The sequence below is a fragment of the Pipra filicauda genome, unplaced genomic scaffold (assembly GCF_003945595.2).
Source record: "Pipra filicauda isolate LSUMZ 115617 unplaced genomic scaffold, ASM394559v2 scaffold395_size657635_pilon, whole genome shotgun sequence".
NCBI lineage: Eukaryota > Metazoa > Chordata > Aves > Passeriformes > Pipridae > Pipra > Pipra filicauda.
In genome coordinates, this window is record NW_024104526.1 from 595,377 (window position 1) to 657,656 (window position 62,280).

At 45.5% G+C, this 62,280-nt stretch overlaps 1 protein-coding gene across 1 annotated transcript; it reads left to right on the top strand.

Moving 5' to 3' along the window:
- Nucleotides 1–28,268: 28,268 nt before the first annotated feature.
- Nucleotides 28,269–60,321, top strand: CTBP2 (C-terminal binding protein 2; the record flags this gene model as incomplete). The annotated part of the gene is made up of 3 exons (XM_039385104.1): nucleotides 28,269–29,961; nucleotides 58,873–59,027; nucleotides 60,177–60,321. Coding segments are annotated over exons 1-3 (1,993 nt in total), but the record flags the coding sequence as incomplete, so codon positions are not given.
- Nucleotides 60,322–62,280: the final 1,959 nt, after the last annotated feature.

Consider the following 62,280-nt stretch of genomic DNA (forward strand, 5'->3'; position numbering starts at 1 on the left):
CCAGTCTGCAGAGGCGGCTGCTGGTTGTGGAAAGCATCCCTGACTTAGCAAGTGGATTACTGGGCAAAATCAATTTTACTTGGTACATTCATATGCTGAAAAGCAACATAATAGTGTCTGCTTTGCTTCCACACCAGTGAGGGGGAAGTGCCCCAACATGTGTTGGAGACCCTACATGAGTCTAAGAGGTGACTGAGTGTTTTGGACCATTTCCATCACCAGTGTAATTCCGATGGCGTTGTTTTGGCTGACTGACCAGGACCTGCAGAAATGCCTTAGGTGTGTGTGCTGATGTTTATTTTGTGGATGTCTTTACTGAAGTGCTAAACATTCCCTATGAGCTATGAGAACAGAGACATTCCCCGTGCTTCTTGCAGCTTCTTTGGTTGATATATGGTGTTCTCCCTCCTTTTTGTCGAAGTGTTCTCTGTCCCAGAGTTAATGCAATTGCTATTCAGTGCCGTGCAAATACTCTCTTGTATTTGTATCTCTTTTCTATTTAATTATACTGTATAAATGTCCTCGGTAAATTTGATAAGTTGGGTGAAGGATATTGATTTTTGAGTCTCTCTTGTGCAGGGCTCCTTGTAGTAGTGGCAGCCGTGCACCAGGCCTGTTTCCCGAGGAGGTTTTGAAGGTTCAGCGTTTAAGTAGCTACGGGATAACAAAGGAATTTCTTTCTCTACGCTCACGGTTGAGTTGTTGATTGCAGGGTTTAAGGCCAGAGAGAAAACATTAGTGTTGGGTGCTTTTTTTTTTTTTTAAAAAAAAAAAAAAGCCTTACATTCACATTGTTTACAAAAGCAGGTGGGAAGGGAAATCAAGATACAGAGTAGAGCCATTGTCTTCATTCCTGCAAATAAAGCTGCCAACTTTGGGATAAAATGAGAAAGAGTTCTCCCAGGGTTGGTTGACATCCTGGGGAGCAGTGGGGGAACCCTGGAAGTGCTCAAGGCCAGATTGGACAGGGCTTGGAGCAGCCTGGTCTACTGGAAGGTGTCCCTGCGCATGGCAGGGGGTGGAACAAGATGGTGTTTAAGGTCCCTTTCAACCCAAACCATTCTGTGATTCCATGATTCTATGACTTGCAGCTGGGCAGGCCCCCCCTCACCCCTCCATCACCCCGTGGCTGCTGACAGGGCAGGAGGAGCAGGAGAGACCAGTGGGTGTGCGGGGAGGTGGAAAGGAGGGGAGGGAATTTGCGGGGTTAAAAGGGGAGGACCAACGGTCTATTTTTAACCGCAGTTTTGAATGTGAAGTGTCACCGATGTTAAAAAAAGCTCCTGGTAAACGGTGGGGAAGATGCAGGCGATAGTGGAAAGCCAGCTGCGGCTTTTTGAACTGCTCGCTGATGTTTGTGAGGAGGCTGTGAACACTTGGTTAGTGTTAATGTCTTAATTTTCCTCTTCTCAGCCTGAGGTCTCCCTGCACAAGTGACTTTCTTTAAACCGTGCTTAGCTCATAGCCTCCTAAGATTATTTTGTTTTTAAGAGGAAAAGAAGGGAGAAGTAGAGATATTTGTGCACTTTCCTATTGCGCTCGCTTCTTCGCAATCTCTTGGAACGTAAAATGTTTTCCTTTTTTTTTTTAATGCTGAAAATTGGACTCCGATTTTTTTTTTTTTTTTCTGGCTAATTTCCATGTATTTCTCATACAGGATTTTAGCCTTGATCTATAATGCAGGCCTGTGGCTGTTCCTGCTAAAAGTTTGGTCCCACCAGTGCTTTCATTATAAATCCTTATTTTCAGTAGCAAATTGCTTCCTCCGAATGTCACCTAGTGACACGTTTGGGTGGGTGAGGGGGGGCAGCGTCCCCACATTGCACCTCGCAGCCATCCACCCCCCTCTTCCCCGGGATTTGGGAAGTGTTTGCTGCTGGTTGCATGAAGGCAGGAGGCTGAAGCCTCTGCGGTCTGTCACGTCAGTGATCCGTGGGATAATGCATCCCGAAGCAGTGGCCGTTTCTTTCTATTGTGTCACCGATCTGCGCATTAAAGGGACCCCGAGTAGGTGTTGCTACAATAAACCATCGCGGCTCTATAGGAGCCGTCACAGTTCATTGCATCAATAATCTGTGTATTAAGGCGTCCCGAGCAGGCCTGGGCACACAATGGACCGTTATGGCTCCAGATGAGCCTGTATAAATTTAGGTCAATAACCTGAGTGTTGCTAAACCCCAAAATTGCCCTGCTACAGCGAGCTGGCAAGGAAGAAAGATGTGTAGATTATGCAAACCTGGTGCTTGCACAGGATACTCTGACTAAAGGTTAGTGGCGGGAGAATTATTTCATCTTATTTATTACTGTTATCTAAACCTCTCTCCGCTCACTTGGCTCCATCCTTCCCTCTCCCTTCACTCCATGTGAGCAATGCTGCAAGAGCAGTGAGGGAGAGCCAGGGACGGAGGGATGGGAGGAGCAGGGAGGAGGCAGCGTTTCGTGGCAGAGGTGTCCCAGAGCCACCCTGCATCCCGACGAGCTCTTTCCCACGGGACTTCATGGAAACACTCACACATTTCCATCCTGACTGTGCCTGTGCCTGACCCCGTGGAGCTCAGTATTGTCTGTAGCATGGGTTTTGCAGGCAGATCCCCCAGGGCTCCCCAGACTCTTGAGTACTCCAAAAGCCAGCCTCCATCCTCGTCACCGACCCGTTTCTTGATCCAAGCCCTCCGTGGTCCTTGATGCCCCAACACCTGGCTGGGCTCTTCTCCTCTCTGCCATTCTTAGCATCCTGCCCCTTCCTTCATTTCTCATTTCCCTCAGACAAGGCCCTTTTGTGGGTAGGTGGAGGGGAGAGGAATGCCTCCAGCACAGGCCGGAGAGCCCGGTTCGCATTGTGGGTGTACGCCTGAATGGAGACGTAGCCTTGAACTCTTGAACTCTTTTTTTTTTTTTGTCGAGTAAAGCTGCTGTGTGCTGAAAACAAACAGGACTCACTCCGATGGAAAGAGATTGTGTAGTGGGAACAGGTCTCGGACCAAGAGAAACGGGGTTTTCCACGTTTCTATTCTGAGAGTTTCCATTTGAGATTTTGCCAGCAGTTGGACAGCAAAAGATGAATTAGCTGAGCTGTTAAAGGTATTACACGTGTTTCCCCCTTCAGAGACTTGTTAGAACATATTTTCTTCAGTGATAGTAATAAGTGTTACAAACAAAACAGAGTTTTCCGCTTTGAATATTCCTTTACACAGAGCATCATCTACATTAAAAAAAAAAAAGTATGTTAAGCAACATGAATAGCTTCAGGCTATTTTATTTCATGCTGCTAAATAAGTCAATGCAGATGAGGACTTTTTATGTAAGAGTGGCTTGTAAATATAAGCACTAAGATAAGGGCAAGCTATAACTCCAGAGATTTCCTGGAGACAGAAGGGTATCACTGCCTCTTTACTATTCCCTGTCAAGGCAGCGGTCCCAGAACAGGCTCTGTGAGATTTGACTGGGAAAAAAGGCTTGAGATGTCTGTGACATGATGAGAAACACGAGGAGTTTGTTCTGTATGGGGGGGTTCAGTGTGCTGGAGGTGGGCTGAGTCTCCTGGTTTGCTGGACCATGGTGCGGCTGGGGCACGAGGGGCTTCCCCTCTGCTCTTCAGGTGAGCACCTGAATGATGGAATCTCCTGCTGGGCTTAAATTCCTCCTCAGGCCCTCAGCTGGGGCTGGTGTGATCTTTCCTGGGATGAGGAATTGGGCTAAGGCCACCCAGGTACCTCCCATGATACACAGCCATTGCCCTGCAGTAGTTTGGTCACTGTGGGACAGGGCCCAGGGAGAACATCCTTTGTCGCTGCTCATCCCAGGAGCCGCTTGAGTGTTCATGTAAGACTTGATTCTCTGATCCTGATTATGGAAGAATTTAGGAATGATGAGTAGAATTCCAGGCTTGGAGACACTACATGTATGTCATGTAAGTCTGTAGGTGGGCTGTCCTGGCCAGAATGTGGGTGCCTTCAAGTTCTTGTCCCATCAAGCTGATGTGGCAGCACCTGGTTACAACTCAGAACGCTGTATTCCCTGAGTATTCCACGACTTGGCTTGTAAGGATGCACTAGTTGCTTCTTTTATTATTTCTTTTAATTAGGAGCAGTACAGAACCAAGGACTCAAGAGAGTCTCAGAGACAAGTGGTCTTGGTTGTAGTGTTGGTCCTTGAGCTTGGGCACCTGAAGGAAAGCCTTGATACCCGGGGTGGTTTGGGTGGTCTTCGTATTGCTGCGCTTGCTGTTTTGAACTTTATGTTGAGGAGGAATTCAGGAGTAACTTGTGAGCACTGTGGAAGAGTATACTACATACAGTTGTTTAACAAATCCTGCAAGGCAGGAGTGCTGGGTGCTGCCAGCCCTGAAACCAGTGAGCTGAGTGGGATTGGGGGATCGGCGGCACAGAGTCACGGGAATGGGAGAAACACAAGGCTTCACAGGGACACAGGGGGGATGCGTGGAGGGAGGGGGTGTGGAGGTTGGGAGGATGTGGTTCCTGGGCACATGAAGATTTTGGTATGTGGCTCGTACTCAGGAAGTTTGGCCACCCTGATTACAAACATACATATATTTGGAGATGTATAGCAAGATACTATCTCTTTCCTAATTTGATTTGCATTTAGATGGAGAAAGGAAAACCACTGAGGCAGGGGAGTGGGTGGCTTTGTGTGGTTTCCTGGCCAGCGGAAGCTGAAAACAGTTTAAAGTTCACATTTAGCAGTATTAGTAGGAACTAGAAGGAGATGTCTGAAGGTAAGTGGCCATGTCCTACCTCTTGGCACTGAGGAAGCTGGATTTGCCTTTGTTCAGCTCCGGAGATGGCTGAGGTCTCCCCTCTAGCTCCAGAGATAGGTAATGGTGCCATGGCACAATTTGCAGTTTTTCTCATTTAATCATTTTCAGAACTTAAAACATAAAGTACTATTTATGAGAGTAAAAAGGGTGAAGTCTGCTGTGTTAGAGTTGGGGGGTGAAAAGTGAACTGAACAAAACCAAACCTTGGAAGCAACAATAGCTGTGCACCAAAGGGTTTATTTAACCAGGACTTTTTTCATAGCTGTTTCATCTTATTTTCCTCTTGTCCTTGCTCTTGCTTGCTCATCTATATACAGCATATGGAAAGGTTGCAAAGTGGCAATTACTAAATGAGAGTCGACAGAAACTACTCTGCAGCAGCTCCAGATGGGGTTAGTGATGCTGTTCCCAAGCTCTGCGCCGGGTGCTTCACTCCGCAGTATGAAATGCCCTCTAATGGACAAGTAACTGCATAACTCACCCAACAAACCGGCAAATACTCATTTTTTTCAGGATTTCTAATCTGCTGTGCTGATTTTGGTAGAGGAGCAACTAATGGCTTGAGTAGAGAACAGCTTTTGGTTATCCAGACATGCAGACGGTGCAGGTTCACCTCACTCTGGGTTAACCTTTACGATTACTGCACATGAAAAATGAGTAATTTAAGGAATTCTGGTAAAATGTAGAGCAGGATTTTATTTTCCAGTAGGGCAGGGACTGCAAGCTTATTTATGTATCATTTCCTGTTGTTTCATTTGAAAAGTTAAGGGTAGTTTTTCAGCCAGTTATGTGTATGGCAATATCAGTGTGCATTTTATCACCGAGGGATACTTAAAAAAACAAGATAAGAGAGGCTGAAGGAGGCCCGTGATTAATTAGCAAATGGATTAGGCACTCTCAAAGCTAAGTGGATAATTTGGGTTCAGCTCCTGGTTATTGTTCTGCCCACCACCAGCCCCTGAAGGCTGTTGGTGCAGGGTGAGCAGAGCATTGACCTGCTTCATTTCTGATGCCAGAAAGAGAGATGACAGTTATTTTCTTTAAAGCAATTTTCTTGCTGCCTGTTTGGGTTGTTTGTTTGTATTTTAGCTTTAGGAATGAAAGGAGTGCCAGTTCTGGTATTTCCTAGTTCTACTTGAAAACTCACAGAGGATCTGTGGAGGGCTGATACTGCCTGACAAGGGACCCTGTCTGGATCTTCTTTTCTCAAAGTCAAGTGAAAATCACTAATGTTGGAAATTAAAATAGCTAAAAAAAGCTGAAAATAAAAGAGATATCTCACTCCCCCCTTTTTTTGTGCCATGGCTATTGTGGCTACTTAAATATTTTCATTTCAGTGCGTCTTCATAACATCTGTCTGGCTGCTGAGAACCCAATATGGAGAGCAATTCGTAACCTGAAATATAATTCTTAATGGAACTTTTTTTAAAAATTCACTTCCAAACAAAAACCTGTCTCATGCTTTATGCATCATTAAGGTAGATAGGAAGGAAAATGCTGCACACCCATATGTCTTCTTTCCCTTCAAAGGGCACCTATACTTAATTATGATTCTTCTTTTCCTGACTCAACAAGTAGCTTTGATGGAGTAGAACTGATGAGGGATCCGCGCCGTGACTTTCAAGGGCTGTAAGGAATGCAGGATCAGGCTCTCTGTGTCTTCTTTGAAGGCTCATTATTTTAGCACAGTCTGTATCTCGTTGCATAATGTTTTAAGATGTGGTCTGCATCATTATGTGCCGTGTTTAATTTAGCAGCAGATGTGCAGGCTCATATGCCGTTATGGTACATTTTGTTCACTCATATAATAGCAAGTTCCTCAAAATTGCTACCAGTTTTTCAGCACAAGACTTGTTCAGGGTGTTATTCTCTTTTTCTGTACAGTGAAGAGCAGAAGAGCTCTTTATGTGCCACCAGCAGGTGCTCACATGGGAGTGCTGGCTCTCCATGAACACATTTAACCTGCTGCATCACTGCTCTCTCTGCACCCAGGGAGGGCACCTGCCCCAGCAGTTTTCAGGGGAAGGCACCAGGCAGGCAGTGGAGGGGCAAGGCTTTGGTTCTTAGGTTTCTGGGCAGAAAAAGAAGTGTGTCACCCAGACCAGTAACACTTATTGCTGCCCACAGCATCATCCAGGCATTCCCATGGAGAAGCCTTAATGCAAAACATCACTGCACGCTCCGTGGCAGCAAAATCATTGTAATAACTTGTAAAAGCATTAAAGCTAGTTAATAATGGTTTTGCAGCTAGAGTCCTACCCTCACCGTTTTGAGGGTGCTGAGGGTCCTGGAGGAGGGATAAAGGCTGCTGGGAGACTGCTGTGGTTTAATGCCAGCCGGCACATCAGTCCCATGCAGTCACTCCCTCCCTCCCTCCCTCCTGTGGGATGGGAGAGAGAATCGGAAGGGTAAGAGTGACAGAACTCGTGGGTTGAGGTAAAGACAATTCAGTAGGTAAAGCAAAAAGTCTGCGTGCAAGCAAAGCAAAATAAGGAATTCATTCCTGACTTGCCGTGGGCAGGCAGGAGTTCAGCCATCCCCGGGAAAGCAGGGCTGTGTCATGCATAGCAGTGACTTTGGAAGACAAGCACCATCACTCCAAATATCCTTTCTCTTCCCCCAGCTCCACATGCTCAGCATGACACCATATGCTCTGGGATATCCCTGAGGTCAGCTGGGGTCGGCTGTCCTGGCTGTGTCCCTTTCCAACTCCTTGTGCTTCCTTGCTGGTGGGGCAGTGTGAGAAGCAGAGAAAGCCTTGACTCTGTGTGTTCAGCAATAACAAAAACATCCCTGGATTATCAACCCTGTTTCCAGCACAAGCCCAAACCACTGCCCCACACTAGATACCGTGAAGAAAATTAACTCTATCGAGCCACACCCAGCACAGTGTCTGGCACCAAGATGTGATTTACAGGCAAGGTAGTTCTCCCAGAAATTGGGAAAAAAACCTTTTTTTTTCCCCCTGGCATTTTTTTTTATTTCCCATGGAATAGCTGAGCATTTTTAATGGAGCAGGAGAAGTCTAAACCCTGGTCACACAGGAACTGTGTGATTCCTTTTCCCAAGTCTGGAGGTTTACATCCTTGAGGCATTATTAAAACAAACAAAAACAAAAGCAACCAAACAAAAACAAACAAACCAAAACACTAAAAACAAACAAACACAATTTTATTTTGAGGTAATAAAATCTGTGTTTGTTTTATTATTTATTAAATTATTAAACATTTATCTGTGTAAATGTCTAATCCATTTTTGGTTTGTGCTGGACTGTTTGGCTTAATCGTGTCTTGACACTGTGAGTTTCCCATGTTGTTTGATTGTTCTTTAAAAGAAGACATCCAAAAAAACATCTCCAGAAGGTTTGTGTTGTCTGTCTCTTCCCTTCCATGTGCTCCCCTCCTCCCCTACGGTCGTGCCAGGGCTTTAGAGAGCATCACACTTAAGGATGTGCCGGCGGCACAGGGAGGAAGGCTGACAGAGTGTTCCCAGAGTGTTCCTCCTGCATTGTGCCGTCTCCTTTGTCCGCTTCCCTCCCCTGTCATTATCTCTGTGTGTCTCCTGCTTGCTTTTTTCTCTGCCTTTCCTTTCTTATGCCGAACTCTGCTTCCCAGCCCCTCCTGCCCTCCCCACGGTGTCTGAAACGATCAGCAGTGGCCCGATCAGCAGTGGCCCGCTAGCTCAGGGTAGTTAACACCCAGGGATGCTAATGCAGGGCTGGAACAGTTCACAGCTCTCAGGGCTGTTCTTGCGTTGAAATATCAGTTCAGGTATGACTGAGCTTTGGAAAACTGGACCTTAACACAGAGGAGGATGCAGGGAGAGCTGCCCATGGCATCAGCAGATACCGACTTCCACAGTTCCACTCGGGCATCCTGCTCTGCTTCCAGCTGAGAGGACTGATATCCAACAGTAATCATGAGTATGAAACCTTCTCCAGAAACCTCTCCTTTCCCAAGAGCCTAGGAAATGTCCGACAGTACCATCAGAACATTTGGACTGGATTTGCTGAAGTAAGGAGTTGTACATGTGATGTGAGGAAGGATGGTAATTTTCTGTTGCTGTTTGGGAATGGGGGCTTTTGCAGTTCATGGGGCTGGGAGTTTTCTGTAGTACTGAATCTCCATTTTCTTGAGGCCATATTTCGTAGAAGATAGAAAATGTAGACAGAAATTGCAAGAAACAGATTTCTGGCTCCACTAGGGGTCTGGGAGTCTGTGAATTCTTGTTTTAATTCATAAAATCATAGAATGGTTTGGGTTGGAAGGGACCTTAAAGATCATCCTGTTCCAACCCCCTGCCATGAGCAGGGACACCTCCCACTAGCCCAGGTTGCTCCAAGCCCCGTCCAACCTGACCTTGGACACTTCCAGGGATGGGCAGCCACAGCTTCTCTGGGCAACCTGTGCTCAACTTGTGTTCAAATTTTGTCTAACAGTGCGTCTTATTTTGGAAAATCAACTTTATTTCTTTCCATTTTCCATCAAAAGGGGGAAAATCAGCCCTAACACAGCTCTCATTTTCTGGCTCATGGACTATGGTATTTAACGGGCAGTATTCACAAACTGTTTAATTGTGTTACATCAGGATTGGTTTCCTCCTAAAACATTATATTTAAGTACATTCCTTCTTTAAATAAATAAATAAATAACTGCTGGGCTATCATCGTGTCCGAGGGTTTTCAAGAAAATTTACATTTTGAAAGACAGTGTTGGAGGCTAACACGGTCATGCAATTACTGTATGTAAATCACTTTTTTCCTAATCTTGCTGAAGATGAAGTACAATTTTTGTGCATGTGCCTCTCCCTCTCAAATTTCCTTAGACAATGAGCTTTTCTTGTCTTTTAATTGCTGACCATGATTTTTCTTCTGCCTAGCCCTGATTGTATTTATTTTATTGTGGGGGACATTTAGCCCTGTGATTGTTTGGAGATTGGGTTGGCTGTAGAAATCATTGAGGACAGATTGAAGTTGGGGGCGCAACTAATTGCGTCCCCCCGTCCCACAAGTGGAAGAACTGCTTTCTTAATTACAGCCTCACGAGGAGGCAGGAGAATATCTGCTTGTTTCTATGCCCCTCACATCTGGTTTTCTCCATTTTATCCATCCCTGCCAAATCCTGCTCAGCAGCTCCTGCCACATTTTTAATAAGTCTTCCGAGTTGGGCTTTTATTGCTGGTTGATGTCATGGACACCTGTCAGACAAAGATGGAGCAGTTAACATCATTAGGAAGCAGTTCTTTCATGGCCATTACATTAAGCTGTGTGGGACTCTAATATGGCCAGTAATTTCTCTGATTGTTATTAGTTTCTTTTGTGGGAAGTTTTCCTCCAGGGAGTAATGCAGGGAATTGAGATGGCAGGGGAAAAAAAAAAAAAACTTTAATGGATGCATTCGTCCATCAGAAAATGCACTCTGTCAAAATTATATACACTTTGCATATTGATTTCGTTTGGAGAAATAAAGGGTAAAACAGTTGCAGCCCCAACATAATGGACCAATTGAGTGTTTTCAGAACACAATGATAACTTTTTCTCTACTGGCATGACTTTTTTATAACCTGGTATTTCTTTCTGGAAGTGGAGTGGGATGTAATAGAGGTAAAAATTCATGGCTGTACTTGTAAATGTTGATGGTGGAAATGCCATTAGCTACTCAGGCTTTAGCTGCACTAACAGCTTAATTTTTGTTGTATGAAATATTTTGACTGTACCAAGCTTCTGCCTCTGGAATGGAAGTTTTCTGCTTCTTTTAGAATGTTGCATTAATTTTTAATATGAGTGGGAATCGTGCTCTTTAGCATCCCTATGTTTAAAAAAAAAAAATCAATTAATTATTACCATAAATCTCAGCGATTAAGCTGCAGTGGCGCTGCTGGGAAATTGGCCATTAACTACCAGGAAATCGCCGATCTTCCCTTAGTCGGAATTCAGCTGTACCAACACAAGGCCTTTCCTTTTATAAATTGACTATCAACGTGATGCATAATTGATAACCATTTATAATAATAACAATAATCTCCACGAAGTTGTCATCTCGGTGCGCGGCGGCTTTGTTAGAGCATTTACCCCCCTCACGGGCTCAGCCTGTTGCGTTGGTTTAACTGTGTTTTTCTGGGAAGTTAATGGTGTGCTTTTAGGAGAGCCGTGTGCTGGCGTGGAGAGGAATAAAATGCAAAGTAGAAATGCCTGACTGGACCTGCAGGACCCGAAACGTTGGAGAGAAGGGGAAGCAAAAATCGAGGTTACAGATATTGCCCAAGGTCAGCTTTTGGACTTCAGCCTGGATTCTCCTGGTGCAGTGTCTTCTCTTGTGTCCTGTATTTCGTGAACCCGGCGTTTTTTAGTTTTCTTGAAAATTTGGTTTGCAAACAGTGCAGTGTGAACATTCACCTACCGGGGAGAAGCTCTTTGTGGGTCAGTTTGAACGAGTGGTTCAGTTTGAAGTTTGTGGTTATTGCTGGCTTTTCAGAACTTATTTCATTTTTTTAACCCTTTCAGTACTATGTAGGCAGAGAGGTTGAGACTTTTCAGGTGATACAGATGGCCGTTCAGGAGATGATTTCTTGCTTTCCTTGTGCTCATGCCTGCCTTCCTCTTCTCTTCCCCTCCTCTGAAAATGTTCTGGTGTTTTCTTTTGCTTCTAGAAGTCACGGATTTATGCTAATTCTGCTCTTTTGGTGCCTTTCAGTGGGTGGTGGATGGATGGTGAGGGGCAGAGGCCTCTTTCTTGAGCAGGGTCCCTTCCCTGGAAAGGTTAGTAACTTTTATCAGGGTCATCTGCCTTCACCTTAAAGTGTAAAAGAGGATATTGAATCAGTGGTAGCATAAAATATTAGTGCGTGTAGTGTTGAATTGTTTGAATTCAGTTGTCAGCATGAGGTCTTTTCCTCTGTGGCTTGATTCACAAATGCTGTTGTGGAACTTGCTTTGAAAAACTCATACCTGGGTTTTACATCAAAAGCTCAAACCTGAGTTTTACAAAAAGGCCATTGGGTAGAAGTGCCACAGCAGCATGTTCAGGGGCTGCAGCCTGAGCTCAGGTTGAAGCATTCAGGGATTAAACAAAGCTCTGGCTCTCTGTAGGAGGAAAAAGCATCAGACCTGAGAAGGATCCATTTGGGGTCTTCCTCTCTGCCACCAAAATGCAGAAAACCTTCAGTTGTCCCATTGGAGAGCATTTCCTGTAAATCAGCCACACATGTGGCTTTTATGGATTGCTTTGTCTCACTGGCATTTAAAATTGTGTTTGCTAGAAATGGCCTCTCTGGCACCCAGAGTTTAATGTTGGCCCTTCAAACATGAGGGCAAGGACAGGCTATGGTGACAGCTGGAACATATATCAGGGTCTTGTTGCAAATACAAGGTCCATTGATGACTTTTACAGGGCAAGGCTTAAATAAGACATGAAAGTAGTTTGTGTGTGAAAGTACTGGCAGAGCAAAAGCTACTTCCCCTTTTTTATATGCTCTCGAAGAATCTTTCAGCATCTGTGAGCCTACAAAACAACTTAATGGTTTGTATCTGCTAGGAATAGATTTTTAAGACAGAAATAAAACTGGGAAGCCCATGCAGTGCTTTGGCAGTTCTTGTGTACAAGGCTGGTTTTTCTGATCTCAGGGAAGATAAAGAGGCCATAAGTTTGATTTGTGGTGTGAGAAGTGTGACCAGAGGGACGCTAGGGCTGGAAGCACTGAAGTCACAGGTGACCTTTCAGAACCTGCTCTGCTGTTGGGTACAGGCAGATCTCACTGGTGTGCTGGAAATCACAGAGTGGTTTGGGTTGGAAGGGCCTTAAAGGTCATCTCGCTCCAACCCTCTGCCATAGGCAGGGACACCTTCCACTAGCCCAGGTTGCTCCAAGCCCCGCCCAGCCTGGCCTTGGACACTTCCAGGGATGGGGAGCCCACAAGTCCTAATGACTCCTTTCCTTTCCCTGCAGGACCCACAGTGGCGGTATGCACGCCGACTCCTGTGAGTTTTCCTAAGTTCCTGGGGGACTGCTTTGCTTTTTGAATCAGAAAGTTGCAAAATACCGTCAAGAATGGCACTTGTGGATAAACACAAAGTCAAGCGACAGCGCCTGGACAGAATTTGTGAAGGTAAGAGTGTACTCTCATTTTCCTGTGGAAGTTGAGAGATGATTAGGGTAGAATATCTATTTTTTCCTGGGGTTTTTTTAAAGCACTTAAACATAAAGAGATACAAGAGGACTAGATCCCTCTGTCTTCTCAAAATACATTCATACTGTCTGGTTACTCACTTGGAAGTCATATGTAGTCCTGTGAACAGGATTTTTGTTTAATTTCCAAGTCTTCTCCTTTTATCCTATTTTCTATGGAAATTATCTGGTCAGTCCCAATTTGAAACATAGCTTAAATTTCTCCTGTATTTAGAAAAGTGTTGTGGTCTATTAAATAGGCTTTCTGGAGGTCTCCTCTGGCTGGAGAAAAATCTGGGACTCACAGACTGGTGCCATAACTCTTCCTTCCCTTCCTAATCCGAGTGGTGCCAGTTGCAGTGTCCAAGACAAGTGTCACTCAAGGGGTATGAAAGTAGACCATCTCCTGTAATATTGACTATCAGCCTATTATAAATAAATGGAAAATTTAAGAGTTGTTGTTTTAATGATTGGGGCATATTGTTGGAACAGCTTCTCTTTCGCTGGTGTGTGGTGATCAGGCAGCTTTGCTGGAATTCTTTATTGACGGTGTGTCACAGTGTCACAGGACAGGTGGCTTTTACTTTCTGTTTCAATTTTCCAACAGAAGAAGTGTTTAGGAAATATTTTCTGTTGAAGCTCACATAGTGTAAGTTACTTATGACAGAAATGAAGTGATGGCAAACAAGCTCTGACTTTTTGGTGCACACTCCGATAACTCTCCAGCGCTCGTGCAAGTTTTGCCATCAGCAATAAAAGCAGAGCAGAGTGTTATTTTAGGAAGAATATCTTACATCTCTTCAGGAGTGTTCATCTGCTCTTAAGGAGATGGCTAGTGGCCTGCAGGGTAACAGTGTGCAGTGTTACTTGAATGCCAACGAGGTGAAATGGGATTTGCTGGTGGATGTAAGCACAGAGCTCACAGGGGAGTTGTGCTGTGTCTGTTTGAGCAAAACATGTGGGGCTTTGCGGAGTTTCCAGTCAGTGTGAAACCCTGATCAACAGGACAAGATGGGGTTTGCCTTGATTTTTCTGTTATATATTGTTTAGTCTCCATTGCTGCTGCTTTAAACTTGTCGTAAGTTACTTATCTCTATTAATTTTGCTCTGTTAATTCTGGAGAGGGGGAGACAAAGCAGAGGAGATGAGTTAGAAGGGAGTATCCAGGGTACGCTGCCATGCGGAGCTGCCTGTTTCTCCTACTGAATGTCATAAACACTCAGGTGTAGCACACTGTCTCATCTTCAAAACTTACTTTGAACTTGACTTAAAAGAGTTCTATCAGCTGAGCCTGGATTTTCAAAAGCTGCCTTCCCGGTTTGATGTTTACCATCAGATCTAGTTGCTGAGTGTACAAGAAATTCAAAAGGATCGTACGACAGACCTGCTAACGGAGCTTTAGATGTGATTGAAGTTTAGATTATTTTTCTCTGATATATGAGCTTTTTTCTTCTTTCTCAGTCGAAAGATATTCTTTTCTAATCTGTAAATGTGCAGAAGACATAACTTTTTAAAGTATACTTTCTCGTTTGCTACTGGGTTTGTAATTTGCTGGAAATGTTGGGAGTCACCGTTGCAAGACGCTGTTGTGTTGTATTTGGAAGCAACAGATAAGGACTGATTGTGAGCAGCATTGTAAAAATTACCTTGAAAAATGCTAAAAGTTTAGGATTTGCCAAAACAACTGGACTTGGAGGACAGCTGAATACTGGCCTCTCTGATGGCTATTTTTTATGATAGGCTTCTAATCTTGGCTTGTAGCATAGAAAAGCGCTGAAAGGGGGCAATTCCAGCTGCACACTTTGAAAAAAAATGACCATTTCTCTTGTGTTTGTCTTGAAAGATATGGAATAATAGTGAAAGATAATGAGAAATTTTGGAACTACTTCAGCAGACTCAGGAGAGGAGTCTTTGCTAACAGAATTGTGTACAGTGAGAGGAATCTCTGCTGTTCCATCAAACTGATGGCAGTGTGGTCCAAAAAAGTTGCTTTTAATGATTTCCTGTTCTGTGGAAGCACTTAAGGAACTTTTCCCTTTAAAAAGTGAATGGGATACAAAGCTGCATTTACCTGATGAAAGGCTTAGATGTATGGTAGTACACAGGTGGATTCCTGTTCTTTTCCTGAAGGTTCATATACAATCCCTTTTACTGTTCCCAACACAAACCGTGCAGAGTTTGCTAGGAATGGGCTTTACTCCATGAAGCGGGATGGTGGCAGGTCTGGAGGTGGAATACCCTCGGGCTACATGTTGTAATCACTACCCAAACTGCCAGAGGGATTCTCCTTCCTAGGGGCTCACTAAAACCATAACATGTTGGGGGAAATGCCTTACAAACCGTCGTGGTATTAAAAGAGTATATTAAGAAGTTGCAGTGTTTGTATTACTCTGTTAAACGTGGAAATATAATCCAAGCCATACAAGGAGGTGGTATTGTTTAAAAAGCCAGTTCACAGCCTTTACAGGCAGGTTTATGAGTCTTCCAGAGAGAGGAACTGTGCAGTCTCATTGCATTACTCAGCTTGACCAGCTCCTCTGGGTTTTTTTGATACATAATTATGTCATCTTTGTATGACAGCATTACTTTTTGCTCTGAGCAGGCTGTTTTCAAGAGGTGAGCTTTTTGCACCAGATAACAATTTTGACCTAGAGAAGGATATGGATGGGATAAAGGTCCAGACTTGAGGGGATAAAGGAATTTTAGGGCAACAGCCTGCAGCAAAGACATTTGGAGTAGCATGTTAACAATTAGGCGGGTTGCTGGTGCCCTCTGAATGAAGAGAAGTTGGAGTGTGCTCACAGTGGTCTTGGCTTACCCGTTTCTCTCTCTTCTGGTTGTCCCAGAGACTTTGGGTGCCTGGTCTGTAATTGGTTCCATGTGAGTGGAAAGATGGACCCAGTGAATAGCTGGGGCTTTTGCAAATAATATATGCAGAGTGGTTTACATAATCCCTGTTTGTGGAATTGTGTCTTATTCCATAGTGGGTCAAAATATGCTTTAGAGGTGGAGCCGCTGGTGCTGTGTGGAGTCAGATGTGTCCAGCAGCCCCTCGTTTGGATCCTGTTCCCATTAGTTTGTGATTTTGCCACATTTTAAATTTGTATGAGCCGAAATTTTCCATTCCATGACGAGTTTTTTACCTCGGGGTGAATGAAAACAAAAAAGAGTTCCAGCAAAAATTGTGGAGCTGTGTCAGAGTGAGAGATGGAGAGGGAGAGATGTTGACTTTGCTGTGTTTGAAACAAAGCTGAGCCACAGTCCTGCTCAATGTGGAGCTGCCAGACCCGCCTGCTCTAGCTGGGATAAAAAGGGACTGAATTTAAAGCCCCAAGTTGCTGTGTGTCAGGAGCGTTCCTGAATTCGGTGCAATTTCACAGCCTTTGAAAAAAATGGCAGCAAAACCCCTCAGGGTTGAAACTCACCTGCCTTTGATTTAGGAAACAACAACAGAGAGATTAGATGTAATGTTTTCTGTGCTACCTTTGACAGAACATGGTGTCTGACAATGCCCCCAAGAAACCCCAAACTCAGAAGACTATGATGGCAATCCTGGTGCATCCATCACTCCCATGAGATTCCGTGCTCACATAAGGCACTCCCATGCAGGGAAATAACTAGAAGTATCACTTCTGCTGCCCAGCCTGCTGCTTGCTCAGCTGATCTTTATCCTGTGCTTCTGTCAATATAGTGAAACAAATATTAAACAGTATCAGGAGCTAGACAGGGAGTGAGGAGCAGCCCTTCTGCAGTTGCTGGCTGTGTCTTCGGGAATGGTCAGGGGAGAAGGTGCTGTGCCAGTGTGTCATTTCCTCATGAAATGTAGAAACTTAACGGGGACAAGGCAGCAGTGGTGGTACGTCCAGGATACAGTGTGTTGTCTGTGAGTAAAACACGGGTTTTCCCAACAGACTGAATTTCTCTCTGATGATCCCAAGTGCTGCCTCTGGTCCATACCACTGCTGTCTTCAACACCAGTGCCATGGAATTTTAATGTCTGGGTTTATAGGTTATAGTTTGAACTAACATTTATGAGTCAGTTAAGCTTTCAACACATGCCCCAAAACTGGCAGCCTTGAGATGAGCAAGAAGCAAAGTGAAAAAATAATTGCAAGGCCAAGCGAGCCCAGACATTTTCTGACAGTTTTTGCTCCAGGATTTGTCATTATCCAGTGGGAAATCATGTTCTTAACACATCAATTTATGCTACCAAAGTTGTCTGTACTTTGCAAAACAGAACTGTTTGCAGGGGCAAACAAGCCATTCATATACTTTGTTTTCTTTCATGTCCTTTGATATGTTTGATGGCCAATAAATGCCAGCACAGCCACATAATACTTTTCAGTGCCTCATGCATGTGTCTCTCTGCTTTTCGACTTACTCACATTCTCAGTGGCACCCCTGTGTCCCCTTAGGATGAGGCTTCTCTGGTGCTACCAGTAATTCATACTTCCTGTAGGAATTCCTCATGTATTTACCTTCCAGTCACTGAAGTATCTGAGTGTGGCCCTGACTCTCCAAACACCCTTGTTTCTCAGTGGGTGTGGGATCCTGTCGTGGTTACTGAAGCCTCTTGGATGAGTCTGTCTTGCAAACCTTGGTGGGAGGGGGTCTATGAAAGGAGAGGATAAAGCTCAGGCTGCACCAGAGGAGGTTCAGGTTGGTCATCAGGAAGAATTTCTTCCTGGAAAGGGTGGTCAGGCATTGGAAGGGGCTGCCCAGGGAGATATGGAGCCCCCATCCCTGGAGGTGTCCAAGAAACACACTCAGTGCTCTGGTCTGGTTCACAAGGTGGTGATTGGTCAAAGATTGGACTCAGTGATCTCACAGGTCTTTTCCAACCTGAATGATTCCGTGATTCTGTGAAATGGAGGAGGGAGTTTGGGGTAGGAATAGATGGTTTCAACATCAACAAAATTCTCTCTGCCATGGCTGCAAGAGGCTGGTTGAGTCATTTCAAGGGTGGACAGAAATTCTGTATTCCACGTTTCCACCTGTGATGGAAGTCACTGAAAACCATATCCAGTAATATTTAAATAAATATACTGTGTAATGGTAGATACTGTGGTAAATACAAACCAGGGGTGCTTTTTACCTGGTGTTTATTTCAGTCTCTTCGCCATAGAGGTAGACTTAATAATCACACTGTCAATTATTGCTTGTGGTGCACTTTCATATCCTTAAAAAAAACCCAAACCAACCCTCAATAAAAGTGCCCCTGAAGATTTGTAATGGTTTTGGCTTTTCAGCAGTATTTGAACAGTGTGTCCTTGAGGTCTGGGCTCACACACCACTAACAGCAGACTATGGAATAGATTTTCATTCAAAAATCACAGTCCATTCCTGCTAAAAAATAGAGGAACTTGCTTCTGGAAGCAGATGGGAAAATGTACTTTAAAACTACAACTCTGGAAAGCGTCTGCCTGCAATTCTTCCTCCTTTGTGTAACATAACAGTAGCCAAAATGAGTACATTTGATATTTGGGTGGAGGAATTTTCTTCCATTCTTGCAAATTTGCACACCAAGTAGCATCTGATAACACTTATTTTTACTGCTTAGAAATAGAATCTTATTATCTCAGGAAATCCTTATCACCACTATGCATTCGATGAGAAACAATGAGTTAAAGATGATATCAAGCATGGAAGAAACTGCATGTCCTGAGTAAAAGTGACTTATTTAGAATAACTATAGACCTTTTTTTATCTAGTGGATTTGGGTTTCTTTGTTCCATGAATATAAAACAAAGTAGAAGGATTTCCCCCCCACAATAAAGCTTTTTATCCTTTTTATTTTTTTTTTAAGTTTCTACCTCAAAGCACAGAAACTATCAGGCTTTTAAGGAAGGGTTGCTTAACACATTTTGCCTAGAGAAAAGGCAGTGTTGGCTTGTCAGATCCTCTGCTGTTGCCCCTGTGCTGAGCACACTGAAGATCTCTCTGGCTGCTCCTGATGTTTTTGCTTTCCCGAGAGTCCAAACGAAGTTCTTTTGCTTTTGTGGTAGTTTCCAAAAATCGCTTCAAATTCATACAAAAGCTGGGTTACACCTTTTTTTACCAATGAAAAGTAATGCTCTTAATTACCCTTTTCACTGATGGCAGGTTTGGGGATTATTTGTCATTAATAGGTTTTGTTAAAATTTTAAGATATTTAAAAAAAAAATTTGGACATAATCCTATGGGTGAAGAAAGTTTAGGCAACCCTAGTGGGTTTACAGACATTATTCAAACTTACTGACCTTATTCCACTCTTTTTAACTGTTTTGCTGTGCTGAATCAAGAACTCTCTGTATTTGTAAGTGGATTTTTTTCTGCTTTGTGACTCAGGTACTTTGTGACTCTTACCTACAGATGTGCTGTTGTGCTCACAAGGTGGATACACAGGCTGCTCCAACAGTCTTTCAGTCCTGGGTAGATGTTTTTCCTGTACATTCACTCCTATGCAGCCTTTCTCCTGTGACATTCCATGGGGAAATGTACATGACAAGATGTAGGACTTGAGCCAGATACAAAGCCAGCCTGACAAAGTCCCCCAGGCATCTGGGAAAGAATAAGACACATTTAGATAAGGTTACAGGCAAAAATTCCATTAATTTGGTCTGCAACTTTTTGTAATAGATAGGCTCAAGGTATTGCAAGAAGGAGAGCTCCCCTTTCCCTGGCCTTGAGTGCTGTATGCACCAAAATAGGAAAAAATACTTCTGTTGTGTTCTCCTTGTGTTTAAACCCACATTTATGGTGACTTAATATGTGTCTCTTAATTCTGCTTTGTATTTTTCCATTTCCCCCAGCCCCCAGACAAGGTTCCATGTAACATGCTTTATAACTTGGTGTCATTTATTAAGAAACAATTACAGCTGATGAGTTCAATACCATCAACTTAATTTCCATCCTTACCACATTTCCCATTTAAATTAACTGGTTTAGGGATTAACATGTTGTCATCGGATCTGGTGCTTTTTTTTTTTTCCTCCTTACTTTAAATCCTCCCCTGCATTTAAAGATTACTCAGAAAAGTGATAATATTCCCAGAATATGCAACGAGGAGCCTCGTGAAGGGGTTGTTGGAGCAGCGGCCTCAGGGCAGCCCTGCTCCGGAGTGTGGGAGCACTGCAGAAGCTGCCTCCAGCATCCAGGGGGTAGAAGTTGGCTGCTTCCAAATATGTAATGAGAAATGATCAGTCCTTGGGGACAGATGAGAACAGGATGGATTTTCCTTCAAAATACCAGAAAAAACCCCTTGTATTTAACTCCTAAGTTACACTCTTGCAGGGACTGGTGGTGTTTGGATCTAGACCAGTCTTTAGATTTTATTCTGAGTCTATTGAATATTTACTAGTAAATATTTTGACAGGAGGAGGACATCTGGCTATACTATAATAAAGCTGCAGGGAAATACATTACACAACTTTTCTTTTATATTTTTTGCTCTCCACAAACAGATGTAATGGATCCAAGTGCCAAAACAGTGAAGGTTTTCATTATAGCTTTTCTATCTGAGAGCTTTCTTCAAAGAGCAAGTTTTGAGTTGGTTTTGCATTTCTTAAAGTTAAAGAACATTGATCATTTCTTAGTGACACTTTTATATAGCCCGTTAGCTTCACACTATTAATTTGTTTTGTCCTTTTTTTTTTAGATTGCCGTTTTAATTTTTATTTAAAACGTAACACTCTCTGCTGCCATCTAGCACCTCAAAACTTAGTAATAAACAGCTTCAGTTCATAAAAAAGCCTCTAGTTATAGATTAACATTTTTTTTGAGAGAAAAGAGTATTGCTGCCTGCTGATGGTAACAGGTATTTGATTGAATCGGGGTCATCCTCACTGGGAGCAGCCATCCCCCTTAACCATCCTCACAGATGGCGAGGGAACACAGTAGGACATCTCACATTTGATGATTTGATCATTGCAATACAATAATACAAAAGACCAGTCTTTTAAAAAAGAAAGGTATAAATTTTTTTTAGCTAAAATAATACTTCCTCCTGTTTGGTTTTGTTTTTTATCTGCATCGGGTCTGCAAGTACACATTTCAAGTTCTGACATCACCAGGGGAAGTAAGGCAGAGTGACACCCTGAACCCCTGTTTATCTCCTCAGGCCCATGTTACAGTCTAGTAATTAATTATTTTTTATGCAAAGCCCAGGCATGCATGGCAGAGTTCAGAATTACAATATGTATTCATTTAACAGTGGATTTCTCGACTGCTTTCTGGGACAGATATAATTCCCATGCTTTTTCATTACACATGCTGTTTAAATCTTGATCCTGAATTCTTATTAAAAATGATGAGATTTGACCTCAAAGTCTAATACCCAGTTTTGGAGACAAGGTGCTTGATGTGATTTCTAGAGGATTATTTTTAAGAGCATTCGTAGATTAGATCTCTGCGAACAGTTGAGGGATGTGCCCAACGAACCTTGTCTGCTGCTTTTCGCCTGCCATGCAGCATCCAGATTGATTTGTATTTTGTAGTCCTTGAAGTGTGTTAGCTGTGTGGTGTAAGGGTACATCTGATATTTTTATTATCCCCTCGTTGATGCAGGAATGTGACAGTGCTGTTTCTGCCAACTTTTATTGGAGTCTCCCCATACTCAAAGGCAAAATTGTTTCTGATTGAAGTTTCAAGAGCTTGTAGGGCTCATTCCAATGGCTCCAAGTGTGTTTTACAGCTGGGCTTCTTGTTTTTAGCTGCAAATGTGTTTTAGATGATTGCTACCTTCCTGCATTTGTTACCTGCAGTTTGATTTCATCCTGGATGACAAATGGTTTGGGTTGGAAGGGACCTTAAAGCTCATCCAGTTCCACCTCTCTGCCTTGGGCAGGGACACCTTCCACTGGACCAGGTTGCTCCAAGCCCTGTCCAACCTGACCTTGAACATTTCCAGGGATGAGGCAGCCACAGCTTCTCTGGGCAACCTGTGCCAGGACCTTGCCAGAGGAGCAGGATAACATGAGGTGATAAGTTACCACATGCTTGCTCATTGAGGTGCTTCTTGCACATACGTTATTCTGAAACAAGTAGCAGGTAATTCACAGAAATGTAGAATATCCTGAGTTGGGACGACCCCACAAGAATCATTGAGTCCAACTCCTGGCCCTGCACAGGATGCCCTAAGAATCCCACCCCGTCCCTGAGATTGTTGTCCAAACACTCTTTGACTCTGTGTTGGTGCTGTGACCACTGCCCTGGGGAGCCTGTTCAGTGCCCGAGCACCCTCTCGGGGTTGAACCTGTTCCTGACATCCAGCCTAACCCTCTCCTCACTCCTCAGGTCACGGGGGAAATTGGGGTAGGGCTCCCTTCAATGAAAGGTGGATGAAGTGGCTCCAGACAGAGAATTGTTGGAGTGTGGAAGTGATGAGAGACGTGGGCTCCCAAGAGGGTGGGAAGGAGCACGTCTCCTGCCTCAAGCCCCTTCCAAGCAGGGAGAGGCACAGAAATACAGTGGAGAGGCAAGTGATCAGCTCCACAACTTCACATCCTCTCTCCTCACGTTGGCTTGTGGGATTTCAGGGGATTCTTGGGAAATGACTCAGAAGGGCACTGCAATACTGTGTCACCAGTTTGGAGGGGAAACGTGTGCTTGCTTTGCCATACCTCCACATTTGTTTAGGTGCCATATTGACCTTTTATTTTCCATGGGTCCACTTGCATGTAGCCAGTGGGAATGGCAACTGAACCCAGTTACTGATCCCAGTTTGTGTGGAACATTTCGGGGCAGCTCGTGCATTCCTGGAGCCTGTCACGCCGATGGTCGTGGCGCATTTCTATCCCAGCACTGGGGTCTTGGGTTACAAACAACCATAAGCTTTTGGTTTTTTTGCTTTAAAGTCATCGAAATGCAGAGTTCCATGAGGCAATGATTGGTTAATAACTGGCTGATCTTAAGAGTGTTTTATTGTAATGCACCAAGTTGGTATTTGGGAGCGTTTTGTTGAAGTTACAAAGCATCTTTGCCTTTGGTTTGGAAATTGGTAAAAGCATGTGGCATGGCTTCAAGTGCTGAGTGCTTTCAGATGCTGTGCTGCTCCTTTGATTATTGAAAATGATTCCAGCACAATCCTGCTAATTTTCTCTTTGTGCTCCCCTAATTTCAGGAGACTGTTAAAAAGTCCATCTAGGCCAAATGCGTATTGCCACTGTGAGGGAGATTTTTGCAGAGCCAAATTTTAGCAAACGCAGTAGTTTTCAAGAATTTGGAACATTTTATTCCTTCTTTTCCTCTCTCAATTCTTCAATTATTTTTTTTAATATATATTTGTATACATGCACATGTGTGGGCATTCTTACAGTGCATCCTATTCTTTTTCTTCTCTGTAGTATCCGTGGAATACCACAGTATAGTTTAGCACCAGCAGCTCTTTTCTATTTCCCTGGCATCCTGCAAGCTGAATGTGGGAGGAGGATGTTTAAGAAAGGCTTCCCAAGCTTTTGGGGGTCATTAGGCACAATCACACGCGGTCCTTGAAAGCCCAGGCAGTGAGGGCAGGAGCATTTATCCTCCTGGTAGCTTTGTGCCTTGTCACCTGAAAACACATGACAAACACTGATTAATCTGAACACCACCCGACTGTGATAGGTGTATATTATTATATCCCTCTTGATGGAAGGGGAATCGGAGAGTAAGGAATTAAGCAATTTGCTCTGTGACAGTGGCATAGCGAGGTATAAAGGCTGGGTGTCCTGATACCTGCTCTGTCCATTAACATGAGATGTATTTGTTCTCTAGAGGATTTTTCACTACCAGGGGCAGGATACTTTGCCTTTGAAAGAGAAATAGCCTTTCCCATGCTGATGCACCTTATAGTTTTTGTCAGAAATTACATTTGGCACATTCTTTCCATTCTACTCTCTCCCAGAAAAAAATAGCTTGGGAGAAAACATCAACATTTTACTACATTAAAAATATTTTCTTCCGATAGAAACAAGATTTAAATTTATAATTGAAGAGTATTTGTCTGTTCTATTTTGTTGCACAGAGTAATTTTTCCAGCAACTTGCTTTCTGAATAGGTAATGAAATGTTTTACATCAGTGTGAATGAAATTTTGCATCCAGCCTCTCTTGACTCAGTGCTACAGACACCAAAAAATGTTGTTTATGCAGTTGTGTTGCAGATTTACCATCCTGATTTCTTACTATGGTTCTCGTGTGTAAATAGTCTCTCCTTGTGGGAAGAGAATGGCACCTCCCAGCACTGCTTGTTTCACATCCACTGTGAGTGGATTCCAGGGTCAGATTTCATGCCATTGGCTTTGAGTGCAGTGTCTAAACGATGGACCCACCTTTCTTTACTCTGTTGTCACCTTATTTTCAGAGCAGACTTCTGTGGTCACTGTATCACAGCCAAATTTACCATGTGTTAGATCAGTGCTAAACTGAAAAGCAGGATATTAAGTCAAAACTCTGTATTTTCACGTGATCTGAAATACCAGAGCATTTAATCTCTTGATCAGCTTTTTTTTCTTTTGGTTTTTTTTTTTCTGGCTTTTTTTTTCCAAATAACTCTAGAATTAAAAGACAAAGGGAGAATAAATTTTCTGCCTGTTCCACAGTCCTTGTCTCCCCCTCATGTCTAGGATGTGGGTGCCAGTGCCTCCTCCACTCCCAAGAAGCACTGATCAGTTATGTCAGGTTGTGCCCAGGTACTACCTCTGCATCCTCTCTTGGCCATTGCTGAATCCAGACCCAGAAATAGGTACTGAGCCACAGGAGATTCATAGAATCATAGAATGGTTTGGTTGGAAGGAACCTTAAAGACCATCTCATCCCACCCTCTGCCTTGGTCAGGGACACCTTCCACTAGACCAGGTTGCTCCAAGTCCCATCCAACCTGGCCTTGAACACTTCCAGGAATCCAGGGGTGGCCACAACCACGGCCTCATCACCCTCACAGGGAAGGATTTCTTCCCAGTATTCCATCTAACCCTGCTCTCTGTCAGTGTGAAACCATTCCTCCCTTGTCCAAAGTCCCTCTCCAGCCCCCTTGTGGAATCCCTTCAGGTGCTAAATGGCTGTGATAAGATCACCTTGGAGCTTCTCTTCCCCAGGGTGTACAATCTCAATTCTTTCAGCCTTTCCTTATGGGAGAGGTGCTCCATCCCTCTAATCATCTTCATGGCCTCCTCTGGACTTGTTCCAGCAGGTCCACGTCCTTCTTATGTTTATGTCCCCAGAGCCAGATGCAGCACTGCAGGAGGGGTCTCACCTGAGCAGAGCAAAGGGGCAGAATCACCTCCCTCAACCTGCTGCTCACACTGCTTTAGTTTGTCTGGATGCTGCTTTTAAGACTGCCCAAAAAAAAGACAGAAGACCATTCCTGCCCATCATAAATATTTCATTCTGATAATTTCTTTTACATTTATTGGCTCAGTGGTGGTATAGCATTTCCTTTGCTGCCGTGGTGGCTCGGGAGGCTGCCCAGCTCCACGGCTCCTGGGCAGGTCTTCCCCACTGGCTGTGGGGTTGGTGGCAGCTCTTGGGCAGCAAGAATTGGGGCCAGCAGACCCCTCCAAGAAGGACATCTGCTCCATGGCTGCAGGGAAACGCACAAATCCTGCAGCCCCTGGTGCTGCAGGTGTTTGCCTCTGCTGGTCTAGGAGCACAGGAATAGTTGGTTTGTTCCACTGAGGTCAGCACATATGGGATAAACCATCCGTGTGCATGGCTGTTGTAGCAGCAGGCCTGGAGTTGGAGTTTCCTGACTTCTGAGAAGCAGCTGGGAGAGGAGCACATCATCTGCCCAAGGGCTGCAAGGTTGCCCCGTGCAAGGGTGGGCTGGTGCAAGGATGGGTTGGTACAAAGTGGATTTCGGAGCCCAGATGTGCTCCTGTGCTTGGGATGGGGTTTGGAGGTGGGTCTCCAGGTCCTGCTGTCCCCCATGTGTGCACTGGGCAGGGCACGGCCAGCAGTTACAGATCTGCTGGTTTGGGTGAGGTTTCTGTTGTGTGCCTGCCATGCGACCCTTATCAAAGCTTTTGGTTTTTTCAGAAGTAGTGAGTTCTCCAAGCTCCCTTCCCTTGCAGTTGTTCAAGATCAGCATTTTTGAAATGTCATTTCTCAATGGCATGGTTTCTTTCCATTGTCGACCAGGGCTTAACATGGTGACTGTGTTCATTAGTGATTTCAATGGTGGAAGAGGCCCTTGATCTATAGACCAGGATTTTATTATTTTGTCATATACATTTTTGGTAGCTTTATACTGCTGCTTCAGAACAAACAAATGGCACGGATCTCGCTGTATCCTGTTGGGAATACATTTTATTCTTTAGCAAAATGTTGTTGTAATAAAATGGATTTTGTTGGTTAAAGTGTTCTCTGCTTTATTTGTAAGCCACAAATGTGTCTTCTCATCTTGACTCTCACAAAAGAAGAAATTTTCCAATGTGCCTGAAGTTTGTTAGTTAATTCAATATAATGCCAATCAGATATTCTCTGAGAATTGCGTAAATAATATTTTGGGGCCCGTGTTTTGCATGTCTGTGTAATATCCAACACAGTTTTCACGACTGTGGTTCTTGAGGATGGAATTGGAGGAGAGAATGTTTGAAGAGGATTTGTAATACTCACTGCAATAAAGAAATTTAGGGATTACTCAAAGATCCTGTCAGTATTTGGGTCAGAAATATAGCCCAGAGGTATTAGTATGATAGGCAAGTAGAAGCATTAGACTGTATTAGTGATTTAGCTATCATAATAGCACAATAGTCCATCCTGCGATGGCTTGTGCACTAAACATTTATTGTGGATTAGCCAGGAAAAATGCTCAAGCTGTCTTGCAAACAGACCAGGGAAGGTGACTGTTTCTCCTTTTCCTGGGCTCTTCCTAGAAGGGGTGTGTTGGAGGTGAAGACATTTGTGATCGTAGCAGAGAAAGGCAAAATCATTTCCATCTGAATTTTTTAATTAAAGGAGAAAAATGTTACCTCTCTAACAGTGGTCAGCAAAATAAGGAACAGTTGACCTATTCTTCTTTGAAAAGGAATATTTGAACATGAGCAGCATGTCATAATTTAGACTGCATGTTTTGGGGAGCCATCTTAATATCTCCTCTGAAAACAATGACTCTATATGGAAATTTTTATTACATTCCCAAATAACAATTTTCTCTGGTGTGATTCCATCTAAATCCTTTTGCCCACTCTTAAGTGTAAAAAAAGCTTAATCCATATGAATGTTGAAATACTGTTCAATATAAATTGAGTTTTGTCTGATGTTTCAGAGTGTTTTCCCATCTCATAAACATGTAGTTTTTCCAAAGGAAGCTGGAGATAATAGTCAAAAGTCTGCTATTCCTTTCTGCTTTGTAAGACCGGGCTTTAGATCCTTTGATCCTCCCCTCCTTTTCCATGACCTGTGCTAGGGTCTTAAAATTATACATTCCAGATTACACCTCCACAATTTTCTGTCCTGGGATGATGAAGGGATTTGCGTATTATGGTAATAATATAAAGAATCCTTTCAGAGCCTAGTTAGTGTGGCTAATTTGAAAATACAACAAAAAATGTAATTTCCAGCGCAAATTACAATATTCATAAAGTGCTAAACAGACACCTAACTAATTTCTAACTGCTCTTGCAGTCTTGAATATCTTGCATTGGCCTTTTTTTAGGCCTGTCTGCCGGCTCCCATTTAATTTGTCCTTAGCTGTGTGCAGTGGATTAGCATTTCATCAGGCTGGATTAAGATTGAGCTGACACTGAAGCTTTCTTTTTTATTTTTACATGCGCATGTGTGTGTGTGCATGAGTGGAAATGGGCACATTCCGTTATCCCACCGCCAGTTCCTGGTGGGAGCTGGTGTAGACTCCCTGAGCACCTTGGGAAGGAGACAACTGAAACACATGAAACACGTGTTAAAAAAAACAACAGTTAAAAAAAAAAAAAAAAATCATTCCCTGGGGAAAAATTGCGTTGAGGTTGCTGGCTGGGTCAGTGCGTGAGATTTCATCGGGCTAAAATGATGTCACATGGAGCGAGGGCTTTAGAGGTTTTATTTAGCTCCTAATCCCCACACACTGCTCGGCCAGTTGTCCATGTGCACGCCGTCCCCAGCGGCAGAGGATAAAGCATCTGGGCTGAGCGCGGCCGCTCTCCTCCGTGGCTGCACCGCACGGGAAGGGGCCCAGCTGCATGCTCTGCCTCCTAAGGTTACCAGGAATTAATAATTCAGGCAACACTCTGAAAGGCAAAACCACCCGCCGGTGGTTTCTGAAGTCCCGGGAGGGCTCAGGCGGAGCACAGTCTGGTGTTGATGCGTGCCGGAGAAGCACTGGGAAGGAAGGCACCTCCTCTTCTCTGTGTCACCAGGAGCGAGCGGCCTCGTGACGATGCCCATCCCCAGCAAGCACCCCAACATCGGCCGCTCGCAGAGCTGGGATGCTGCTGGCTGGTATGAGGGGAACTGGGAGAGCGAGAACGCCTTTGAGTACCAAAGGCTGCCGGGCCGGAGGAGCTCCCTGACCTATGGCGGCGAGGGCGGATGGTACGAGCCACCCCGGGCCAACGAGATCATCTTGCAGGGCGGCGCGGAGCTGAAGCAGGAGGCGTACCCGTACCAGGATGCCGCCTTCGCCCCGGGGCCGCTGAGGAAAGGCTCCGTGCCTGACTTCACCTACTGCGACCGGCCGGCGCCCATGGCGGGCCGGGGCTCTCTGCCGCCCCAGGATTACTACAGCGACCCGTCACTGTCGGCGAGGTCACCCAAGGACCCCCGGTGCTACCGCGACCACGTGGCGGGCAGGCCACTGGCGAGCTACGGGGCGCCTGGCAGCAGGTTGTCCTGGGACCAGACCCTGGCACGCCCGCCAGCCCCACCAGACACCACCCGCCTCTACAGGGACCCCAAGCTGGCCCTGGATGGGCAGCGGATGCGCGGCAGGGACGTGTCCCCGGCATGGTACGGCACGGAGCCCCCCGGCCCGCGCTACGCGGCAGAGCCGCCTGCCTTTCCCGGCAGACCAGGCTACACTGATGGGACAGAGCGGCCCCCCGAGGCACCAGGGGCCAGGCAAGCTGCCCCCACCTGCCTGGTGGTGGATCCCACCAGCACTACTGGCAGCAGCTATGGGCCAGGCAGAGAGAGCACCAGCACCAAGGGTCCCTACGACGGCTACGAGGCGGCAGTGGCGACGCCTTCCCACCCACCGGTGCCCCCCACCTTCCCTGGGCCGGAGGGCAAGAGGAGCTTTGACCCCGAGTTCGTGGCACTGCTGCGGGCAGAGGGCGTCTCGGAGAGCACCTTCGCTGCCCTGCTGCAGCAGGGCTTTGACTCCCCAAACTTGTTGGCCATGATGGAGGAGAACGACATCAAGTCGGTGGCGCCGAACTTGGGCCAGGCCCGAGTGCTGTCCCGCATTGCCCACAACTACAAGGCAGAGATGCAGCTGCAGAGGCAGGAGCGGAGGGCCGGGACGCTGCGCCCCAGGACCCGCTCCAACAGCTTCAGCCACCGCAGCGAGCTCCCAGGGGACTACGGGGCACCCCTCATGGCGGGACCCACCACGGACGGCCCCGCTGCCTCTCAGCACCCACCCCCCCTGCAGCCACTCTCCCCGAGAGGAGTCGAGATGCACCGTCGGCCATCCAGCGCCCCGACCCAGCACCTGCTGGAGACCACCACCTACCCAGCCCCTGTGGGGGCTCCTCCGGGGCCACACTTCCTCCCTGGTTCAGGATACAACACGCCCCTGCCTTGCAGCACGCGTCCGACCTCTGCCTACTCTGCTCCAGCCGGCATGGCCATGACCGCGACCAACCCACACCCCAGCCCCAAAACAGCGTATCCCACCACCTACACCGTGCCCATGGAGTTGATGAAGAGGGAGCGGACGGTGGCGGCGGCATCACCGGCACCCAGCCCTCACAGCAGCCCCCAACTCCTCCGCCGGCCGGGAGCACCGGGGGATGGTGGCCTGGCACCCACCGGACCCACCTTCCCTGCTCAGGTCTCCCCGTACCCGAAGCTCAGCAGGCGCACGGGGCCCCCCGTCATCGTCTCCACCATGGCATCACCTGAACCAAGTAATTACTGAAGGGTCTTAGTCCATGTAGTAGTTTACAACCACCTTGTTGTTGCTTAATTTATCCCTCAAAAAAACCCACAGTCAGATATCTTGGCGTTTCATGCCTAAATATTACACCCTTTCCTACTTAGAGAAGGAGGCAAAGGGGATTTCTGTGCAGGGCTGTGCTGGCCATGCAGAGCTAAAGATACTGGTTCTCACTCTGTGGTTAAATTCCAAATATTTTATTTGTTTAGCCAACTTCAGTTAAACCTGAGCGGTATCTCAGATAATGCTTCCAGGGTTAATCTTGCCGTTCCCGTTGTTTGTAGAGAACAGGAGATTAGATAGTGCGCTGGCTGAGCAATTAGGACTACAGGGTTTGCTGCAGATTGACTTTTTACCGCTGTTATCAGGCGCAAATGTGTTCCTCCGAGGAAATGGTTGGCATTGTTTTGACTAAATTCATCAGATAGCTAATGGTGTTATTTGAGAATCGACTTACCTTTGGCCATTACCTAAGGCTTTTCTTCTTATTATTAATTTGCTGTTTTATCAGGCATACAAAATAAACCCCTTGATTTCCTTCTCGAGATGCCTGTAAGTGAAGCGATAGAGCTGTTAAAGTAATAGGGCTGTGCTTAAAACTAAAAGCCTGTCGTTAAGCACTGGAACAATAAAAATGAATGGTGGCTCCCTTCCCCTCGTAGAAGCGTTCAGGCTCTTGGCTGCTCAGATGGAAAGCTGTATAATCCGAGCAGGCTCTGCTCCTCCGTTTTGGAGATGTACATTGATGATAACACTCAGAGCCTGACAGAAACTAACCTCCAAAACCACCCTGCTAAGTATAAAGAAACTCAGCAAATCCACTCATTTGTGGCTTGACTTGTTTGAAAAAAAGGTGGAAAAAAACCCCTTGAAACGTTTTTCCTGGTAGTGACTCCGTGAGCAGGGAATTTTCTCCCTGTGCAGCCCAGCTGAACCCCCATGCAAAGAAGCCCTGAACAATGTGCCCTACCAGCACACACACACACAAAGCTTTAATAAGAGGATACCATTTATAGGCATCAAGACGGTGCCAAATCGGTGATGCCATTCCACAGGAATCTAAATAAAGAATGATTTTGTGAGTGGAAATGATAAAGTTGTCAAAATGCAGACACTTGGCGCACCCCTTTCCCTGCCGCACCATAATTACACAGTTAGGAAGTAGGTGCCGGCTCTTTCACGCTGATGCATCCTTTATGTAGCGGGTGTAACGTATTGATTTCTAAAAAATGCTTCAATATTAGGCAACATGTTCTGTGTTGACATGGATCAGATGGGAAAGCAGTACATCCAGGCAGTATTTTTAAATAAATGCAGAAAAAAAGGCAAACTGGCATAATGTGGGGAACACAAATATGTTCATTTATTTGCAGTGTGTCTGATTGAGAGGTCGATACCGATGCAGTGAAAGCTCTGGGGTGAAGGACCTCCACAGCACAGGGCTTGGGAGCAACCTCCTCCACCACAGGGAACAGATCCCTCCTTCCCTGTGTCTTGTATATAAACCGCAAACCCTGTTCTCTAAAAATCTCAAATCGTCCCTTCCCTTTACCAGATTTACCGATGAGCAGCAAGACGAAGCCAGCAGCATTTCTGTGCTGTTGAGCTCTTTCTTGCTACACAACCCTCTCTTTTTTTTTTGCCCACTACCAGCTCATTTGCATGAGGATGACATTTGTTGCTCCAGTAATTTCATCTGATAATGGCCAGCTTGCAAAGCGGATCTGAAAACATATTCCTTAATTATGTGTTGCCAAGCAACGAGAGGGTTTGGCCATAATCACAGAAAGATTATCTTCTCATTGAAGGCCCTGAAAGGTTTAGCTGGAGTAGGACCTGTAAAATTGTCTTCTTTTTTTATTTATTTCCCCTTTTTCTTTTCCAAATAGCCTGAGAGGTTTTCTTCCTGTTAAACTGTATTTTAAAAGTAGAAGCCAAGGTAAGACATGTGGAAGGGTACGGATTAAAAATGGAAGGTGTGGCAGTTTGTAGATGTTTGAACTGTGCTGAGGAGGAGTGTTCACATTTACCCACGAGGGGATAAGCTGAGGTTACAAATATGTTAAGGTGTTTTAAAGCATTTAGTGGATGGCAGAAACTTGGCTAAATCCAGGAAAATCTTGTTTGCCAGCAGAAAGAGACTGGATGTGTTTTTAGGAGTGACGAGCCTTCTCCTAGCTGTAGCTTTGGCTGTGGATATTTGAGTCACAAGGTGAAAGCAAGTTCAGTATTAAACTCTGTCTCTAAATGGCTGCAGATATTTTCTGTCGGTGTAGGTTAATGTCTTCTCAGGCAGCAGAGGATTATAAAGTGCCCATTACAGTCCAGTCATGTTTTGAAGCTTGTTGTATGGATAAGACCTTAATATAGATCATTTTCGGGGGGGGGGGGTTAAGTCTTGTTGAAATGTGTGTTGTTCCTGTATGTCCAATTTGTCATTTTGTGCTGAGCTTTGACACTCTCTGTGCATTCTGCAGAGCTGCTGTTCACTTTGAAGTTTGGGCAGAGGGCTTGCAGGAGGGTGTCTTCTCCTGCCTAGTGTTTCTGATGGTAGAGGCAGGATCCTGGGCAGGAATACAGGAACACAATGGATGCTTATGGGCCTCTTGCTTTGGCATGGTCAGATAAGGGAAAATCAGAAACGAGATTTATTGCTGCAACTGCTTTGCATTTTGTAAAATAGTTATAAGAAGGTAGATAAATTGTCCTTCCTGGGAATTGCAGAGTTGTATGAGCAGAAGGTGGTGAATGAGCACCCTAAACCCGTTGCTGTGGTGTTGGAGTGACGTCTCAGGAGATGATCCGGCTTCCCATCCCAGGAACTCCCCAGCCACAGCTCTGGCAAAGCCGCCGCCCTCTGCGTCATTGAGACCTTGTCTATGAAGCTGTCAGGAATGGCTTCCCCAGGGAGAAACATCCTGGGAGCTGGCTGCTCCTGCATCACCAGTAGTGAACACACTAAGTCATCTCGGTGGCAAGCATGAAAAAGCCCTGCAAGGTCTGAGTGACAAACACGTGTCAGCGGGTGGCTGCTGCCAGAGCTGTCTGTGACAGCCTCGTGCTGGGGTGGGAGGGAAGGCAGGGAAATAAATAGTCCAGGTCAGCAAAGCTGATGAGGGCAAACTGTGTCTCACGGTCACCGATCAGATTGCTGGAGCTCCGCCTCCAAAATGTTGTATCTTCAGTTTATTATGTTTGCTAGTATTTTTATTACATGACTTAATTTACATTTATTTAATCCAATGTTTTAGTTTTAAAGCAGTTGGCAGATAAGAAGTCTTGTGTTTTCCTTGTAGCTAGCCTGGACTTCTCCCAAACAGGGGCCAGTCCAGATTTCTGTGTCTGATGCTGGACTTAGGGAGTGGTGATTCATTGCAAATATGTCTTGGATGGTTTTTCAAGCTCTAGTTTATGCATGAAGATGTGAAAGCAGGTGATCACAGAAGGGGAAGATGCTTCCTGTGGGGATGAGGAGCAGGGCGGCCCCATAGAAGTTGTGTGGGTATCATCAGGAAGGAGGAGCAAAATTACTTGGCTGTAAAATTTGGTTGAAAGTCTGACTTTCTCCTGAGCTGGGAAAGCCGGGCCGAGGGCAACTGCCCTCCTTGGACAAGTGCTTCTCTCCAGCGTGAGGGGAATTCATCCTCTCTGTCATCAGCTTAGAGCCCAACTGGAAATGCCTTTCACTGTGATTAGCTCAGCTCTGCTTATACTCTTTAACACTTCATTGTGATGCCTTTTATTGGTATTTTCCACCCCGTGACAGATAAAAGCTGCGTTAACCACACATCAGTCCAGGCTGAAACTCTTCATGTGGGCAACCCCCAAAGAGGAAAGGGGTAGTCAGGAGCAAGAGCCTTGATGGTTGTTCAAGGGTGCTTAAAAGAGCCTATCAAGGATGGCTAAAAGGGCAACATTTGCCCATTCTTTTAAGCTATTAATTCTTTTAAGCTAATTAATTTAAGCTAAATTGCCATAGCTTTCTCTGGGCAGAGTTTAGCAGGATATTTCATACACAATATAAATTTCCTGAGCATTTGTTGATGTTGGTTTATTCTTTGCACAGTACAGCGGATGTTCAGAAATCAACTTCAGGTTTTCTTCCCTGTGTTTTCTGATTACAGACTGCAGCATGTAATCACAATGTGTACATGTAAGGCAGCTCAATTAACAATACAGACTGAAACAGCACCAAAGGAAGCTCCGTGTACTGAATAAATCTGATTTAATTTGCTCATTGACCTGACAGACCATAGCATGTCCTTGGAGCCGTTTCCAGCTAGTGTGTTACTCCAGGTAGAGTTAGTGAGCACCGTGTTCACTGACAAAACCATGGAGTAATCATTTTAACTGAGATCATAACTTCCACACAAAAATACAGATTGGGATAAAATTAAAGTCACCAGAACTGCCCACCTTGGTCGGGTGAATGGCTGAAGAACAGAATGTGTGAGAGATGTGCTACCTTGATATAAGACTGACTATCTCTGCCAATATGCACATAAAATTCACTGATTGCAGAGAATACGCTTTTAAAATACTTTTTTAAAGGTTGAAATACGCTTTTTATAATGGTTTTATCAAAAGCAATATAAAGTGTCAAACTCATTCCAGTTGCAATTCATTGACTTCAGTGCCGTGGCAATGAAAATGAATTTGGCCTGTCAGAGGAGAATGTGTTGTCAGATGCTCAAGTGTTGTCATCTTCAATTTACACTTTTCTTTCACCCTGTGTCTCTAGTTCTCTAGCATTGTTAGGACTTTCATATATCCAGATCATTCTCTGACTATATTTGCTGACATTTTTTTTTAGCTTTCTCATAAGTAGTTTCCATAGCTACAAACTTCGTGTTCACAGAGGGGGAAAAAAAATTTTAAAGGTTTCTGATCATTATTGTATTAAACATTTTTTATATTTCTTCTTCTTTTCATTTTCATAGCGTCACACTACAGCCCAGTTTAATGAAAATGCTGCACAACTGAATAGACTGTTATTTTAAAAGCAAAGTAGGTGCTGAGCTGAATCTTTGAAAAGCAGAAGACCAGCATCACTAAGCCCCTGATGTAGAATAAATGTTGCAGATGTAGAACTGATATTGATAAGGTTTATAGATGGCAACTGGCAGTCGAGTTTTTGACTTCTGCACCTAAATAAAACCTGACATTAACAGTGTTCCGCTGGCTTTTGGTAAAGAAAGCTAATTTTTAATCTCTTTTTCTGCTGTTTGTAGTGTTTTGTTAAAGATGAAATGTTACTTCTGGGGGTGGGATTCATGGGTGTTGTTTTTTCAGTATTTAGTCTGACCTCTCCAGCAGAGAGGTGCTGAGCAGGGCTGAGCTCAGCCTTAGGAGGGGTTTGAACAGAGGTGTTTGGCAGAGCGGGACCCTCTGTGCCAAAGCAGCTTTGTTTAGGGAAACGAGAGGTTTCAGAGTGCCCGTGCCTGGCCTGGCCAGTGTCCGGGGGCCTTGCCTTCTGCACTCCCAATCCAATTAGCCGCTTCAGAGCAGATGGAGAGGATTAGTGCCCGGCTCTCCTTCCCCCGCCCTCTCCCCCAGTGCAGAGCGTGTCGGGGCCAACAATCGGCTTAATCGAGTGTCCCATGGCCCAGCAGAACACGGCCCTGGCCCTGCCCAGGCAGGGCCACCCTCTGCCCCTTGAGGGCGGAAAGCTTCCAGCTGCAGGGCTGGCACAGTTCATTCTCCAGCATGATGGCTTCACGTCTTGGGTAGTTTGGAAGCCCTTGACCTACCCTGATTTGCCAGGCATAAATTCCTTTTTTTTTGTTTGCAGAGAGTGTCTGCACCGTGACCACTAGATTCATGAGCAACGTGTTCCACCTTTGAACAGCCAGTGCTGGTGCTGCCAGTGGTGGAGGCTTGTGTTCCCATCCCTCCTGTGGCATTCCCTCTCATTCCCTCCTGGGAGCACCCCAGGCCTTGGGGTGCACTTCAACCAACAAATGTTGGGTGGCCAAGGGCAATGACCTCTTGCCTTGTCTTATAAATGAAAGCAGAGGCAGGCAAGGAGGGGCTGAGAGAAGAGTGACAGTACAGTGCTGTTCCTGCAGCTCCCAAAAGCATCTTACAGATCCTGGGAAGAGGGTGGTTTAGGCTCTGTAATCTGAGAGACAAGCAGGTTGTGATCATAAGAAGGAAACCAGCAGGGCTCACTGAACGGTTGGAGCTGGTGGAGGTCCTTGGTAAACGCTGGTATGAACAGCCAAGATGGCATTCTCATGTTTTATTTATTTATGCAAATATGTATACACATGAAAACGGGGAGAAAAACTCTTAAAAATATAATCAGTGTCTCAGTCATTATCCATTTGGATCAGTGCTTCTTCAGCCTTCATTTTTTGCCAGAAGTGACTTGTTTTGGTTATCGAGCAATTTATTATTTCCTAGCTTGTCACACTGGCTTGGCAAGCAAATAAGCAGACGAGACTTTGCTTAGACAGCAAACACAGTGATAAGAAATAATTTAGGGTATGCTTTTTGTGAAAAGAGTCAGAAAAAGCGGATCAGAACTGAGGTCTCGTTGAAATATTTGGCATGCACTTTCCAGATGTTGCAGTGGCATCTCCAGGGGCGTTACCTCCGTGCCTGGGAGCACTGGGAGCACTGGGAGTCAGAGGGTGGTGGGATGCAAGAACCTGGTGGTGCCTCCCTGCCTTCCTTGCTGGTCTTCTTAACCTTAACGCTTTTCCTGACGCTTGTTCTAACACTGCAAATCCCTGAGCAGTTTCAAGCTGCCTCCCACACACTCCCTTAGTGACCCTGTAGATTATCAGCCTTTTCTTATGATGGCCCAGTCTCTTAATGGAGTCTCTCACTGTTACCCACTGAGTGGAAAAAAAAAAAAAAAACAGAAATGGAGATGTCACACACAGTCATTTGTTGTATTCTCTGCCTTCCTTTCAATGCTTTGTTAGAAAGGTTTAAATGAATGTTCAAAAAGTACAGTGGTTCATGCAAGTGCATGTATTTTGCTTTGTTGATGAAAGGAAACTTGATTAATGTTATGAAAGATAAAAGAGAGTATTCACTGTGGACAGCAGAGAGCTTGTCAGTATCTAGACTGTCCTGTTGGGACCCTGAAGTAATCAGGAATGCTGAAATGCAGCTTTAGTTATCCCACCTGGCCAGCAATTCCTATTGATCTTTCCTATTGAGCTTTTTCTGTCTTTGAATTCATGTTGAGTGGACCTGCACGAGAGTGGGAGTTATCTTAGCAGCTGAAACATTTGGCTTAAGAATCTTAAATTTCCATTTCGTTCTTGTCTGCAGCATTTGTGGTTCTGTTTCATCCACAGTCAGGGCTAAAAGGTCCAGAAACCAGAATTACTAATAACTGATGACACCAATGCAATGCTGAGCAACCTGTCATGCTCTGCATTGAAATTTTTCCCCTTAGGGTTCATATTTATTCAGCAGGGAAGGTTTTCTCTGGATTTCTCATTCCAGAGGGAACTGTACTCTGGCCAGAGGGTGAGCTGACTTATCTCCCTGGTGTAGGATAAGCAAGATGCAGAGATATATATCGTGGACCAGCAGCCCCATAGTGAGGCTCATCAGCTCTTTTTCACATCAGTTTTCTGTTTCTGAAGCTTCCATGAGAAAGGCCAAAAAAACCCTTAATATTTCTGATTTTTGTAGAATATTTTTCTGGACAGGCAGCTTCCAAAATAGGAAGCAGTGAGTGAAGTTTTGCTTCCACCCGAGAAATGGTGATTTTGTCATTGATTTCAATAGAAGGATTTTACCTTCTCCTGCAAAAGGAACCAGATCTACATCACTGATTGTTATTGCATTTCTTAAAATTAGATCTACAAATCCAACAGTTTCTTTAAGGAAGAGGAACTGCACATTTCATGCATTGAATGCCTGTGCATTATTAAAAATAATAGGATAGATTTATCAAACGGGTAATGAGTAGGTTCCTTTCTCTGTTTTTCAGTGTTTTAATGAGTAGAGGAAATGTTTGCTATTTGTTTGCTTTCAGGTTTTACCAAGGAACTCTGGAGATAATTGTCAAATTTCCAAGTGTGTATCAATATTTCATGAAGCTGTTTTTCCTCTGTACACTCACGAGTTGGGTCATTAGCACTGGGATTGTTATTAACAGGCTGAAGCAAGGCAGGAAAGGAAATTCCGCCAAACACTTGAAAGTTTGAAAATTTCTGAAACAAAATTCTAGTAGAGGGCTTACAGGTAGAATAAATATCAGTGATGTTGCTCATTTTCAGATGTTACATTTTAAATATGTGGGAGGATGTTTCTGTGGTTTATGGGCCTGATCTGGACAACACCAAGGCTTATCTCTGTTTTGTGTGTGTGTTTGGATTCAAGCCCAGCACTTACCACAAATTGGGGTGTACCTTACAGAGATAGAATATCCATCCACGTCATCCTTTGGAAGAAAAACAAATTCCACCTTTCCTACTACCAGCAAATTAAATTGTGTTAAATTATTAAAGCTCAAATTGCTTTTAGATATGGTACCAATCAGCACTGGATGTTGGCTATGTAGTTTCCTGTTGACTGTTCAGTTTTGGGTAATTTTTGCATGGTCTTTGAGATGCAGCAGTGGTTGTATGTTAAAAACTATCATTCTGCTTTGGACATTTGCCATTTGAAAGAGTTTAAGTTGTGCATACAGTTGAATGTTTCTTTTTTCCTAATTTCTGATATTTTTACATGAAATCATCATATTCCTGTTCTCATTCTGATTAGGCAACTTACTGCATTTTTGGTTTACTCAGCCTAAAACTGCAGTGTGTCGGACTGGCTTCTGCTCCTACTCATGATCTAGTCTGAAAAATAACTCAGACAATTAAAATTATTCATGGGTATGGACCCACTGTGCTCTGCTGTAGAGAGGGTGCAAAATTAATTGATAAATTATTGTGGCTTTTTGACCATTCTAAGTGGCTGGGTTGCCATAAATGCTTCACCAGGCACAGCTGAGTGGTAGCTGGGAAAGAGCAGAAGGTGAGACCTGAAACTTGATTGAATGACACCAAGTCTGGAGCATTAGTGTGGAAATCCAAAAGTGTCCAGAGAGCTGTAAGGTGGCTGTTCCACCACAAAAGCATGAATAGAGGGCAGGGACCAGTGACTCTTCCCTGGAGAAGGAAAGATGGAGTCCTGTGGGAAGGGCAGAGCTGGCTGTTTTGCAGAAGGGTTTGAAGAAGATCTCAGAAATAGCTGAATATGTCAGAACTGGCCTGTCTATCTGTATTTTGGGATAATTTTAGGATTAGTGACACTATGGGCTACCATAAAGCAAAGGAGGTCACTTGTGAGAGCTAATGGCACTGAGAATCATAGCAGCAGTTGAGGAGGAGAAAGAGAAATGGGAATCATGTAATATTGACACAACAGGAGTGTGTGGGGATAGTGAATCTAGTCATGGCTCTATATGACAGAGTTCCAGACTGTAAACAGAGATATTTGTCAGAGGGGAGGTAGTGCTCGGGGTGAAAAATGGGTGCTTTGCTAAGTAAAAATCACTTTGTGATACTTGATTTGCAACTGTTAGAGGTTTGTGAGAGAAATCCAGAGCAGATCCATTTGAAAGCTTTGACCTTCTGAGGTGACACATGGATAAGAGGAGGTCTGGGAGGTGGGTAGTAGAATCATAGAATCATTAAGGTTGGGAAAGACCTCGAAGATCAGCAATCCAACCATTAACCTGGCACAGCCGGGTCCACCACTAAACCATGTATGTCCCCAAGCACCATATCTACTAATTGTACTGAACTAGTAAATATGGCTTGTAACTTGTGCTTAGCTCTGAAACTGAGTTTTTCTCTCTTGGTAGTTGTTTCGTGGTAGTGGATGAGCTTTGTCCTGGGAAATGTGATGGGAAGTCCCATCCTACCACAGTCTCCATCTCTGGTACAGCAGTGGGACTGTTTGAGCAGAGGCTGGGTGGTGCATAGCCACGGTGTTTTGTCCTTAGTAGTGGTGGCACTGGAGAGAGGAGTGGTGCTGAGAACAACAGACCTGGCCATTTGTACCCATCCACGTGCTCTCGTGTGCAGCTGGCAGGAGGGCACAGGAAGGGAGAGGGGTTTGATCAGCAGAGAGGGAGACTGGCCTTTCCCAGTCGAGGAGAAGGCAAGTGGTCACAGGGACATACAGAAAGCAGATCTCACATTGGCTCCTACAAGGCTCAGCGCTCAAGAGGTTTTGCACTGTGCAGATTCACGCTGTGCAAGCAGTTTTTGGTAAGGGAAGTTGCAGAGCACTTGGTGAGAGCCAAAGGAGATGCTCCACCATTCTCCCAGGGGGGACAACAAGCTGCTTTTGCTCCAGGAAGGAAGAGGTGTTAGATGCCAGTAAGGAAGAGTGCTGCTGCTCTAACTTCCTTCTGCAAAGAAGCCTCTCCCTCTCCTCCAAGAACCCTCAGGCTCCAGAGCTGCAGCTGGACTCAAGAAGAGTTTGCAATGGAGTTGCCACCCAGCTTTTGGTAGTTTTATGGTTTGGTCGTGGATTCCCTGCACCAGGTGCTTCCCTCTGATGCCCCCTGTAATGGGAAGAATCTGTACTCTGGACAGTTTGCTGGGAAATCTCCAATTTCCTTTACTCCCGCTCTGGGATATTATTAGGCACATGAGTTAATATGCCTCTTACCTATTTGTTTTTTTAATCTGTTCATAAGGCACTTAGAGCAAAACAGTACTTTGGAGAAGAAACATATACTAAGAGATGCTGGATGGCCCAGGCAGCAGCCAGGCTGCACGCACCACTGGGTGTAGGCAAGGCTGGAAACTGCCCCATAGAGTCAAAGGGAGCAGCTTTCTTCCAGTGCAAACACATCTGGAGAAGTGGGAGAGGAAAGAAGAAGGTAGGAGAGCAGAAGAAAGGGGAAAATACTGAAATCAGCAACAGTAAGCCAACCAAAATATTGCAGGGGACAGAGGGTTCCCTCAAGGTAGCCAGTTTCTAGGAAAGTATTCCATGCTTGGTAAGAACAGTGCTGGTAGCAGTCACAGAATGTTTGTGTTCCAAGTTTTCTGTGCGTTCCTCCTTTCAAGTTGGCGCAGTTACATGCTTTGTTTGTTTGCCTCTAACTCCTGCCCTTCATGGTGTTAGAAATACTCTGACTCGAGTCCATCCAAATTCAGCAGTGTTGGTCAGTGGGTCATGAGCCCTTGGGGTTTGAGCAAAGGTTTCCAATCAGAATTTGGCAAAATATCAAGCTGAATTGTGGTTTGTTTGTTTTGTTTTTTTTTAAAAACAAAGCTCTATTCCACGACTTCACTATAATTTTCTCATAAACACTGTGTAACCTGTGCTTTGCTGCTTTGTATCAAGCCACATGGAGCTCCTGGCTGTCAGTGTAAGGTAATTTTGAAGGTCTCCTGGAGAGATGTCCATATTCTCCTGTCAAGTTTATAGTGGTCCTTTTCTATCTCCTGCATGGAAGAGGATCTTGAGGGTGTCCTCTGAGATTTTCTTTCCAGAGCCACACTCCGAAAACTCAACCTTCCTGCCACCACTGCTCTCCAGTCACCTGTCTGCAGCCCACAGCCGTGCTCCTCAGTGTCCCTCACGTCAGACACCTGTGTTTCATTTCGTTCTAGTTTGAAGCAGGAAACCCAAACCCCAAACTGTGCTCAGTCAGACAGGGAGGCTCCCCCTGCAGCGAGGAGCGTGTGCAGCCCTGGGAGGCCACAGCTTCATCTTCAATTACAGTGAGAGCATCTCAAGTGCACCCCTGGAAACAGTCCATGACCCGTGTTTCTGCTTGGCCAGAGTCCTGTGCTTAGGAGAGGCATCAGCATGTTGGTTTTCTGCTGCAGCCAGAGTGTTTTGTCCTTTTTCCTTCCCAGTCTCCCCAGACGCTGCTGCTTCCCCGGCAGTGCTGCTTTGGCACTGAACATTTGAATTTCCATAGCAGGATGTTCAGTTGTCTCAGCATGACAGGTATTAGCTTCTTTCTGATCACAGGTGTCAGATGCTGGTTGGATTGACAGATTCACAGGTGACCAGCCCTGGGAAAAGCTGCAGTTTCTCTACCTGTGCTTTTCTTCGTCTCTGTCCCTGTGGTGGTTTGAGAGATGTGCACACTCTGAGATGTCTCTTCTTGGAGAATTTGTTGTGCTGAGGATCTGGTCTGCTGTTTAAAAAAGCAACACAGCTTTCCTGGTTAGTATTTTCCATCTCTGAAGACCACCCACCCACCACTGCTACTGTGCCAACAGGGATTCTGGAATGCTATTGCAGCTGGGTTGACTGATGCTCTGAGAACATGCCAGTTGTCTCATGGACCATGTGTGGTTGCAGCCCACAACGTGAAATGCTTAGCTGCAGTAGGGATGTCCAGGGGATAGAGTGACAGCTCATCAAAACTAGACAGCAGTTCTCTATTTGACATCTTGGGGTCAAAAACTGTCAGTTCCTTATTTTTTACGGTGTCTTAAATCGCCTGGAGAGTGTTTTGAGCCTTGTCAAAATGAATTAATTAAGGCCAAGTCATATTCACAAGCTTGTGCTGCTCTGATTCAGCAGCAGGACCATGCTTGGTTTTCAGCCTGATAATTACAAGTGGTTTTGGAGGATCTGGGGGGCTGATAGAGCTGGTTTGTGTTTCCTCCAGAGCTACATGTGCTACAGTTTTTACTTGCTCTTTGCCTTGGCAGTCTCTAGCATTGTTTTCCTCCTCCTTAGGAACACAGCCAATTTTCTAATTAAGGAAACCACTCTGTAGCCATTGTGGCTGTTCATTTAAGTTCTTTGTCCTTAAGTTTCCAGCTCCCCAAAAGATTTGAAGTCAGTCCTTACTCCAGCTGGAGGAGGACAGGAGCTTGGGCTCAGGGCAGGCTCTAACTCTGTTAAGAAGCAAGCACTGGGCAGCACATTCACTTCATAAGAGCTTCAAATCCACCTCTGGCTATGACAAATACTGCTGAGGTTATTTTTCTATTGGATTCTTATATAAAATGAGAAATAAATATCACTTTGTGCTGGGCTTTACTGCTTACTGGGCTTTGAGCCTAAAAGGATTTAAAAGTCATCATGCTCTGAGGGAAAGTCGTAGTGAGAAAGAGGAGATGGGGGGTTGCTCCAGCCAGCTGTTGGGATTTGGGAAAAGGCTTGTCCTGACCGATGGAAAGGAGACGGAGAGGCAGCCAGAGCTTGTGCAGCTACGCCCACTGAGATTAAGACCAAATTAGAAACTCAGCTTGCAGGGGTTTATAATTTCCTTTATATTATGGCATTAATAAACACAAATCTTTATCTTTTAGTCATTATCCTCTCTTGTATCTTTTGTTAATGAGCACTGTCCTTAGTTCAGGCTGCGCTTATAACTGGATAGGGAGGAAGGAAACACGTTTGTTATTGTGCCATGCAGAAGTACCTGGGTGTGTGAGGAAAGAATATGGTCACTTCTTAGGGTGTACCAGCTCCTCCTGTCAGCCTGGAGCTGGACAAGAGTCCTGGGGAAAAAGCCATGTTAATGCAGCACAGTTCGGTGCTTTTGGTATTTCACAGCGAAGCACAATAACATTTTTTCTCGTTTTGTTTCTGAAGTACATAAAATTCAGAACATATGCACCACGTCAGGGATGTTCTTGCAAGTCAGTCCAGAGAAAATGCTCAGATCAGGCCTGGTCAGTCACCCAGTAGGAACTCTTAAACTGAAAGTCAGTGGGGTTAGATTGGATATAAGGAAGACCCTAATTACTGTGAGGGTGGTAAGGCCCTGGCATAGGTTGCCCAAAGAAACTGTGGCTGCCCCATCCCTGGAAGTGTCCAAGACCAGTTTGGATGGGTCTTGGAGCAACCTGGGCTAGTGGAAGGTGTCCCTGCCCGTGGTAGGGGGTTGGAACTGGATGATTTTGAGGTCTCTTCCAACCCAAACCATTCTGTGATTCGATGATTCCATTACTCCTGCACAACTTGGCTTCACTGTGGAGAGCCACAGGGGCCTGGTGCTCAGCTAGGGTTGGGCTCTCCATCCCAGTCGATCTGCTTTCCATCCTAGATAGATCCCATATGGAAGGGAGCTCTCTACTAGCCAAAATAAAGACACTCAGCAATCTGCCAGAGCCAGTTAAAGCATGTAGTCTGTTACAGGCAGAAAGAAATACAGTTTGGGGTAGAGAATACAAAATACATTTGCAAGGCATCTGAGCCTGATGCTAAGACATTCTTTCTCTCAACATTGTTGTTGCCAATAGCTTCTCTTGTGCTCAGACCAAAACTATTTAGGGTGGAACATTTGCTCCCTACTTTCTAGCAAGCCTGGTCACAGGAATGAAGAATGGATTCTTTTAGTGGCCGCAGCTGGTTTGAATGATCCCCACACTGAACCCATTGACTCCAGGCACTCCTCATGTGATTCACAAGGAAGTAGCAACTGGTTTTTTGTTTGTGTGCCCAGCAGGGGCAGAAACAGTGGAGCACTCTCAAGTTGGTTGCTTGAATCCAGGCACATGCCAGGAGGAGTTCCCGTGCACACTGTGTACCTCACGCAGCAGACGTGGTTCACCAGCTCAGTCCAAAGGCAGGAGTCAAAAAAGGGTGAGATGTTTTGTTGTCATGGGTGTCTGTGCTATATCCTCACCAACACCTCCTGCAGGGCCCCCAGAGAGCACACCAGCATGGCTGTATTTGGTACAGGTCCATCATGTTCATTCACTGAGAGCTGGAAGACAAGTCCTTCACAAGAGTTGTGACCCTTGCATTACATACAAAGCAACACAAAAAGTCACGAAACCCATCCATGTCAGTTGGCAAGACCTCGAATCTGGCACTGAGAGGGATTGGCACCACTCAATTTCTGCTTTTTCTGAGAAGCAACAAAATAGCTTGTTTTGGTAAACTCAGGGAATCGTTTCCAGACCCTGTGACAAATCTGCATCTCTTCTTCTAGGGATCTCTCTGTTGGCTTTTAAGATGAAGGAGAATTGATTTAGATTAGATATCAGGAAGAAACTCTTCCCTGTGAGGGCGACAAGACCCTGGCACAGGTTGCCCAGAGAAGCTGTGGCTGCCCCATCCCTGGAAGTGTTCAGGGCTGGGTTGAACGAGGTTTGAAGCAATCTGGTTTAGCAGCCTTGACAGGGGGTGGAACTGGATGGTCTTTGAGGTCTCTTCCAACCCAAACCATTCTAGAATTCTATAATTTTTAATGTTGAGAGCAACTTCTACCAAGTTTCTACAGAAGAATCACCTCCTTCCTTTATCCTTCTGAAGGAAGAGGCCTTCAGGGATACAAATGGACACAGAAAGTGTCTGCTCGCAGAGAGAGGACAACAGGTCAAGGAAAGTGACCCGTTTGTTGGGCTGAGAGCCAGGGAGAGATTTGGGAAAAAAAAGTAATGCCACTGCATGGAAGGGGAATTGGTGGTAATCACTAAGCCATCTCTGTCTTCTTAGTCAGCTGGCCAAGCGCTACGGATTTTTTGGCACTATACTGGATTTTTCAAATTTTATTATCAAAGATTTTAATTAGAGGAATAGATTACACTGAATACTGAACACTTATCTCTGAGGTGTGGAGAATGAATGAATGCTGGAATGAATGCTGAAAACAGGGGCATATTTGTGTGTGACACTGTGCAATCCTCCTGTAGCTGGTTGTCCTGATGAGTACCGTGTCTGTCTTCACCTCTTTGCCAGTAGCCTGTGCCTCTTGGTCACAGCCAGCGGGGTGGTTTCGTGTCAGTGGCAGCTCTTGTGCGAGGGGATTTGGGATCCCCAGGACCTAGGGACCATGTAGGATCATTGTTGCTGCAGGAACGTCTTTTTCAAGACTACAGGGAGCTCTCTCAGCTCACCCAGTTCATTTGGTATGTTTTGTAATCTGCATGATCTAATCAAGTGTATGAACATGTAGACAGGGGTGTGATGCATCAATACCCTTCTTTGCCAACTAATTCCTACCGCAAGGCAGGAAACTTTGTCAACTTTCTGAAACTCTCCCTTTCCGTCTCTTCCTCCGCCTTGTTCCCAACAAAGAAATGAAACCTGATTGGTTCATTTTACCATACCTCACTTTGGGGAGGGTTTAGGGCACAATTTTAAAACTTTTTAAAAAAAACCAACACCACCAAACAATTAATTGAGAATAACCACATGTGTATAACTACAGCTCTTGGGTTGATAGGCGATGGGTTTTACTGAACCAATAAAATAGTGAAAACAGTTAGAGGAAAATAGCTTACTGCAGTGATATAGTTCAGTGTGATTTACAGTTTTATAACTGTAGGCAAATGTGAAATATTTTTCACTATCTTGAGTATACATTATTAGATAAACCTATATCCTGAGCTTACCTACATCAGCACCAACTTTTTCTCTGTGATAGTGAAGAGACATAAAAATGAAGATATTTTCAGCCCATTAGAGTTAACGTGGTTTCAAGAGCAGTCAGTTTCTCTACAGTCTGGATTTTATTTGTCTCTTAATGTGCTGAGGATGCCTGTAGGAAATGCCTCCCAGCAGCCGTGGGAGTTGCACTGTAGCAAATGCTTTGCATGCACAAGAAAATAAGACACCTTACTGACCAAAACACCAGCTCAGGAAAAACAGAGAGAAAATATGAATCTGGGCAGGAATTCTTTGTTCCAGCATCCTGATCTCCTCCCTTCAGCTCTTGTTGCGTTGCTGAGGTTGCCCCCCCATGGGGGGCAAGAACAGGGCTGCCCTGTGCTTCAGTGAGGTCCTTCATGCCTCACTCTGTGGCCAAAGGGGTGTGGTGGATTTTGAGGGCTCCTAGAGCACAACCTGGAACTGGGACAAGCTGCTTCCCAAGGGAGTGGGAGGGTAGGAATCAGCCAGTCATCCATGGTGCCCCAGGGTGGTGGTCAGACTTCTGTGGGGCCCCACATGGTCGGTGGGGAGGTGGGTGTCGAACTGCTATAGCACAGGGAATAGCTCATGGTTCTTGGAATTGAAAAATGAGGATCTGCCAGTGTGTTATCTGGATTAATGAAGATGAAATGTGCTGTATAAATACATCAGAAGCATGATCGTGCCGTTTGTTATCCCTTGGGCTACTCTGGCTCACAAGGAGAAAAGGTTGATTTGTGTTTGTAGATGATTTCACTTGCTCTACCAATGTTCATTTTTGTTTTAGTATAAAACCCAGGGAGCGTGTATTTTTTTTGCTCAGAGATGGAGCAGATTAGCAAAGATTTTTCTAGATTATTGTATCTTAAATAGCTCTGGTTTAAGATGTTTCATCTGTCATTACTTGTTAGTGATACTATTTTAAACACTGATGATAAATTAGGGAGGTTACAAGCTCTATTACCCAAGGAACTGTGTAATATTTGGACATTGAACATGGTTTCCATAAACCAGGGGGCTGACAGGGCTTAGTGCCCTTCAGCTGGTGTGAGAGAGGTGGAGATGGAGCAGCTGCAGGGGTAGTATTTGCAAAATGATGGGGCTTTAACGTTGCTTTGACTTGAGCCCACCCTGGGTGTACAGGAAAAGCCCGTGTGGAAACCCTGGCTGGGGTGATGATCATCACTTGTGCTGACAGGTGGAGGGTCCCAGGGTGAATGGGTGCTTTTGGTATCAAAACTTCAGTGGTGGTGTTCGGTTGGCATTGCCTGGCCCCCTGTCTTAATTTAAGATGTGAAATGTGTGGCTGGGGATTATCACTAATCCACAGCATGTTTTTAGGGTCTGGGATGAGAAAAAATGTTTGGTATGTTCTCAGCCATTCCTAGTGCACGTTCTTCATCCAGGGCCCAAGAACAGCCTGGATGGAAAGATCTGGAGGGGTTTGCTTCAGCCCCAAAGCTTAGAGAGGACAGGGAAGGTGAAGTGAGCTGGAGGCACCACAGCTTCCTCCCTGGTCCTTACTTGGAGCTTTCCTTCTTTGTACCAAAAGAAATCACATCTGTGACGTTATATGAGATCTTTTTGGAAGAGTTTTGGGCTGTTCTGGCCATGTTCGGGTTCAGAGGCTGTTGTCCAGACCTGCAGCCCGTATTTTGCAGCCAGGCAGGAATGCTAGAGGCCAGGAAAAGCCTGATAAAGAACGGGAAAGTTAATCATTAAACTTTTGGTTATCTTTATTCAGCCTGGAAAACTGAAGCCAGACAAGGTTTGCAGGGAGAGATAATATCTTTTATTAGACCAGCTTGTATGGTTAGAAAAAACCACACGTGCTTCTGGGACCATGTGCTTTTCTTCAGATCTCCACAAGTGCACAACGCATTAGAAATAAAATTCATTTAATTTTCAAAAGGTTCAGAGGATATTTGGAAGAATTGAATTCAAAAGCAAGTTGCAAAAAAAATATCTCATTTGGTTAAATTTGATTTGGACATTTTAAGAAAGATTTAATATCCCTGAATTACAAAAGACTTTTTTTCTGGCTTGAAGTTTACTCATAGAAACCTGACATCTGTGTACCAAAGGGTGGTCCAGCCCTGGCACAGCTGCCCAGGGCAGAGGTGGAGTCCCCATCCCAGGAGGGATTTAAAAGCTGTATAGATGTGGCACTTGAGGACATGGGTTAGTGGTGGCCTTGGCAGTGCTGGGGGAATGGTTGGATTTGATGATCTTTGAGGGTTTTTCAACTTAAAGGACTCTATGATTCTAAGAAGTCAAAATCTCTACATTCAGCCTCAAAAGCGTGTTCTTTTGTGCACCTGAAAATCTTTATAACTCTATGGTCGTGCTCTTATTTCTTGCTGAAATACCTACAAGGCCATTTTGCAACCTCAAGATGCTCTCAAGAACCAGGAGTTATTGGTGAGCAGCCAGTGAGACGCTACAGAGCTGCAAAGTCAGAAATGTTAAGGAGGTTGAGTTTAATACACAGTTCTTTGCTCTGACCACCACTATTTTTGCCCTCAGTGTAAAAAAAAAAATGTGATTAAATGATCATATTCTAAGATGTGGAAGTTTGTAAATAATAAGTGTATTGTTATTAATCAAGATAATTTCTCTGTTCCGGGGGATAAGATGTTATTATTAATAACATTTCCAGTGAGAGGTTTTGTGCGTTCACCCTGACCTCATGAAATCTTCAGCCTGCAATCCAGTTTTTTGTTGAGTGTTTCCTTTTTTCTTCTCTGAGTGCTTTTTTTTTTTTGATAGCCTTCTACATCATCCAGTACACCAATTTAAAATTCCCTCAATCCAGCTTAGTCTCAGCTGTATTAATGCATTGCTCGAGGGCACAAATAGCTAAAAAGGGCTGTATTGTGTGGCATCTCTAAAATCTTTTTTCAGAGAAGTTGGATAAAGAGATTGAGGTTTCTTGGGGGGAGGGGTTATGGGTTGTGGTGATTTTTTTTTTCCCAGCTGAGTGAACAGCCTTGCAGGTGGCTCAGAAAGATGTCAGGGCAGGAGATGCTACTGGACCCCACATCACCCCATTCCTTGAGCATTCCAACTCCTCTGGGAAGGTGGCTGCAAACACAGTGTGGGATCCTTCTTCGTTTTACTGATGTATCTGGGGAGACAGCTTTACAGCAATGTTGAAAATAATCAAATATATTGGTTAGGGAACACGGGTTGAAGCAGGATTGAGTTTCTCTTCGATGTTTTTCCTAGGATGTTACACATAGAGCTCTGTCTTCTTAATGTGGTCATGACTGGGAAATACTGCCTGAGGTACAACCAGTCTTTTTCAAAAAAACCCAGAAACTACTGGGATTCATAGAATGATTGAATGGTTTGGGTTGGAAGGGACCTTTTAGGGTCATCGAGTCCAGCCCCCTGCATGAGCAGGGACATCTTCAGCCAGACCAGGTTACTCAGAGCCCCAAAGGGTGAAAAGCCTCCCTCTGTAAACTGTTCCTCAAAGGATAAAATCAATTCTTCTGTACATCTTTCCAGTGCTGCATGGTGCAATTATCTCCTTTATCTCCCACGCCAGTGCACCTTCCTGTCTGGCACATCCTGGATAATGTGCCTGGAGGGAAAATCAGCCCCATCCAGGGAGCTGTTGCCGTTATGGACAGCACAAACTGAAACATGGGATGAGCTGGAGCACGTGCTTGAGCATTGTCCTCCTCCATGGTGGGTTTCCTGGTGACCTCAGTGACTTCCCTGGCCGAGAGGAGAAGGGCCAGGACCTGGGGAGCTCTGGGATGGACATTCTGCCTCCAGGGACCTCCCACCCAGGCTGAGGCCACGCTCGAGATGCAGAGGTGGTGGAGCACAGATTTTGTTTGCTAACCCTGGGAGAGCAGGTGAAGTTTGGTGGTCGCTGCCAAGCCTGGAGTTTTGTTTGCCCTGTTTTTATGGTTCTGCGCTGCTTTAAGTGTCAACAGGGATATAATGTGTGCCCTGTTTGGTTTTTTAAAGTGTAACCATGATAAAATCCTACGATAGACTTGTAAAGCATTAGTTGTAAAAGCAAATCAACTTTAATAGCAAGTAGGTTGTAGTTAAGTGCTTTCAAATGTTAGTATTTGGGTTTTTTTTTCTCGCTTAGTTATAATCCAGAGCTACAGGGAAGTGAGGGTGTTTATCTTAGGGAAATGAGTGGGATTTGCAGGCATTCATCACCTCCCAGGACTTTCCAGGGTTATGCCCTCACTCGTGTACTTCCATTTTGCCATCCTTTCTGCACTAAGAGGAATTGGTCTCAAATTCCTCCAAGGGTGATAGGAGAGAGCACAGAGGAGCACCAGGTACAGACTGGGAAGGGGAAAGAAATGGGGAAAAAGTGGTGAGAAACTAGGACAACAAAAGCAGGAGCCTTTTTTGGGCTGGAGAAAAGCTGGAAACCATGGCAGTTCTTGATCTTCCTCTCTGTGCTGAGATTTCCTTCATTTAATCTTCGCTGTGGAAGTGGGGTGGGGATGTGAGAGAGGAGAAAGTTATCAAAGGTCCCGTGCCCTCAGCAGAAATGTTCCCGTTCGTAGGCTGAGCGGTGGCTGTTCCGGTCTCCAGAAGGGATGACCTTGCAGTGGGGTCACTGAACAGACGGTTCCAGCTGGGCCTGTGAGCTTGGCAAGGGCCCAGGAGCTATTTTAATAGGTCTTAGAAGGGCCGAGGCCTTGGCAAGACCTGTGGGTTTGGAGTGAGCTCACCGTTTTTCCTCTTGTAGCGAGCGAGCATCATGCAAGCTGTGGAAGAGCCCCCGGGAACACACATGGTGTGGCTCACAGGGCTCAGGGACAACCCAGGGACAGCCCATGTGCTGCTCTGTCTGCCAGAGCACATCACTCACTGCTCCTGGCTGGAAGCTCCTGTGCCTTTTATCACTTTGAATGAAGGCGCTGGGGATGTCCGGGTGGATTTGAAGGATTGGAGCCATCCCTTGCCCCAGGCCAGGGCTTCGGCTGCTCCCTGGCCCATCTGCACTGTGTGCAGGAGGAGCTGAGGCAGCTGCCAGCCCTTCTTGGCACTCTGTGCTTGGCCAAAGGTTGTTTTGGGGAGGCTCCTACAGTCAAGCTGGGCTCTCACTGAAAGCTCCCACATGCCCTCATGGAAAGAGCATGAGGTAAAGCCTGGGATGGATCCTCGGTGGGTTGTTGTCCCTTCTGGCTGTAAAAGAGTGATTTTAGATGACAACAGCTACAGGTGGACATGGAAATGAGGATTTATCTTCCAAAAGGCTGCCCAGGCTCCCACCCCAGCAACTAGGTCCTGTCTCTCCAGAGAAAAAATCTCCTCCGACATTGTCTCAACCCTCCTGTGAGGTCTAAACCTCCAGCAGATCTCAGGAATTCCAGGAGCAAAGCAGAGCAGCACATAGGAAGCCCTGTGTACATGTTGCTTAAAAGATTAAGAGCACTTTCTGTCCAGCTTAATGAGTAGGACTAATGTCAGTGGTTAAAAGCATAATTTTTTTCCTACAAGTATCTCCCAACGTGGCATTTTCTTTGTTTTCCACTCAGAATCTCTCATTATCAATGTGCAAACACAAGTTCCAAAGGTGCTGGTGGCACATGGACAGCTGGTGTGATTGAATCCTTCTCACTTCCCAAAACTGTATCCAAGTGCTTATTTTGATAGTTTACCTTTTCTTTTTTCAATTCGAGGGAAATTCCCAGTCTAAACCATGGGGCTGTCGCTGGTCTGTCTGTGTGATAAAGCCAAGTTTGCACCCCACAGTGCTGGTACGTTGTGGACAGCCCTGCTTCTGGTCTGGTGGGGGTCTCAGGCAGCAGAATTCCAGGCTGTCTCCATGCCAGCGCTGTCACTGCTGGTTGACAGGCTCGTCTGTAGCCTTGATTTCTCTATGTCATATTCCAAAACATCTTTACAGGCTCTGAATCCCTCAGGGCAGTTTGAAGTCCGAGCAGCCTCCTGCCCAGATGGCCAATCTCAGCAGCTCTCCCCTGGCAGCAGAATCCTTCTCCTTGGGTTTATTTACTTTATCTTAAAAAAAAACAAACAACAAAAACCCAACAACCAAAATCCAAAACAATGAAAGCTGTCCATTTCCTGGAGCAGCTCAATTGTTTTTTTTACTGCTGTACTTTGTTTCCATTTGGATGGAAGGGAAAAGATAACTGGATAAAGAGGATAGGGAGGGACCCTTAGGAGAGCTGGCGCGGGATGTCGTCCCTCCTGCATGATGCCACACGGCTGGAATGTGTGGCTCAGAGGTGAACATCACACCCATGAAAAATAAAGGAGATATACTGCAGCTCAAGTGGCAGAATGGGAGAGAGTGCTGGATAATATCAGGAAGGCTGTCCACTGAGCACCAGGAATTTGTTTCCAACGCTGGGCTTGGTAATGGAGCACATTCAAGGAGAATTTGTTGGGATTTTTGCTACCTTCTCCATATTTTTTTAATAGGAGCTGCAGAGCTCAGCCCTGGGCAGTGGGACAGTCTGAATGTCTGCATGGTGTCTGAATCTGCCACACAGACCCTAGCTGGATTTTTCCCCTTTTTTCCCCATCCTTCTCTTACAAAAAAAAGAACACAAGAAACCAAGCTCTTCTGAACAAGCAGTTTCTCTCCCAGGTGCTTCTTTTAGCTTTCTTGGTAGCATCCCTCACCACCCCATATGGCCTCTCCATCTGCTCTGCTGTCTCTCTCCCGTGCCCTGGCAGCTCCCACTGCCTCCCCGGTTTTGCCATCCCATCCATCCATCCATTCCCTCCTCTGCACTCCTGCTCCTCAGGGTCCCTGGAGGCCCTGGGCCCCAATGCATCCCTCAGGCACCCCTGCGTCCCATCACCTTGTATGGCCATGAGGAGTTCCACCTTAGACCTTGCTTAGTTCCTCTTGAAGTCACTCCTTAACTCACCTGTGACCTGGGGAAGTTGGTGTTTGTAGACACGGATTTACCGACCTGACGATCTGGGAATAACCAAAACACCCACAATTTGATATGTAGCACAGGCCATGTGTTATTATTCCATTACTCTTTTATTGCATTAATACCAGTTTATATCCTTGCAGCTGTATCTGGATGAGATTTAGTTCATCCCAGAGTTTACTCCATAGAAAAGTGCTCCGGAGTTTTGGAAAGCTTGTGCTTGTCTTTCGTGCCCCAGAATTGCATCCCTGTGGCATCAGCAGTGGGTAACACTTCTCCAAGTGCTTTAACAGGGTACACAAAAGGTGGTGTTTCTGGTGTGTGTGTCTACAGGAATTCAAATAAGAGTGAGAAAGTACCTTGTGTATATATATATATTTTAACTGAGCATTTCTTTGTTGCTGTTGTGTCTGTAGTTCAGCTGGGAACTGTACCCACGGTGCTTCTATCAGCTAATGAGGATATTGTTTTATACGGGAATTTCCCATGAATTTTTAAAAATACTTTCTTGAAGGAAACCCTGAAAAGTTACTGAAAAGGGAACTGGCCAAAGTCCAGCTCCTGTGTGCTGATGGGAGGAAATGTGCTGGAGAGGTCAGGGCTTTGCTTTGCGTCAGTTCAAACATCCAGGTCTCCTCTGAAGCAGAAGATTTTGCAGTCTTCCCCTTGTAGGGTCCTGGCAGTCTCCAAGATGCTTTGCTTAAAAAAAAAAACAAAACAAAACAAAACAAAAAAAAAAAGAAGGATGTGATTACTTATTAAAAAAAAAATTATGTCACTTTCTAAACTTGCCATGTATTTGTGTGGCTTCTGTCTGCACAGTACCAAGTGCCTCTAGATTATTTGCAATTAGAAAAAACAGTAAATATCTGTTTGTTGGGTTTTGTTTCCCCCAAGTGTGAGATGAGATTTGTGTCTTATTTCATTTATGCATTTATTATGAGAAGCATTTATTAACTGGAAAAGTTAAGTGAAAGGAAGAGCATCACTAGTGAGCACAGTGTGGTTGAGGAGGATGGTCCTCTGGGACCATCACAATGCCTTTCCAAAACATCTCTGTCCTCACAGAAACCTTCATTGGCACCTTTGCCACTCGCCTTTCTGCTTGCAGATGATGCAGCTCGATCCCCCACCACCACCCCCTTGTGTTATCTGTGACTTCAGGAGGGAAACCCCTCCATGTACCCTGCTTACCCCACTGCTTTGTGTTTGTTTTTGTGGTGCTGCTGCTCAAGGCTATCAGCCTGTTTCAGGAGCCTCCTTCAACATGCTCTGCGTGGAAAGGCATGTTTCATTTTTAAGTAAAAAAAAAAAAAAAAAACCGCACACAAAAAAACCCAAACAAACATAAAACACAGCGTGGCACAGATTAAATCCATTTGAGACAACTTGAAAAAAACCCCGCCGTATGTGCAAGTCAATAGGAGGAGGGGAGTGGAAGGGGGAAAAGCAACTGTGACATATACAAACCCTTTAGTGTGCATAGCATAAGATTTTTTGGCTGGCACTCACATGATTTTATTCAAGGGCTGGGAAAGAACTACGATTAGTTAAAAGCTTCGGCAAAGTCTGGAGGGAGTGCTCTGAAGAGTTGGGAGCCGCGCAGAGGTGACTGTAACTCCTCTCGCAATTTCAGACCATTCTTCTGGGGCTCAGGACAAAAGCCTTTTCTTTTCCCTCCGTGTTCAAAGAGACATTTGTCTTGAGATGTTGCAGCTGTGGGCCACGGGATCGCTTGTTTGAAGATATCCCCTCGTAGACGAAAGGAGAGGCAACGCACTGAAAAGTGGTAGTATTTTATCGTGTGTGGGTTCCCCCCCTTCCTCCTCCCTCCCTCCTCCTCCACTGCCATGTGTGGTTTTTAATAAGAAGAAGAATGTGGAGGCAACATTTTCCAGGCAAGGGGAAATTTCCTGTTTCTTTTCTGTTTGTTTAATAAAGTGTGTAGTTGACTGTAAAACTGTAGCTACTTGGTTGCGAGCGGGTAATTCAGGCGAGTGTCAGGATCGCTTCTTGATGCACTTTTATATACTGCAAGGGAACATGTTTAAAGCCTCTTTTCTCCTTTTTTTTTTTCCCTTTTTTTTTTATTTTAATGCTGCGTGGCGTAGGCAACTGAGATTAATAAGAATTAGGCAAATGGCTTCTGCTTTTGTTTCGGTGAGATAGTACCAGCCGTCTTGTGGTCACACAAAGGCTGCCATTTAGCAGGGAGCACTCCCTAATTCTCTTGGCAGGGGTGCCATTGGGATCGGATACAAGTGGGTGGCAAAGGGGAGGAGCGGCAGGAAAGGACAAGCAGGCTTTGTGTATTAAAAATGAAACAAAAGCACTTTATACGCGGGGCTGCGCGCAACAAGCGGCGCTGCCTGTGAGCCGGGGTGGAGTTGGAGTTCTCTGTGACTGCAAAAACCTTGCTTTTTTTGTTGTTTTGTGGGTTTTTTTTCCATAAACCCTTCCTTCTCTCCCTCTTTCTTAGCAAGCTCTCCCCACACTGCTGACCAGGGTCCGCGGGTGGCTGAAAACGCCTAAAGAAAATATGTGTTGAACAATACTTGCCCCAACTTTGCAAGAACGGCTTGGGGGGTTTCTCAGCAAAAATCAGCTTCAGATGGCATGGGAGCCACCGCATTTGGGAGGCTCTTGGGAGGGAGAGATGATCCCACCCCAGCCCCAAGGAGAGCTGGTTCCCTGCCTGCACAGAGGTGGTGATGCTCGTGGTTTACACAGATTGTACCCTCGGTGGAGTGGACCCAATGTGTGGCAGAGCGAAAGGGTTAATGGCTGCGATGTTTGATCAGAATTTCGGGGGGCGTGGCCGGCTGTTTAATTACTTTCTGATCCATGGCATACCTCGTTCTTAACGAAGCAGTTGCATGCAGAACAAATGTGCTGTATGAGCCAAGGTAAAAGAGAGAGCAGGCTGAGTGTAGCTCGGCTTTGTCAGCCCAAGTGTCTTATTTGAGTGTGTTGGTGCAGGAGGTGGGAACCAGGACGGTGAGGAATGGATGCAGTGTGGTAGAGAGGCAACGGGAGAGGCAGGCGAGGAAAACAGACCATGGTTGAAGCTGCAAACCTGCCAATGGTTTCTATTAAAACGTAATTTCCATACATTATGCACTCCATCTCGTATTGAATTGCTTCAAAACTTTGCTTGTCAAACCGAAGTAAATTCCCTCACTGAAGCAGGAGAAACGAGAACCGTTCCTGTGAGTACCTTGCAGGTTCCAGCCACATCCATCCTCAGCGACTGCACTTGTGGGTGCAGGCGAGGGCGACATGCCTAAGAAGCCTGTGTCACCATGCACAATTACATACCTAATCCCAAGGAAATACACAGATGCTGTTTCAAAAAAAAAAAAAAAGGACAAAAAAAAAAAAGCTGTGTTTCGTTTGACTTTCAGAGAAGCTTATGTAATAGCAGCATAATAAAACCCTTATTTCGGGGCTCGGATTAAATGTCAGAGTTTCAGATAACCCGTGGTTTCGTCTTCCACGTGCTACACTCACAGGAAACCATCCCCAGCCTCTGTGTGCCTGCTGCTCTGCCTGAGGATGGTCCTGGTGGGCACTGAGGTTGGCAGTTGAATTGTACCCAGCGGGGCTGGGACCACCACGGCCACCTTGCCCCTGCATCAGTATTTACAGTTGTGGTGTGAGGCTGGTAGGTGATGCTCTAAGCCTTGGAGATCATACACATTAGTAAGCATTTAAGTCAGTGTTATAATTCACTCGCTTGTTAACCTGAGAAAATAATCTAGCTGGGGTATAGTGCTGCCCAGGGGGATTGTGTAAGCACTCGGAGATTTGTGCATGTTTTTATTCTTGCTTATCTGCTTATCGCAAGCTTCTTTCAGTTATCCAAATCGTCTCGGCTCTCTACCCTGCCTACTGACACAGTTGCACTCCCATCTGGATGAAATGCATGCAAACATAATGTATTACTTCCAGTAATGGATTAGGAAAGAAGGAGTGAAGGACCTATTCCAAAGGTGCTCATGTGTACTGCTGAAAACCTTTGGTCAGGTCTGCTGGGTTGGTTTGTTCTTCATTTCTTTAAGCATATTGAATGGAAAAGGAACAGAAAGCCACTGAACCCACTCCATTAACTTGCCTGTTTCCATGGAGTTATTTTTTCCATGTAAAATCAGTGTAACTACGTGCTGTCCCACATTTCATACAAAGCAGTGCAGGGTCCCTCCTCTGGATGATGCTCCTGGTGCCAGCAGGGCTGGGATTCATCGCTGTGTCCCATAGCACCTGTGTCTGTCACATCTGCATCAGCTGGGGGAGATCCTGCTTAATGCTTCACCCAACAGCAATCTGGACAAAAAGGCACGTTTAGTTTTGCCTTAAAAAATGAAATCAGTCTGTTGCTCTTTTCAAAATACACCCAAACAGCCCCATGGAGTTCCCTCAGCCAAGTGCTGTGTGTGTCAAGCTCACCAGCATCAGCACAACCACCGCACTTAAAGGCCAGACAGATGTTGGCTGGTAGCTCTGGCAGATTCTTGTGCAGAAGGAGGGTTTGGTAAGGACAGGGGCTTTTTGAAAACTCAAACCCAGATCCTCCAGCCCCAGCCATCTCGTGGTGCAGCAGCAGAAATAAAACACCACATTGTACCCAGAACACCTGCTCCCCTCACCTGTACTCTTCACAGAAACTGCCTGGGCAGCCAAAAGAGATATCTGAGATACTTTGATGAGTCCTAAAGTAGTAAACACCCTTACTGAGTGGTAAAAGGAGGCCTAAGAATTTCTAAGTGATGTGTCCAAAAATGAACCAGTTAATTCTCAGCAGAGCAATAAACAGGATATGAGAATGGACCCTCTGCAGCCCTTGGTGGTGATCAATTCTTTCCTCACCTCAACCTGGAGAATGATGGGTATACAAAGTAAGCTGAGCTCCTTTGCCGTTCCCACCATGGAACTTTTGGTAGTTGATAATGTATCAGAGTATAACCTCTATGCTAAAGGGGTCTTCAGTGTCCTGCTCTTCCTGTGATTTTCCAATAATCCCTTTTTAAGTAGTTCTCTGTTTGGACTTGTCTTTCTGAGGTAGTCAAAATGGTAAAGTCATTCCTTAAAAAAACAGATAAAGTGCCAACATGTGTCTGTGTAATGAAACCCCAGCCCTCCTGCAGTCAGGGAAAAAATGACTGTTGGCTTGGGTTTCACTCCTGAGGTGCCGAATATCCCGGGCGAATAGTCCAGCAGCTCTGGCGTGAGCAGTTTGTTTGAGACGTGGCCTGTGTCACGATCGGCACAGTGGAGATACATCCTCAGGAAGTCACAGGTGGCTGAAAGAAGATTGTCCACCCCTGTCCTGGGAGCGAGCCCTGCGGTGTGTCCTCTCCAACCGGGGCAGAACCGCAGCTGTGTTCCCAGGGAGAAATCTGGGCCGTGTGCGAAACTTCACATGGCATCGCCATCATCCCCCAAAACTTTTACGGGAACGTGGTGCTAATAACACCAAGGCCATGGGTTTGATCCCTGTGTGGGCCATTCATTGAAGAGCTGGACTCAATGGCCTTTGTGAGTCCCTTCCAACTCAGAAGATTCTGTGGTTCTGAAGCCCCTTATCTGACACAGGATCCATGCGCAGGTGCCGCTGCTGCCGAGGCACCTTCCCCGTGCCTCTGGGGTAAACTCCCTGCTCCTTCTGCTCGCAGGTATCCGCCCGCAGATCATGAACGGCCCCATGCACCCCCGGCCCCTGGTGGCACTGCTGGACGGCAGGGACTGCACCGTGGAGATGCCCATCCTGAAGGACCTGGCGACGGTCGCGTTCTGTGACGCACAATCAACTCAGGAGATTCACGAGAAGGTACCGGGAGATGTGGGGAGGGAGAGGTGGGATCTGGGATTCCTCTTCCAGTTCTTCTTTAAAGCACCAACCAGTTCCCAAAGAGTCTCAGAGCTGGAGAGGGACTTTGGACAAGGGCCTGGAGGGACGGGAAAAGGGGAATGGCTTCAAACTGACAGAGGGCAGGGTTAGATGGGATATTGGGAAGGAATTCTTGACTCTGAAGGTAGTGAGGCTCTGGCACAGGTTGACAAGAGAAGCTGTGGCTTGCCCCATCCCTGGAAGTGTCCAAGACCAGGTTGGATGGGGCTTGGAGCGACCCGGGATGGTGGAAGGTGTCCCTGCCCATGGCAGGGGGTGGAACTGGATGATCTTTAAGGTCCCTTCCAACCCAAACCATTCTGTGGTTCTATGATTTTTGAGCAGAAAGTGCACAAAGCTGCACTTGAAGTTGATCAACGGAAAACATCAACAGAAGCTGCTGCAGATTAAAATTCATTGAGGCTGTTTTAGAAACCAGATGTTACTTTGAAAAAAAAAAAGTCACCGTATCTCTTTGCATCAGGTTTTTTAGATCAATAACTTCTGGTAAGCACCAATGAAGGTCTGAATCTTCACTGAAGGGGACAAAGCACAGCCCTGTGTGGCTGTTCAGCCTCACACAGAGCTTTTCAGGTCCTTTTGAAAACAGACAGAAAAGGTTGATGTGAGCAGTGTGATGGGTGTCTGAACTGCTGACATGCCAAAGGAGGTTGAGGTGTGGTGAGTGACACACAGTCATGTTCAACCAACAGACATTGCTGCAAAACCTGATTCCTTGTTAAAAGCAGAATTACTGCTGGTTGGAAGCAGAGGGACCAGCAGATAACCACATGGAAAAGGGTCCAGGTGAGCAGCAGAGCAGGCTCGGTGTCCCTCTGCCTGCTCTACTCAGATGTAGCGTCATAATTTTCAGATATTCATCAAATCCATTCCCAACAGGAAGGGCCTCGGTGTTGGTGGGTCACACCCCTGATGGTTTTGGTGACAGTGGGAAGTGCTGGCTGGAGCCTGACAGTAGATCAGCAGTAAAGATGTACAATTCCCTGTGTCTTATTCCTGATTCCAGGGGCTGCAGGTGCCCCTGCCAGGCACGTCCTGGTGGCTCCTGACCTCTCTGTTGTGTTGCAGGTATTAAATGAGGCTGTGGGGGCGATGATGTACCACACCATCACTCTGACCCGGGAGGATCTGGAGAAATTCAAGGCCTTACGGGTCATCGTTCGAATAGGCAGCGGCTACGACAACATCGACATCAAGGCTGCGGGGGAGCTTGGTAGGTCTCAGCTCTGCACCCTCCTTCCTTCCCGTGTCCTTCCAGGTCTTCAAAATCAGCACAAGCACCTGCTGCTCCCGTGGGGACTGTGCTGGCACAGCAGAGTTCAAGGCAGGGCCTCCCAGAGGTTGTTCAACCCCTCCGAAAGGGGTTGATTCAGCCCCTAAAATTACAAGTGCAGCTTAAGTTTTTTTGCACCTAGAGAATGTTATAACAAGAAAACTTGACCATGAAGTAAACAAAGTGGTGCAGCTTTAGAAGGCAGCTTTTAGGCTCATGCTGTGTTTAAAACGGCCCCATCCAAGTCCCTCGTTCCTACTCTGCCCCTGTTTCCAGGTGCCCCCTTCTACTGACAGATATTTGTGTGGCAGTTCTATTTCTGGCACAGGAGAGTTGATACAGCCTTGGAAAAATTGGAGGAAGGGTGTTTTATTATGTTTTGTTAAGCAAGATTAGCCTCTTGATCTGATCTCTGAGTCATGCCCACTCCTCTGGGAAGGTGCCGTGTTGGATGGTGGAGCAGGAATTGTGCATTGGGTTGTTGCTGCCTCCTTTGCCATCTCATCAAAGGTGCCTCAGGAACTTGAAAAAGGCATTTTATGTGGGTCCATGTTGCATGGACTGCCAAAATATGGAGGGTCACATGGTCAGACAGGGCCACCCAATTTTCAAACTGGCTGCACGGAGCTGAAGTGTATCCTTGATTTTAGCAGCTGAGTTACAATGGGTTTTGATCATCTGATTCCAAGATTCAGTCTATCGAGCAGCCCTGCAATCGTGTTTGGGATATGTTGTATTAAAGGTTATCTCTGGGGAAGTGAAGAATAACAGCTATTTCACCTGAGCCGTTTTCCAGAGATAATTGCGATAAGAGAGTCTCAAATAGTCATTCCTAAAAAAGCAATTCTCAATATAGTGAATTGTTTTCTTTTTTTCAAGAGGAGAACAGTGTCTTCCCAGTGTAATGGTTTCTTCATGTTTTTAACTCTTATTGTTATTATCCATTATAGCAATGTTCTGAGGCTTTGAACATCAGGAAAAGAAAGATATAAAGAATAAAGTAATGGGATACTGCAGCATAATCCTTCTTTTTATACTTGGCAAATTGGGTGGCCAAATGATGTGGCTTCAAGTAGAAAATGTAATGACTCCCCACAAATGTAGCGTAAAGTTTAATTGGTATTGCTTTCCATAAGGTGGATTTTAAGCTGCACAGTCAATAAATGACCGGTGTCTAAACACGATGCAGCGGCCACCGCGCTGACGGGGCTGGGGGCCCAGTCTGGACCCCTTAAAACACACCCCCAGAACAAGATGCTGGGGTTGAACCACCCTCTGTGGGTGTTTATGGGGCACAAGAGCAAATACCAGTGTAAGGAGCTCGTGGGAAAGGCAGCCCAATGTCCTCCAGCTCTGTGAGTGCTGGTCCCTCACAAGGGGACAGGGCTGGACTTGGCCTCCAGCTCTGGGGTCCCCAGCACAGGAAGGATGTGAAGCTGTTGGAGCAAGTCCAGAGGAGGCCACTAAGGTGCTGAAAGGGCTGGAGCACCTCTGCTGTGAGGAAGGGCTGAGAGAATTGGGATTGTTCAGCCTGGAGAAGTGCAGGCTTTGGGGTGACCTAATTGTGGCCTTCCAGTACCTGAAGGGAGCCTTCAGGAAAGATGGAGAGAGACTATTTACAAGGGTATGGAGTGACAGGACAAGTGGCAAGGGCTTCAAACTGAAAAGAGAGTAAGTTTAGATGAGACAGTAGGAAAAAATCTTCCCTGTGAGAGTGGTGAGGCCCTGGCACAGGTTGCCCCTTGCACAGGAAGCTGTGGCTGCCCCATCCCTGGAAGTGTTCCAGGCCAGGTTGGACATGAATTGGAGCAACCTGGTCCAGTGGAAAGTGTCCATGACCATGGCAGGGGTGGAATAAGATGGTGTTTGAGGTCCCTTCCAACCCAAACCATTCTGTGA